At 43.3% G+C, this 72089-nt stretch overlaps 2 protein-coding genes across 3 annotated transcripts in view; both read left to right on the forward strand.

Moving 5' to 3' along the window:
* The first annotated feature begins 19191 nt into the window (after positions 1 to 19191).
* Positions 19192 to 59079, forward strand: LOC138664098 (zinc finger protein 84-like). Of its 2 annotated transcripts, XM_069750523.1 has the most exons (11): positions 19192 to 19245; positions 19467 to 19616; positions 19746 to 19925; positions 20008 to 20131; positions 20215 to 20312; positions 48980 to 49129; positions 49259 to 49438; positions 49521 to 49644; positions 49728 to 49840; positions 51757 to 51847; positions 55925 to 59079. In XM_069750523.1, the coding sequence occupies exons 1-11, from the start codon at positions 19219 to 19221 to the stop codon at positions 57913 to 57915; spliced, it is 3228 nt and encodes a 1075-aa protein (XP_069606624.1). In that variant the 5' UTR covers positions 19192 to 19218; the 3' UTR covers positions 57916 to 59079. The 2 variants fall into 2 exon arrangements, with proteins under 2 accessions (XP_069606624.1, XP_069606625.1); XM_069750524.1 differs by lacking the exons at positions 19192 to 19245; positions 19467 to 19616; positions 19746 to 19925; positions 20008 to 20131; positions 20215 to 20312 and adding an exon at positions 48698 to 48757.
* Positions 59080 to 66551: 7472 nt separating this feature from the next.
* The window catches only part of LOC138664104 (oocyte zinc finger protein XlCOF6-like), an 8719-nt gene continuing 3181 nt past the window's right edge, over positions 66552 to 72089 (forward strand). Inside the window, exons 1-6 of the mRNA XM_069750530.1 lie at positions 66552 to 66611; positions 66836 to 66985; positions 67115 to 67294; positions 67377 to 67500; positions 67582 to 67679; positions 69393 to 69483. Of these exons, the coding sequence (XP_069606631.1) occupies positions 66585 to 66611; positions 66836 to 66985; positions 67115 to 67294; positions 67377 to 67500; positions 67582 to 67679; positions 69393 to 69483 (670 nt within the window). The 5' untranslated portion in view covers positions 66552 to 66584. The remainder of the gene's footprint in view (positions 66612 to 66835; positions 66986 to 67114; positions 67295 to 67376; positions 67501 to 67581; positions 67680 to 69392; positions 69484 to 72089) is intronic.

Genomic DNA, 72089 nt, shown 5'->3' on the forward strand with positions numbered 1-72089 from the left:
AATAACAACTACTGGTTGTCACACTCTTAGATCCCCGGTACAAAAGCAAATTTGGCAAAATAATTCCTGCCATAGAAAGGGATTCACGCATGCAGGAGTATCAGCAGAGACTGTTACAGAATCTAACATCTGCTTTTCCACAAAACACCAGTGGTGCACGTAGTGAATCTCTGAGTTCTAACTTGCCAACCGTGGGACTATTGAGTCATCACTCAAACCGTAACAGTAACATAGTATCTGGTGGTAACAGCACTTTTTTCCAATCGTTTCAAGATTTTTTTAGACAATCCTTTGCAAGGCCACAGGAGACAAGAAGTCTGACGCACAGCCAACGCCTAAAGAGGATGGTACAAGAGTATCTCCAAGTTAACATCGATGCCATGACTGTGGAACTGGACCCTTGCTCATTTTGGGCTTCCAATCTTGAAAAATGGCCTGAGCTCACCACTCACGCCTGGGAGATCTTGTCGTGCCCCGCAGCCAGCGTTCTCTCTGAACGTGTGTTCAGTGCTGCTGCTGGTGTGCTGACAGATAAACGCATGCGGCTGTCCAGTGACATTGTAGACAGACTAACGTTCATCAAGATGAACAAATCCTGGATTCGCAAGGACTTTTCTACCCCTGTGTCATCTTGGGGAGACTAAAAGCTTGATGATTTTTGAAAATCACCTCACCAACCGTTTTAAAAAACTCTGCCGAAATTGATGCCACTTAAGTGGTGTCTGTGGCCGAACTTTTGGAAAAAATGGAGACTCTTTTATTTAGTCCCCTTGCTGAGTTTTACATGACGTTGCCATCGTCAATACCAGGTGGGTGGGGTCATCTGCAGAGTTGTTTCCTCATACTATGGCCTGGGATTCAGAGGTCTGCTCCAAAGCTTCAGTGTCTGCTAGTCAGCAGAGTAGCCCAGCCACCCACCGCCTGTTTACCTAAGTACTATTTTTAACGGCATCTGGCCCAGGAAATCCTTTTGGGCCTAGTAGAATTTGGTGCTACTAAGCAGCGTACCCCACCCATGAAGCAAGCTACACCGCTCGTTTACCTAACTACTATTTTGCAACGGCATGTAGCCCAGAAAATCCTTTTGGGCCTAATAGAATTTGGTGCTACTCAGCAGCGTACCCCACCCATGAAGCAAGCTGCACCGCCTGCTTACCTAAGTTCTATTTTTTAACGGCATCTAGCCCAGGAAATTCTTTTGGGCATAGTAGAAATTGGTGTCTCTCAGCAGCGTACTTCACCCATGAAGCAAGTTACACCGCCCGTTTACCTATCTACTATTTTGTAACGGCATCTAGCCCAGGAAATCCTTTTGGGCCTAGTAGAATTTAGTGATAATCAGCAGCGTACCCCACCCATGATGCAAGCTACAATGCTTGTTGATCTAATTACTAATTTTTAACTGCATTTAGCCCAGGAAATTGTTTTGTACCTAATAGCATTTTGTGCTACTCGGCAGCGTACCCCACCCATGAAGCAAGCTACACCGCCTGTTGATCTAATTACTAATTTTTAACTGCATCTAGCCCAGGAAATAATTTTGTACCTAATAGCATTTTGTGCTACTCAGCAGCGTACCCCACCCATGAAGCAAACTACACCGCCTGTTTACTAATGCAGCTGTGCTCCTGCCTGTAAAAACTGGGGAATGAATGGAAAGCAGGGGAGCGTAGCTACCTAAACTTGCGGTGCTTCGCCCCCCGCTGGCATAACCTCATATGAACTCTAGCGTGAAAAAATATTCAGGAAAATTCCCACACTACAGTTTATTTAAGCAATTAGATCAATGGCTGCACTCAAAATTTACTGTGCTAAGGCAAGGAAATGTGCGATACATGAAATGGGAATATCATAATGGCCTGTGAAATATATGAAAAAACACATGAGATTCTTAGCACAAGATTTGGCCAAAAATTGTGAGCCCATCCACCAAACGTCAAGGTAATCTCAGAACGGATGGGTGCCTGAGCTGTCTGCCTAGTGTGAACACTTACCTATGGCTAATAACATGATAAAGCCTGCTTTTATAGGAAGCTCAGAACCAGCTGTGTTAGGATGTAATTAAAATCACAGCATGGTGAAGGGCGGGGCGTTCAAGTCAGAAAAAAATAGTACATAATAAATATAGGAAAACTGACTGAACAGCAATCTAGTCTGAACTGGTGCATAACCAAAAAAGTCATATAGCAAATAGATCAATGGCTGCACTCAAAATTTACTGTGCTAAGGCAAGGAAATGTGCGATACATGAAATGGGAATAGCATAATGGCTTGTGAAATATATGAAAAAACACATGAGATTTTGGCCAAATCTTGTGCTAAGAATCTCATGTGTTTTTTCATATATTTCCCAAGCCATTATGCTATTCCCATTTCATGTATCGCACATTTCCTTGCCTTAGCACAGTAAATTTTGAGTGCAGCCATTGATCTATTTGCTATATGACTTTTTTGGTTATGCACCAGTTCAGACTAGATTGCTGTTCAGTCAGTTTTCTGTTGTGAGTTCTGTTTTTGGGCTCCCTCTGGTGGTTACTGATGGTACTGGGTGACTTGTCTTTCCTGGGTCTCTGGGTTCCACCTGTTCCATCAGGATATGGGAGTTTCCTATTTAACCTGGCTTTGCTGGCATTTCCTCGCCGGTTATCAATGTATCCAGTGTGTCTTGTTACCTCTGCTCCCTGCTCCTAGAACCTTCTGGTCAAGCTAAGTTTGGATTTTCCTGTTTTGGTGTTTTGCTTTATTTGGTTTTTAGTCCAGCCTGCAGATATGTGATTATTGCTGCTGGTTGCTCTAGTGGGCTGAAATTGCTCCTCATGTACCATGAGTTGGCACATGAGTTCAAGTAATTTCAGGATGGTTTTTTGAAGGGTTTTTCGCTGACCGCGCAGTTCACTTTTGTATCCTCTGCTATCTAGCTTTAGCGGGCCTCATTTTGCTGAAACTGTTTTCATACTGCGTATGTGCTTTCCTCTCATTTCACCGTCATTATATGTGGGGGGCTGCTATTTCTGTGGGGTATTTCTCTGGAGGCAAGAGAGGTCTGTGTTTCTTCTAATAGGGGAAGTTAGATCTTCGGCTGGAGCGAGACGTCTAGGATCATCGTAGGCACGTTCCCCGGCTACTTTTATTTGTGTGTTAGGTTCAGGGTCGCGGTCAGCTCAGGTTCCATCGCCCTAGAGCTTGTGTGTATCTGTGCTTGTCCTTTAGTGATCCCCTGCCATTGGGATCATAACAGTATAACCGGCCCACAAAGTGTTAATTGTATTGGCTGAAGTAGGAGGATAAGTAGTCTGAGGAAGTTTTTTTTTTTTTTTTTTCCCTCAGAGTTTGCTGCCTAGCCTTATTGCAGCCTGGCTACTTCCTCCTCCTCTTAATCTTTGAATGGCTCTGATCCCAGCTGTTTATCATGGACGTCCAGAGTTTGGCTTCCAGCCTGAATAATCTTGCCGCTAAGGTTCAAAATATACAGGATTTTGTTGTACATGCTCCTATGTCTGAACCTAGAATTCCTGTCCCAGAGTTTTTTTCTGGAGATAGATCTCGTTTTCTGAATTTTAGGAACAATTGCAAGTTGTTTCTTTCTTTGAAATCTCGCTCCTCTGGAGACCCTGCTCAGCAAGTCAAGATTATTATATCTTTCCTGCGGGGTGACCCTCAGGATTGGGCATTTGCATTGGCACCAGGGGACCCTGCGTTGCTTAATGCGGATGCGTTTTTTCTGGCATTGGGTTTGCTCTATGAGGAACCTAACCAAGAGATTCAGGCTGAAAAAGCTTTGTTGGCCCTCTCTCAGGGGCAAGATGAAGCAGAAATTTATTGTCAAAAATTTCGGAAGTGGTCGGTGCTTACTCAGTGGAATGAGTGCGCCCTGGCTGCAAGGTTCAGAGATGGCCTTTCTGAGGCCATTAAAGATGTTATGGTGGGGTTCCCTGCGCCTACTGGTCTGAATGAGTCTATGACTATGGCTATTCAGATTGATCGGCGTTTACGGGAGCGCAAACTTGTGCACCATTTGGCGGTGTCGTCTGAACCGTCACCTGAGATAATGCAATGTGATAAAATTCAGTCCAGAAGTGAACGGCAAAATTATAGGCGGAAAAAAAGGTTGTGCTTTTATTGTGGTGATTCAGCTCATGTTATATCAGCATGCTCTAAACGCACAAAAAAGGTTGATAAGTCTGTTGCCATTAGTACTTTACAGTCTAAGTTCATTCTGTCTGTGACTCTGATTTGTTCATTATCATCCATTTCCGTCGATGCCTATGTGGATTCAGGCGCTGCCCTGAGTCTTATGGATTGGTCATTTGCCAATCGCTGTGGGTTTAGTCTGGAGCCTCTGGAAGTCCCTATTCCTTTGAAGGGAATTGACTCTACACCTTTGGCTATGAATAAACCTCAGTACTGGACACAAGTGACCATGCGTATGACTCCTGTTCATCAGGAGGTGATTCGCTTCCTGGTACTGTATAATTTGCATGATGTCCTAGTGCTTGGTCTGCCATGGTTACAAACTCATAATCCAGTCCTTGACTGGAAATCGATGTCTGTGTTAAGCTGGGGTTGTCAGGGGGTTCATGATGATGCACCTCCGATTTCTATCGCTTCATCTACTCCTTCTGAGATTCCTGTGTTTTTGTCTGACTATCGGGATGTTTTTGAGGAGCCTAAGCTCAGTTCGCTTCCTCCTCACAGGGATTGCGATTGTGCTATGAATTTAATTCCAGGCAGTAAATTTCCTAAAGGTCGTTTGTTCAATCTGTCAGTGCCAGAGCATACTGCTATGCGGGATTATGTTAAGGAGTCCTTGGAAAAGGGACATATCCGTCCATCTTTGTCCCCTTTGGGAGCAGGTTTTTTTTTTTCGTGGCCAAAAAAGATGGTTCCTTGAGGCCTTGTATAGATTATCGTCTTTTGAATAAAATTACCGTAAAATATCAGTATCCTTTGCCATTGTTGACTGATTTGTTTGCTCGCATTAAGGGGGCTAAATGGTTCACTAAGATTGATCTTCGGGGTGCGTATAATCTTATACGAATAAAGCAAGGTGATGAGTGGAAAACCGCATTTAATACGCCTGAGGGCCATTTTGAGTATTTGGTAATGCCTTTCGGACTTTCTAATGCTCCTTCAGTCTTCCAGTCCTTTATGCACGATATTTTCCGTGAATATCTGGATAAATTTATGATTGTGTATTTGGATGATATTTTGGTTTTTTCTGATGACTGGGAGTCTCATGTTCAGCAGGTCAGGAAGGTGTTTCAGGTCCTGCGGGCCAATTCCTTGTTTGTAAAAGGCTCAAAGTGTCTCTTTGGAGTCCAGAAGATTTCTTTCTTGGGGTATATTTTTTCCCCTTCTACTATTGAGATGGATCCCGTCAAGGTTCAGGCTATTTGTGACTGGACGCAGCCTACATCTCTTAAGAGTCTACAGAAGTTCTTGGGCTTTGCTAATTTCTATCGTCGTTTTATAACTAATTTTTCTAGTGTTGTTAAGCCTTTGACGGATTTGACTAAGAAGGGTGCTGATGTTGCTAATTGGTCTCCTGCGGCTGTGGAGGCCTTTCAGGAACTTAAGCGCCGGTTTTCTTCTGCTCCTGTGTTGCGTCAGCCAGATGTTTCGCTCCCTTTTCAGGTTGAGGTTGATGCTTCCGAGATTGGAGCGGGGGCGGTTTTGTCACAGAGAAGCTCCGATGGCTCAGTGATGAAGCCATGCGCGTTTTTTTCTAGAAAGTTTTCGCCGGCTGAGCGGAATTATGATGTTGGTAATCGGGAACTTTTGGCCATGAAGTGGGCATTTGAGGAGTGGCGTCATTGGCTAGAGGGTGCTAGACATCGTGTGGTGGTCTTGACTGATCACAAAAATTTGATTTACCTTGAGTCTGCCAGGCGTCTGAATCCTAGACAGGCTCGTTGGTCACTGTTTTTCTCTCGTTTCAATTTTGTGGTTTCATACCTGCCAGGTTCAAAGAATGTGAAGGCGGATGCTCTTTCTAGGAGTTTTGTGCCTGACTCCCTTGGAAATTCTGAGCCCTCTGGTATCCTTAGGGATGGGGTGATTTTGTCTGCTGTCTCCCCAGACTTGCGACGTGCTTTGCAGGAGTTTCAGGCGGGTAAACCTGATCGTTGTCCGCCTGAGAGACTGTTTGTTCCGGATAATTGGACCAGTAGAGTCATCTCCGAGGTCCATTCTTCTGCGTTGGCAGGTCATCCTGGAATATTTGGTACAAGAGACTTGGTGGCCAGGTCTTTTTGGTGGCCTTCCTTGTCGAGGGATGTGCGTTCTTTTGTGCAGTCTTGTGAGGTTTGTGCTCGGGCTAAGCCTTGCTGTTCTCGGGCCAGTGGATTGTTGTCACCTTTGCCTATCCCGAAGAGGCCTTGGACGCACATTTCCATGGACTTTATTTCGGATCTCCCTGTCTCTCAAAAAATGTCCGTCATCTGGGTTGTGTGTGATCGCTTTTCTAAAATGGTTCATCTGGTACCCTTGCCTAAGTTACCTTCCTCCTCTGAGTTGGTCCCTCTGTTTTTTCAGAATGTGGTTCGTTTGCATGGGATTCCTGAGAACATCGTTTCTGACAGGGGATCCCAGTTTGTGTCTAGATTTTGGCGGACATTCTGTGCTAAGATGGGCATTGACTTGTCCTTTTCGTCTGCATTCCATCCTCAGACGAATGGCCAGACTGAACGAACTAATCAGACCTTGGAAACTTATTTAAGGTGTTTTGTTTCTGCTGATCAGGATGACTGGGTTACCTTTTTGCCGCTGGCCGAGTTTGCCCTTAATAATCGGGCTAGTTCTGCTACCTTGGTTTCTCCTTTCTTTTGTAATTCGGGGTTTCATCCTCGTTTTTCCTCTGGTCAGGTGGAACCTTCTGATTGTCCTGGAGTGGACATGGTGGCGGATAGGTTGCATCGGATTTGGAGTCATGTGGTGGACAATTTGAAGTTGTCCCAGGAGAAGGCTCAGCAGTTTGCTAATCGCCGTCGCCGCGTGGGTCCTCGACTTCTTGTTGGGGACTTGGTGTGGTTGTCTTCTCGTTTTGTTCCTATGAAGGTCTCTTCTCCTAAGTTCAAGCCTCGGTTCATCGGTCCCTATAGGATCTTGGAAATTCTTAACCCTGTGTCGTTTCGTTTGGATCTCCCGGCATCGTTTGCTATTCATAATGTATTCCATCGGTCGTTGTTGCGGAAGTATGAGGTACCTGTTGTTCCTTCGCTTGAGCCTCCTGCTCCAGTGCTGGTGGAGGGAGAATTGGAGTATGTTGTGGAGAAGATCTTGGATTCTCGTGTTTCCAGACGGAAACTCCAGTATTTGGTCAAGTGGAAGGGTTATGGTCAGGAGGATAATTCTTGGGTGGTTGCCTCGGATGTTCATGCTGATGATTTGGTTCGCGCTTTTCATAGGGCTCATCCTGGTCGCCCTGGTGGTTCTCGTGAGGGTTCGGTGACCCCTCCTCAAGGGGGGGTACTGTTGTGAGTTCTGTTTTTGGGCTCCCTCTGGTGGTTACTGATGGTACTGGGTGACTTGTCTTTCCTGGGTCTCTGGGTTCCACCTGTTCCATCAGGATATGGGAGTTTCCTATTTAACCTGGCTTTGCTGGCATTTCCTCGCCGGTTATCAATGTATCCAGTGTGTCTTGTTACCTCTGCTCCCTGATCCTAGAACCTTCTGGTCAAGCTAAGTTTGGATTTTCCTGTTTTGGTGTTTTGCTTTATTTGGTTTTTAGTCCAGCCTGCAGATATGTGATTATTGCTGCTGGTTGCTCTAGTGGGCTGAAATTGCTCCTCATGTACCATGAGTTGGCACATGAGTTCAAGTAATTTCAGGATGGTTTTTTGAAGGGTTTTTCGCTGACCGCGCAGTTCACTTTTGTATCCTCTGCTATCTAGCTTTAGCGGGCCTCATTTTGCTGAAACTGTTTTCATACTGCGTATGTGCTTTCCTCTCATTTCACCGTCATTATATGTGGGGGGCTGCTATTTCTGTGGGGTATTTCTCTGGAGGCAAGAGAGGTCTGTGTTTCTTCTAATAGGGGAAGTTAGATCTTCGGCTGGAGCGAGACGTCTAGGATCATCGTAGGCACGTTCCCCGGCTACTTTTATTTGTGTGTTAGGTTCAGGGTCGCGGTCAGCTCAGGTTCCATCGCCCTAGAGCTTGTTTGTATCTGTGCTTGTCCTTTAGTGATCCCCTGCCATTGGGATCATGACAGTTTTCCTATATTTATTATGTACTATTTTTTTCTGACTTGAACGCCCCGCCCTTCACCATGCTGTGATTTTAATTACATCCTAACACAGTTGGTTCTGAGCTTCCTATAAAAGCAGGCTTTATCATGTTATTAGCCATAGGTAAGTGTTCACACTAGGCAGTCAGCTCAGGTACCCATCCGTTCTGAGATTACCTTGACGTTTGGTGGATGGGCTCACAACTTTTGGCCAAATCTTGTGCTAAGAATCTCATGTGTTTTTTCATATATTTCACAAGCCATTATGCTATTCCCATTTCATGTATCGCACATTTCCTTGCCTTAGCACAGTAAATTTTGAGTGCAGCCATTGATCTATTTGCTATATGACTTTTTTGGTTATGCACCAGTTCAGACTAGATTGCTGTTCAGTCAGTTTTCCTATATTTATTACAGTTTATTTAAGGTTATGCCAGCAGGGGGCGCAGCACCACAGTCTAGGTAGCTACATTCCCCTGCTTTCCATTCATTCCCCAGTTTTTACAGGCAGGAGCACAGCTGCATTAGCAGGCTCCTGGCTGTAAAATTATTTAACCCCTTCATATGGATTTACATCGTGGGACTTGACTGTAACGCCGGAGAGGTATGGGATATTGTTTATTTTTTATTTTAACTTTGTTTCAGGTGACAAGGGTCTTCAATTGGATTGAGCGTATAATAAACTATTACAACACCCTGTGTCTTTATTTCATTAAAATACTTTTTTCCTAATGTGTGTGTGTCTTATTAACCATTTACTAGTATTGGATTAATAATGGATAGGTGTCTTATTGGCACCTCTCCATTATTAACCTGGCTTAATGTCACCTTACAATAGCAAGGTGACATTAACCCTTTATTACCCCATATCCCATCGCTACACGGGAGTGGGAAGAGAGTGGCTAAGTGCCAGAATAGGCACATCTTACAGATGTGCCTTTTCTGGGGTGGCTGGGGGCAGATGTTTTTAGCCAGGGGGGCCAATAACCATGGTCCCACTCTAGGCTATTAATATCTGCCCTCAGTCACTGGCTTTACTACTCTGGGGGAGAAAATTGTGCGGGAGCCCACGCCAATTTTTTCCATGATTTAACTCTTTATTTTAACAATCTAGAGCCCCCAAATTTTGCACATAGACACTTCTTACATTAGTAGTCAGGAATATGTAATAAAATAAGGGATATGAAATGGTTTACTGTTTGTAATCCATGTCTCATATGCTGTTGGGTTTGGGAAGGAGATAGCAAAGGCCGGCAATTGAATTACCGTCTTTTCTGCTATCTCTGTATTATATATATATATATATAGATATATATATATATATACACGAGGGGCGATCCAAAAGTAATGATAATCGGTTATTTCTATTGCACGCAGAAATTAAAATAAAATGTTTTCTTCTCTCTTAGGTACCCACTAGTCCAGGAAAAAAAAATCACTTAAATAGACCACGATTCCCGGGAGCTACATTCATTTGAATATGAACTGCCGAGGAGTGAACATCAAAATGGAAAAAAACGAGCTCAGAGCTGTCATCAAATACCTCTGCTTGAAAAAAATGACTACCAAAGACATACACAGCGACTTGGTGGAAACATTGGGGGACTCTTCTCCTCCATATTCCACAGTTGCATGCTCGGCCAAGGAATTTAAGCTGGGAAGAACATCGACAAAAGATGAACATCGTCAAGGACGCCCATCCACGTCCCTCAATGAAGAAAACGTGAAAAAAGTTGAAGAAGTTGTATTGGCAGATCGAAGAGTGACTATCAGGCATGTAGCTGAGGTCCCAGTGGCAGTATTCAAAGAATCCTTGCAAAAGAATTGCATATGAGAAAGGTCTCCGCGCGTTGGGTGGCAAAAATCTTAACCGACGAGCAAAAGAAGAAACGTGTTGACATTTCAATAGCATATCTCGAAAAGTTCCAAGCAAACAAGGAAAATTTTTTGTCACGTTTTTTGACCATGGACAAGACCTGGATCCACCACTTTGATCCCGAAACTAAACAACAATCGATGACGTGGAAACGAGCCGACGAACCAACGCCGAAGAAATTCAAAGTGTCAAGCTCAGCAGGGAAGGTTATGGCGTCCGTTTTTTGGGACGATGAAGGAATTATTATGGTGGACTATTTGGAGAAGGGAGCCACTATTACGGGCTCCTACTACGCAGAACAAATAAGAAGATTGTGGGAGGCTATCAAGGAGAAAAGGCGCGGCAAACTGCAGGCTGGAGTGCTGTTTCACCAAGATAACGCGCCGGCTCACAGAGCTGCAGTTGCCATGGCTACCATTCAAGAAGCGGGCTTTGAACTGGTGGAACACACCCCTATTGGCCAGATCTAGCCCCCAGTGACTTCTTTCTCTTTCCTCGACTCAAGGAACACCTCCGGGGCAAGAAATTTGATGACAATAGCGACGTGATAACCGCTGTTGGGGATTTTTTTGAGGGTCAAGATCAAGAATTTTTTTCTAAGGGAATTCTAAGTTTAGAAAAGAGATGGACTAAATGTATAGACATGATAGGAGACTATGTAAAAAATAAACATTTTTTTTTACTATATTCATTGTGTTTAGTATTGATTATCATTACTTTTGGATCGCCCCTCGCATATATATATATATATATATATACATCGTATATACTCGAGTATAAGCCAACCCGAGTATAAGCCGACCCCCTAATTTTTCCACAAAAAACTGGGAAAATTTATTGACTCGAGTATAAGCCTAGGGTGGAAAATGCAGCAGCTACCGGTGAATTTCAAAAATAAAAATAGATGCTCCATACCGTTCATTATGGCCCCATAGCTGTGCCATATAGTGCTCTGCACCGTTCATTATTGCCCCATAGATGTACCATAGAAAGTTGTGCCATATAGTGCTCTGCACCGTTCATTATTGCCCCATAGCTGTGCCATATAGTGCTCTGCACCGTTCATTATTGCCCTATAGCTGTGCCATATAGTGCTCTGCACCGTTCATTATTGCCCCATAGCTGTGCCATATAATGCTCTGCACAGTTCATTATTGCCCCATAGCTGTGCCATATAGTGCTCTGCACCGTTCATTATTGCCCCATAGCTGTGCCATATAGTGCTCTGCACCGTTCATTATTGCCCCATAGCTGTGCCATATAGTGCTCTGCACCGTTCATTATTGCCCCATAGATGTACCATAGAAAGGTGTGCCATATAGTGCTCTGCACCGTTCATTATTGCCCCATAGCTGTGCCATATAGTGCTCTGCACCGTTCATTATTGCCCTATAGCTGTGCCATATAGTGCTCTGCACCGTTCATTATTGCCCCATAGCTGTGCCATATAATGCTCTGCACAGTTCATTATTGCCCCATAGCTCTGCCATATAGTGCTCTGCACCGTTCATTATTGCCCCATAGCTGTGCCATATAGTGCTTTGCACTGTTCATTATTGCCCCATAGCTGTGCCATATAGTGCTCTGCACCGTTCATTATTGCCCCATAGCTGTGCCATATAGTGCTCTGCACCGTTCATTATTGCCCCATAGCTGTGCCATATAGTGCTCTGCACCGTTCATTATTGCCCCATAGCTGTGCCATATAGTGCTCTGCACCGTTCATTATTGCCCCATAGCTGTGCCATATAGTGCTCTGCACCGTTCATTATTGCCCCATAGCTGTGCCATATAGTGCTCTGCACCGTTCATTATTGCCCCATATATGCTCCTTATAAAGCTGTGCCATTGCTGCTGCTGCAATAATAAAAAAAAAAGCCATACTCACCTCTCTTGATTGCAGCTCTCGGCGTCTCGTTCCGGCGTCTCGTCCTGGCGTCTCTCCGCACTGACTGATCAGGCAGAGGGCGCCGCGCACACTATATGCGTCATCGCGCCCTCTGACCTGAACAGTCAGAGCGCAGAGACGCCGGGAAGATGGAGCGGCGCCGGAAAGATGGAGCGACGCTCGGCGTGTGGAACAGGGACAGGTGAATATAAAATACTCACCTAGTCCTGCCGCTCCTGACGCTGCCCCTGCCTGTCACACTGCCTCCGGGTGCCGCAGCTCTTCCTGTCAGCGGTCACTGGCACCCCTCAGAGAAATTAATATGTGGCTCCACCCCTATGGGAGTGGAGTCCATATTCATTTCTTTAATGAGCGGTCCCACGTGACCGCTGACAGGAAGAGCTGCGGCACCCGGAGACCGTGTGACAGGCAGGAGGAGTGTCAGGAGCGCCAGGACTTGGTGAGTATGCCTCAGCGCCCTCTCCCCCTCACCCGCCGACCCTGCCGCCCACCGTGACTCCAGTATAAGCCGAGAGGGGCACTTTCAGCCCAAAAATTTGGGCTGAAAATCTTGGCTTATACTCGAGTATATACGGTATATATATATATCTATATATATAATTGCCTAAGGGTTTTTTCCGTCTGTCTGTCTGTCTTTCTGTCCTGGAAATCCCGCGTCTCTGATTGGTCGAGGCCGCTAGGCCTCGACCAATCAGCGACTGGCACAGTGACGATGATGTCATAAAGGACGTAGACATCCCGCATGTCTGATTGGTCAAGGCCACCAGGCCTCGACCAATCAGCGACGGGCACAGCGATGATGATGTCATAAAGGACGTAGAAATCCCACGTTTCTGATTCAGCGACGGGCACAGTATCGACGTAGATGTCATAATGGTTGCCATGGCGACGATGATGTCATAAAGGTTGCCTCGACCAATCAGCGACGGGCACAGTCTGCCGCGAATTCTGGAATCATCATTGTCCATATACTACGGGGACATGCATATTCTAGAATACCCGATGCGTTAGAATCGGGCCACAATCTAGTATATATATATATATATATATATATAGGTGTCTCAGTGACATATATACAGATAGAATAGGTATATATACATATGTATCTATTCTATCTTTTCTATTCTAATCTGTCAGTGTAATTTTACTGTACACAGCACTGATTTGCCGGCTTTTCAAAGGACACCGATGCGTAAAAATTGGACCACAATACAGATGTAATATGGATGTCATACGGATGTTGCGAAAAAAAAGCATTAAAATCGCATGACACTCGCATGGCAATCGCATGATTTACCTCTGTTTTTTCGGTCCGTAAATCAGACCGTTTTTTTTCTCTCAAGTGGAAAAGAGCCCTTACCCTTGGGCAAGTAAAAAAAAAAATTACCGTATATATTCGAGTATAAGCCGAGATTTTCAGCCCAAATTTTTGGGCTGAAAGTGCCCCTCTCGGCTTATACTCGAGTCATGGTCAGCGGCAGGGTCGGCGGGTGAGAGGACTGTCGCATACTCACCTGCTTCCGGGGCTCCTGGCGCTGTCCCTGCCTGTCCCATGGTCTTAGGGTGCCGCAGCTCTTCCTCTGTTCAGCGGTCACGTGGTATCGCTCATTAAAGTTATGAATATGGACTGCACTCCCATAGGGGTGGAGCCGCATATTCATTCCTGTAATGAGCGGTGCCAGTGACCGCTGACAGAGGAAGAGGCTGCAGTGCCTGGAGACCATCTGTCCAGGATAAGGAGCCAGGGACGCCGGGAGCAGGTGAGTATTACATATTTACCTGTCCACGTTCCAACCGCCAGGCGCCGCTCCATCTTCCCGTCCTCTTGCTGTGACTGTTCAGGTCAGAGGGCGCGAGGAAGTACTAGTGTGCGCGCCGCCCTCTGCCTGAACAGTCAGTGCGGAGAGACGGGACGCTGTGGAGCTGCGGGCAGCAAGAGAGGTGAGTATGTCATTTTTTTTTATATTGCAGCAGCATTATACAGTTAGGGCCATATATTTTTGGACAGAGACAACATTTTTCTAATTTTGGTTATAAACATTGCCATAATGAATTTTAAACAAAACAATTCAGATGCAGTTGAAGTTCAGACTTTCATCTTTCATTTGGGGGCATCCACATTAAAATTGGATGAAGGGTTTAGGAATTTCAGCTCTTTAACATGTACCACCCTGTTTTTAAATGGACCAAAAGTAATTGGACAGATTCAATAATTTTAAATAAAATGTTCATTTTTAGTACTTGGTTGAAAACCCTTTTTTGGCAATGACTGCCTGAAGTCTTGAACTCATGGACATCACCAGACGCTGTGTTTCCTCCTTTTTGATGCTCTGCCAGGCCTTCACTGTGGTGATTTTCAGTTGCTGTTTGTTTGTGGGCATCTTGTCTTTAACAAGTGAAATGCTTCTCAATTGGGTTGAGATCAGGTGACTGACATGGCCATCCAAGAATATTCCACTTCTTTGCTTTAATAAACTCCTGGGTTGCTTTGGCATTATGTTTTGGGTCATTGGTCGTCGTTTCATACTACAGATGGACAATCAGTTTGGCTGCATTTGGCTGGATCTGAGCACTCAGTATGGCTCTGAATACCTCAGAATTCATTTGGCTGCTTCTGTCCTGTGTCACATCATCAATAAACACTAGTGACCCAGTGCCACTGGCAGCCATGCATGCCCATGCCATCACACTGCCTCCACCGTGTTTTACAGATGATGTGGTATGCTTTGGATCATGAGCTGTACCACGACTTCGCCATACTTTTCTCTTTCCATCATTCTGGTAGAGGTTGATCTTGGTTTCATCTGTCCAAAGAATGTTCTTCCAGAACTGTGTTGGCTTTTTTAGATTTTTTTTATCAAAGTTCAGTCTAGCGTTTTTATTCTTGATGCTTATGAGTGTCTTGCACCGTGCAGTGAACCCTCTGTATTTACTTTTATGCAGTCTTCTCTTTATGGTAGATTTGGATATTGATACGCCGACCTCCTGGAGAGTGTTGTTCACTTGGTTGGCTGTTGTGAAGGGGTTTCTCTTCACCATGGAGATTATTCTGCAATCATCCACCACTGTTGTCTTCTGTGGGCGCCCAGGTCTTTTTGCATTGATGAGTTCACCAGTGCTTTCTTTATTTCTCAGGATGTACCAAACTGTAGATTTTGCCACTCCTAATATTGTAGCAATTTCTCAGATGGGTTTTTTCTGTTTTCTCAGCTTAGGGATGGCTTGTTTCTACCCGCATAGAGAGCTCCTTTGACCGCATGTTCACTTCACAGCAAAACCTTCCAAATGCAAGCACCACACCTCAAATCAACTCCAGGCCTTTTATCTGCTTAATTGAGAATGACATAACGAAGGGATTGCCCACACCTGTCCATGAAATAGCATTGGAGTCAATTGTCCAATTACTTTTGGTCCTTTTAAAAACAGGGTGGCACATGTTAAGGAGCTGAAACTCCTAAACCCTTCATCCATTTTTAATGTGGATACCCTCAAATGAAAGCTGAAAGTCTGAACTTCAACTGCATCTGAGTTGTTTTGTTTAAAATTCATTGTGGTAATGTCTATAACCAAAATTAGAAAAATGTTGTCTCTGTCCAAATATATATGGACCTAACTGTATATTGCACAGCTTTATATGGAGCGTCTATGGGGCAATAATCAACGGTATGGAGCATTATATGGCACAGCTTTATATGGAGCATCTATGGGGCAATAATCAACGGTATGGAGCATTATATATGGCACAGCTTTATATGGAGCATCTATGGGGCCATAATGAACGGTGCAGAGCATTATATATGGCACAGCTTTAAATGGAGCATCTATGGGGCAATAATCAACGGTACAGAGCATTATATATGGCACAGCTTTATATGGAGCATCTATGGGGCAATAATCAATGGTACAGAGCATTATATATGGCACAGCTTTAAATGGAGCATCTATGGGGCAATAATCAACGGTACAGAGCATTATATATGGCACAGCTTTATATGGAGCATCTTATGGGGCAATAATGAACAGTATGGAGCATTATATGTGGCACAGCTTTATATGGAGCATCTATGGGGCAATAATCAATGGTACAGAGCATTATATATGGCACAGCTTTATATGGAGCATCTAAGAGGCAATAATGAACATTATATATGGAACAGCTTTATATGAAGCATCTATGGGCAATAATCAACGGTATGGAGCATTATATGTGGCACAGCTTTATATGGAGCATCTTATGGGGCAATAATGAACATTATATATGGCACAGCTTTATATGAAGCATCTATGGGCAATAATCAACGGTATGGAGCATTATATATGGCACAGCTTTATATGGAGCATCTATGGGGCAATAATCAATGGTATAGAGCATTATATGTGGCACAGCTTTATATGGAGCATCTATGGGGCAATAATGAACGGTATGGAGCATTATATATGGCACAGCTTTATATGGAGCATCTACGGGGCAATAATGAACAGTATGGAGCATTATATGTGGCACAGCTTTATATGGAGAATCTTATGGGGCAATAATGAACAGTATGCAGCATTATATGTGGCACAGCTTTATATGAAGCATCTTATGGGGCAATAATGAACGGTATGGAGCATCTATTTTTATTTTTGAAATTCACCGGTAGCTGCTGCATTTCCTACCCTAGGCTTATACTCGAGTCAATAAGTTTTCCCAGTTTTTTGTGGAAAAATTAGGGGGGGGGGTCGGCTTATACTCCAGTATATACGGTAAGTCTAAATAAAAAATTTGGTGAAAAAAAGTTAAATGTTTATTTTTCCCTTCCACATTCCAAAACTTTCTGTGAAGCACCTGAAGGGTTAATAAACTTCTTGATTGTGGTTTTGAGCACCTTGAGGGGTGCAGTTTTTAGAATGGTGTCACTATTGGGTATTTTCTGTCATATAGGCCCTTCAAATGTGAAGTGATCCCTAAAATAAATGGTTTTGTAAATTTTGATGAAAAAATGAGAAATCGCTGGTCAACTTTTAACCCTTGTAACTTCCTAACAAAAAAAAATGTGGTTCCAAAATTGTGCTGACATAAAGTAGACATGTGAGAAATGTTATTAACTATTTTGTGTGATATGACTCTTTGATTTAAGGGCACAAAAATTAAAAGTTGGAAATGTGCAAAATTATCGCCAAATTTCCTTTTTTCACAAATAAACACAAGTCATATCGAAGAAATTTTACCACTATCATAAATTACAATATGTCACGAGAAAACATTCTCAGAATCAGTGGGATCCGGTGAAGCGTTCCAGGGACAGTGGGTCAGAATTGGAAAAATTGGCCGGGTCAGAAATATGAAAACAGGCTGGGTCGTGAAGGGGTTAAACACTTATAAACTGGTAACAATCACTTCTTCCAACTATAATTTCCAGTGTTTTTTAGTCTTAGACCAAATCAGGTTATCTACAATAGGTAAGAGATTTGAATATAACACACAGTAGCCAACCATGCCCAGGAACCAGTCAGCAGCATGTAGATGTGTCTTTATTTAAAGGGACTCTGTCACCTGAATTTGGCGGGACTGGTTTTGGGTCATATGGGCGGAGTTTTCGGGTGTTTGATTCACCCTTTCCTTACCCGCTGGCTGCATGCTGGCTGCAATATTGGATTGAAGTTTATTCTCTGTCCTCCATAGCAGGGGTCCCCAACTCCAGTCCTCAAGGCCCACCAACATGTCATGTTTTCAGGATTTCCTTAGTCTTGCCCAGGTAATAATTGCATCACCTGTGCAATGCAAAGGAAATCCTGAAAACATGACCTGTTGGTGGGCCTTGAGGACTGGAGTTGGGGACCCCTGCTCCATAGTACACGCCTGCGCAAAGCAATCTTGCCGTGCGCAGGCGTGTACTACGGAGGACAGAGAATGAACTTCAATCCAATATTGCAGCCAGCATGCAGCCAGCGGGTAAGGAAAGAGTGAATCAAACACCCGAAAACTCCGCCCATATGACCCAAAACCTGTCCCGCCAAATTCAGGTGACAGGTTCCCTTTAATTGGTGGATATCTAATTGTGAGTATTTAGGGTCCTCTATCAGTTAATTGAAGCTTTGCTGTACACAGATTAGACCTGTAACCTCGGAGAGTAATATAACAGTAAGTGATCATTTTTCAGTGTGAAATCATATTAGACTGGGAATATTGAGCGCTTCAACAGCTAAGGCCTACATTTTGAAAAACTCCAAACGTCAACAGGATTTTTGTCAAAATTACGGAGAATGTTGTGATGAAAAAAATACAATGGAAAGAGATAATGTCGATGTAAACAACTCATCGAGGAAGTTATTAATAATTGTGCGGAGGAGCAGGTAGTGCAGTGTGTTGTCAATTTCAGCTGAATACAGAACTGGAGTCCAACTAACGTGTTAGAATACAATCATTGCTCCTTAGCACAGAAGGTCTATTACACCAGATCAGGGGCGGGGAATCTTTATTTCTGCTAAGGGCCATGTGGATATTTATACCATTCTTCGGGGGCCGTACAATCTCCGCCCACAAAGTCCATCCTGACTCTAGCACTGGTGTCAGGGCGTAATCTTTCATTGCATGCTCTTCAGTGATCAGTAGTAAACACTGTGTGTGTGCTAACAGAGCAAGAAGAAATTAATAAGCTGGTTGTAATCAAAATACACCTTCCTGCCCAAGAATGCATCCCTGAGAATCTGCTAGTGGACAAGATAAAAGATCATTGAGGGCCGTGAATGGCCCTGGGGTCTGAGGTTCCCCACCCCTGCACCAGATGACCAGTTCCAGCGCCGCCATTATCTGAGGGAAATGGAAAGAAAAAACTTAATTGAACAAAGCTGACCTCACTGAGCAGTGGAAACATTGTGCAGTCAGATGACTCCAGATTTCTGTTGCGCTGATTAGTGGGTCAGAATCTCATACAAGCAGCAGGAATCCATGTCTCCTTCCTGTCAGGGGCAGTAATGGCGGAATGTGTTCTTGGCTCATCCTGGGCCCTTTATTATCTCGGGATAGATGTTTGGACATTACGGCTTACAGAAGCATTTTGGCCAATCAAGATCATCACTTCATGGCAGCTGTTTCCCTACAGTAAAAGGACAATGCACCTTGTCACAATGGCCACTAGTCATAGAGGCCCCTGATCATGTGACCCCTGACTCCTCCCCTCCTGTGACCTCATCACAGGTCCTGTGCGCACAGAACAGCCATATATGTGGTGTGCTGCTCTACAGGTGGAGGTAGGTGCTGGAGATTCCCCATTACTGGGCGCAGGGGACATTAACCCCCTCAGTGCTGAGCCTGTGATAAATCTCTGTATGTGACTATAATGGACTGTGTTATACCGGGGGCAGGACGGGGCCATGACTGGATGTAGTGATCATGTGACGCCGGTAACAGCTCCGGAGATTTCTTACATGGGATCTTTATGGTGTTACATCGTCATCTTCTCCCCATTCAGGTCCCTACAATATCGGATCCTCTCAGTGGAGATCTTCTATATAAGAGAATTCTCCTGAGTGACCCTACAAGGATGGATAGGGACAGGGACAAGATGGCGGAGAGGATATTACACCTCACCCTAGAGATCCTCTTCCGGCTTACTGGAGAGGTGAGAGATTCTGATGACGTCACATTACATCATTCTTATCTATGGGAATAACAGATGGACAGAACTGGAGAGGTGAGGACTCTGGGAATGTCTGTAGTGAGGTTTATTAATGTGTCTCTCCATAACCAGGATTACACAGTAGTGAAGAAGACCTCTAGTGAGCGCTGTCAGGACCCTGTGTCTGAGGGATGGGGAAGACCCCTGAACCCAATCACGGGGCCTCCACCTCACCCCCTGATACATGAGGACATCAATGACCAGAAGATCCTAGAACTCACCTATAAGATGATTGAGCTGCTGACTGGAGAGGTGACACTGCTGGGAATGCTGGGACATTATACAGTAACGCTATGGAGGGATCGGGGGATGACGGTATCATTGTATGTGTCAGGTTCCTATAAGGTGTCAGGATGTCACCGTCTATTTCTCCATGGAGGAGTGGGAGTATTTAGAAGGACACAAAGATCTGTACAAGGACGTCATGATGGAGGTTCCCCAGCCCCTGACATCACCAGGTAATAGACAGGACTAAATACACACGGCCTATAATTATCTGTATGTAGAGAATGAATTCAGTCCCTGTATGTGTTTCCTACAGATCTATCTAATGAGAGGACAACACCAGAGAGATGTCCCCGTCCTCTTCTCCCACAGGAATGTAAACAAGAAGATCTCGATGTTCCTCAGGATCATCAGGTAGATGGAGAGAAGATGTCATGAGATCTCCCCTATGATGTGTATAAGGCTAGGTTCACACTGCGTTAGTGTGACCCGTTTAACGGACTACGTTACACCGTGGCATAACGCGGTGTAACATAGTCGGTTAACGCCGCCATTACTTTCAATGGCGGACGCATCGCTAGCACACGACCACAATAGGCGTGTGCTAGCGATGTGCCCTCATTGAGTGACGGACCCGAGATGCGGGCTGCAGCGTTTCCGGGTCCGTCACTGCTAGCGCAGATGGAGCTAGCAGATGCTCCATCTGCGCTAGCGCTGTGCAAACGTCGGCACTTGCGCTATTGCAGTCCGTTTAACGGATGTGTTGAACGGACTGCACAACGCAAGTGTGAACTTAGCCTAAGTCTATGAAGGTCTTGTGATCAGACTTGTTTTATCCCCCAGTATTATACACTGAACTGACAATTTATTAGAAACACCGACACTTTCTTTATTAAAACTTTCCTGTATAGAGAATACTAATAACTAGTGTGATATAAAATAAAGTGATCATTTTTCAGTCTGAAACCACATTAGAATGGAAATTTTGAGCACTTCACCTAGGCATGGTTGTCAGGGAAATTTTGAAAAACACCTAACCTCTTCAGTTTTTCTTGTCAAGTATTAGGCTATGTGCACACATTGCGGATTAGGCTTAGGATTTTCTGGTGCGGATTCTGCCTCTCCTGGTAGAAAATGCAGCTGCGGATTTGTCACGGTTTTTGTGTGGATCTGCAGCGTTTTTTGTGCGTTTTTGCTGAGGATTTTTTGCGGATTTACTGCTTTTTTTACCCCTGCGGATTTCTATAATGGAATGGGTGCAAAAACGCTGCAGATCCGCAAAAAAGAAGTGACATGCTACTTCATTCAATCCGCAGCGTTTTCGCACCGGATTTTCCGCAAAGTGTGCACAGCTTCTTTTTTTTTTTTCTCATTGATTTACATTGTACTGTAAATCAATTGCGGATCTGCAGCGTTTCTGCACCGCAAAAAACGCTGCAGATCCGCAGAGAATCTGCAACGTGTGCACATACCCTTAGGGTATGTGCACACGTTGCGGATTTCCACCTTTTTTTGCTGTGCGGAAACGCTGCAGATCCGCGAGTGATTTACAGTGCAATGTAAATCAATGGTAAAGAAAAATGCTCTGCTAATGGTGCGGAAACGCTGTGGATTAAAAGAAGTAGCATGTCACTTCTTTTGGCAGATCTGCAGCGTTTTTGTACCCATTCCATTATAGAAATCTGCAGGGGTAAAAAACGCAGTAAATCCGCACCAAATCCACAGCAAAACTGCACAAAATCCGCACAAAAAGCACATCAAATTTGCACCTGCGTTTTCTGCCAAGAGATGCAGAATCCGCACCAGAAATTCCTAAGCCTAATCCGCAACGTGTGCACATAGCCTTAGTACTGAGAATATTGTGATTGAGGGACAAAATACAATGAAAGGGGATCCATAGGACATACACGATTTGTTGAGGAAGTTATCAATAACTGTGGTGAGGATCAGGTAGTGCACATTGTTGTAAATTTTAGCTGAATACAGAACTGGAGTCCAACTAACGTGTTAGAATACAATCATTGGTCCTTAGCACAGGTGAACTATAACACCAGATGACCAGTTCCAGTGCCACCATTGTCTGAGGCAGGGCTGGACTAGGACAAAAAAGCAGCCCTGCTACACAAACCCAACCAGCCCACATACTATAACACTCCCCCAACACCCTATCAGTAGATTTTGCTATGCTTTGTTGTGCCCTTCAACTCTCCTCTTAAAGGCGTTATTTCAAGAGCCACATGTGAATGGTGCCACAGTGGGCATGATCGACCACAGGTCCATTTACATGGTGCTTTTTAGAGCACCAGTTCTCGAGATCATCGGGGTCTGAGGTTGGACCCCCAGAGATTGGAAAGTTCTCAGGATAGGAGTTTACTTGGGATAATCAATTTAAATGGGTTTTCCAATATTTTGTTTATTTTCCCATTAAAAAAAAAAACAACCTAAAACTGAAAATAATAAACCAGTATTGCCTCTCCCAAAGACCAATGTCACCTCTCCGAGAACAGGACAGAAGGAGTGGTACTGTGCAGTGTATATATACAGGACAGGAGGAGTGGTACTGTGCAGTGTATATATACAGGACAGGAGGAGTGGTACTGTGCAGTGTATATATACAGGACAGGAGGAGTGGTACTGTGCAGTGTATATATATAGGACAGGAGGAGCGGTAGTGTGCAGTGTATATATACAGGACAGAAGAAGTGGTACTGTGCAGTGTATATATACAGGACAGGAGGTGTGGTATTGTGCAGTGTATATATACAGGACAGGAGGAGTGGTACTGTGCAGTGTATATATACAGGACAGGAGGAGTGGTACTGTGCAGTATATATACAGGACAGGAGGAGCGGTACTGTGCAGTGTATATATACAGGACAGGAGGAGTGGTACTGTGCAGTGTATATATACAGGACAGGAGGAGTGGTACTGTGCAGTATATATATACAGGACAGGAGGAGTGGTACTGTACAGTATATATATACAGGACAGGAGGAGTGGTACTGTGCAGTGTATATATACAGGACAGGAGGAGTGGTACTGTGCAGTGTATATATACAGGACAGGAAGAGTGGTACAGGGCAGTGTATGTATACAGGACAGGAGAAGTGGTACTGTGCAGTATATATATACAGGACAGGAGGAGTGGTACTGTGCAGTGTATATATACAGGACAGAACGAGTGGTACTGTGCAGTGTATATACAGGACAGGAGAAGTTGTACTGTGTGGTGTGTATATGTACAGGACAGGAGGAGTGGTACTGTCAATAACAAACAGATAAGCGCACACAATGGGAGGGATACCTCATAATCACTCAGCGTAACTACCAGTGTAATAAGTACTCTCACCTACGTTATAGGACAATAAGGACCCACCAAGAACTACATACAACCACAGAAATAAAGGTGGAAAAAATGTCCACAATTACAAAAGTAGAAACAACTTTATTAATAAAAAATACATACAAAGGTATCAGACAGGGACAAGACTGAAACAGGCAGCAAAGCTCATCACCACATACAGTTAGATCCATATATATTTGGACAGAGACACCATTTTTCTAATTTTGGTTCTAAACATTACCACAATGAGTTTTAAACAAAACAATTCAGATACAGTTGAAGTTCAGACTTTCAGCTTTCATTTGAGGGTATCCACATTAAAATTGGATGAAGGGTTTAGGAGTTTCAGCTCCTTAACATGTGCCACCCTGTTTTTAAAGGGACCAAAAGTTATTGGATAGATTCAATAATTTTAAATAAAATGTTCATTTCTAGTACTTGGTTGAAAACCCTTTGTTTGCAATGACTGCCTGAAGTGTTAAACTCATGGACATCACCAGACACAGTGTTTCCTCCTTTTTGATGCTCTGTCATGCCTTCACTGCGGTGGTTTTCAGTTGCTGTTTGTTCGTGGGCCTTTCTGTCTGAAGTTTAGTCTTTAACAAGTGAAATGCATGCTCAATTGGGTTGAGATCAGGTGACTGACTTGGCCATTCAAGAATATTCCACTTCTTTGCTTTAATAAACTCCTGGGTTGCTTTGGCATTATGTTTTGGGTCATTGGTCGTCGTTTCATACTACAGATGGACAATCAGTTTGGCTGCATTTGACTGGATCTGAGCACACAGTATGGCTCTGAGTACCTCAGAATTCATTCGGCTGCTTCTGTCCTGTGTCACATCATCAATAAACACTAGTGACCCAGTGCCACTGGCAGCCATGCATGCCCACGCCATCACACTGCCTCCGCCGTGTTTTACAGATGATGTGGTATGCTTTGGATCCTGAGCTGTACCACGCCTTCGCCATAATTTTCTCTTTCCATCATTCTAGTAGAGGTTGATGTTGGTTTCATCTGTCCAAAGAATGTTTTTCCAGAACTGTGCTGGCTTTTTTAGATTTTTTTTAGCAAAGTCCAGTCTAGCCTTTTTATTCTTGATGCTTATGAGTGGCTTGCACCGTGCAGTGAACCCTCTGTATTTACTTTCATGCAGTCTTCTCTTCGTGGTAGATTTGGATATTGATACGCCGACCTCCTGGAGAGTGTTGTTCACTTGTTTGGCTGTTGTGAAGGGGTTTCTCTTCACCATGGAGATTATTCTGCGATCATCCACCACTGTTGTCTTCTGTGGGCGCCCAGGTCTTTTTGCATTGATGAGTTCACCAGAGCTTTCTTTCTTTCTCAGGATGTACCAAACTGTAGATTTTGCCACTCCTAATATAGCAGGAATTTCTCGGTTGGGTTTTTTCTGTTTTCACAGCTTTAGGATGGCTTGTTTCACCTGCATGGAGAGCTCCTTTGACCACATGTTTACTTCACAGCAAAACCTTCCAAATGCAAGCACCACACCTCAAATCAACTCCAGGCCTTTTATCTGTTTAATTGAGAATGACATAACGAAGGGATTGCCCACACCTGTCCATGAAATAGCCTTGGAGTCAATTGTCCAATTACTTTTGGTCCCTTTAAAAACAGGGTGGCATATGTTAAGGAGCTGAAACTCCTAAACCCTTCTTCCAATTTTAATGTGGATACCCTCAAATGAAAGCTGAAAGTCTGAACTTCAACTGCATCTGAATTGTTTTGTTTAAAATTCATTGTAGTAATGTCTATAACCCAAATTAGAAAAATGTTGTCTCTGTCCAAATACATATGGACCTAACTGTAAATAGCGAGAGCCCACACATAGGGGTAAAGATAGGTCTTAAGCGCAAGTGCGCAGCAAAGTCATATAGAGGCATTAAGACATAGTGTGACCTACCCAGTGGTATGTAAACCCGGCAAGTGTGGGCTCCCGCCCTCCCCAACACGCGTTTCGGAAGTATTGGACTTCCTTCCTCAGGGAGCGTGCCATACAGGACGGCAGAGCGGTATAAAAACACCCGCGACCGGAAGTGATCACGCCTGTGCGACGCCGATGATCCGTACCCCCGCCTCCATACACTGACGTCACCGCTGATGCAGGATCACATGGGGCCCCATGTGATCAAGACAACAAGCGGCGAGCAGCGACGGGCAACCCACACAGCGCCACAACAAACAGCGGCCATATTAACTCTGGGAAACATGCCAGTACCTTACTGCAAAATGCAGATCGGCACTGCACCGCCATACAGGGGATCAGGATACATAACAGAAGATAAACAACATACTATAAAAATATATAACAACCCCAAACAGAAAATCATATGACGGAAGTGTGAAACAGATATGACACACCATATTAACCCAAACAACTATACAATACGATATATGCATAGACGCAAATGTATACAATTTATCTATACTGTACATCAATCGGCCAACATGGCTCAATACGAGATAACAACATAGTTACAAGATGAGTGGTAATACATAATTATACATCATTATATATCAATATACATTACAACCGCTCCATACATAAATGAGACACATGTGAACTATATGCATAGGGCAAGTAGCATATAAATATCCAAAAAGATGCATATACGAAAATTTGCACGGAATGCACCCCATCTTCATCTTGATAGCTCAACAATCCATCAGAGGCACCACAAATAATAAAGAACAGAAGATCACAAAAAAATAAGACACAATTAGTAAAACAAACTAAAAACATATGGTAAATGTACAATGCAACCCGCAATATACATCAACAGGGGGACCCCAGGAAAGGGACAAAAGAGAGACACTCATTTAGCCCATTGGGATGAACAGTGTTCAGAGCCCAAATCCATCTTGTCTCAAGCTGAGACAGACGTTTAGATAATCCACCACCATGAATGTTTATATTCAAGGACTCAATACCACGTACCCTCAACAGCGTACCATCGCAATTGTGGAAATCTTTAAAATGACGTGGTATTGTTTTCAAGGTGGAGGCGTCCGCGTGACCGACTGCCGCCTGAATACCCAATACGTGTTCCCTTATTCTAACCTTGAGCTGGCGTGTAGTCAGCCCAACGTAAATAAGGTTACACGGGCATGTGGCATAGTAAATAACGTATCTTGTGGTGCATGTGATACGCTGACGAATGTTAAACGATTTAGTACCATCAGCGTTCACAAACCTATCACATCGCACCACATTGGGACAGGCGACACATCGGCCACACGGAACGCACCCACCCCGAATAGAAAATTTATCCAAAAAAGTGGGCATCACTTGTTCGAAATAGTGACTGGAGACCAAATGGTCTTTCAAATTCTTTGCCCTCCTAAAGGACATCATTGGTGCCGGTGGAATCAATTTTTTCAAAACAGGATCAACCTTTAGAATCGGCCATGCCCTTTGCAAACTGGAGCGAACCATATCAGCACGGGAACTAAAAGTAGTTACAAATCTCACAGTATCATCCGCCTTCTGCCTAGGTGTATTATTGTATAGGAGGTTGTGGCGGGAAGCATGTTTAGCTCGATGGTATGCCATCTTAACCGTCCTATGACTATAACCTCGTGCGTAAAAGCGCTGCCTAAGCTCCTCAGCTCGAATCTCGAAGTCACCATCAGACGAGCATATTCTGCGAAGACGGAGAAATTGCCCCACTGGCACAGAGCGAATCATGTGCTTAGGATGACCCGAGGAGGCAAAAAGTAGTGTATTGGTAGCCGTCTCCTTTCTGAAAATATCAGTTTGTAAACAGCCAGAATTGTCTCGTCTGATGGTGACATCCAAAAAATCAAGTGACTGATAATCAAAAACAAAAGTCAAATGCACATTGAGGTCATTGCTGTTCAGGGTCTGCATCAATTGCCCAAGGTCGACGGGGGTGCCCTGCCAAATGAAGAAGATATCGTCAATGTACCGTGTCCAAAAAGGGACATGGTCCATTAACCCCTGTTCATTAGACAGGAAGAGGTCCCTCTCCCAGAGCCCCAGGAAAAGACCGGCATAGGCGGGCGCAAAGGCCGCACCCATAGCGGTCCCCTGGAGCTGAAGGTAGAAGGACCCCTTAAATACAAAAAAAATATATATACAGGACAGAACGAGTGGTACTGTGCAGTGTATATACAGGACAGGAGAAGTTGTACTGTGTGGTGTGTATATGTACAGGACAGGAGGAGTGGTACTGTGCAGTGTATATATACAAGACAGGAGAAGTGGTACTGTGCAGTGTATATATACAGAATAAGGCTGCCGTCACCTTAGCAGTGGGTGGGTGATAAATGCAGAAGTGGTGCATATGTTTCTATTATACTTTTCCTCTAACTGTTCCACTCCTGGTTTTGGCTTACAAATACTGATGTAAAATACTGACCAAATACTGCTAGTGTGACGGCAGCCTAAGGCCACATACGATATGATATACTTTGCCATGTCCGCTGCGGTCTCCCGTTCTCCTCCAGCCGCAGTGGAACCTGCTCAGCAGAGACGTCGATCCCAGCGTCTGGCTCAAGCTGATACTGTGCACTTGGTTTCTGCTGCTTTTCCGGGCTCAGCCTTTGTAACCAGCAATGATTAGAGGCTAGCAGACTTTTCAGGGACTAAGTCCTGCTTTTCTTCTACTGAGCATGCCCAGGGGACGACCTCTCATTGGAGGTCGGGGGTCACATGCTCAGGTCCTGTGGTTCTCCGAGTAGACCACTAGGAAGGTCCTGGAGAGCTACAACTATAAAAGGTTCGCTTGGCCGCTCGGCCATGCACTAGTATAAAACTAAACTCGTGTGTGTGGGGACGTGTGATTGAATCTGGTGAAAGCTCCTAATCATACCCATCCCTGGTGTTGTTGCATGTACTTGGGTGATTGAGCTATTTAGCGCCAGACTCTGCCATTCAGCACTAGACACGAGTATAATGCGTTTATTAACAGCTACTGTCAGTCCGGCGCCGTGCACAACTAGTGTGCTTTCCAGGCCCTAAGTAGGGTGGTTAGTGGCGTCCGCCAGAGTGGCTCTCTATGCTGCGGTAAAATCATTATTTGGCTTTTACCTGGCACCGCAGTTGTGGCGCCGAGCGCTATTGGTCTAGAAGAACCCTAACCCCGTGTCCTTGGGGTAGAGTCCTGTGACCTAATACTAGTGTTCACTCTGCGGTATTGCGGTCCTGTGACGCAACAGGGTTCGCCTTCTTACATACCGGGTGAGGCTAACCCGTGTGTGTTCACATTGTACCGCCATATACTGTCCGCCATTATGGAGCATCAGGTGTCATCTTTGCGCGGTGGACCCCGGGCTGCGAACGCACCTTATATCTTCCTTATAATTATTTGGTGCTTTCTGCCAGCCCCTAACATTATATTAGCGCCAGAGTCTGGCTAGTAATGGCGGACGAACAGCGACTACAGCGGTACATGCAGCAGGTTGGGGGCTCTCGAGCTCACAACCTTGGGCGTGGATGTTACCACAGTTGCTGTTCAGGCTGCTAGCGTAGCTGCAGCTAGTTTGTCCACTGCCACCCCTGCTTCGACGTTATCCCTTCTCCCGTTGCCTGACAAGTTTGCTGGTGGCAGTAAGCTGTGTCGGGGATTCGTGAGCCAGTGTGCTATACATCTTGAGCTCCTGGCTACACGTTTTCCCACGGAGCGGGCTAAGGTGGGACAGGGCGTTGGACTGGGCTACGCCGCTGTGGGAGCGAGACGATCATATGGTGCAAAGTATTCCGCTGTTCTTGAGCTCTCTTAAACAGGTCTTTTTGGGACCTGAGCTGCAGCGGCCAGATAAAGTCCTCATCCCTGTATTCTGGAGGGGACTAGCTGACCATGTGAAGGACACCTCCTTGGCCACTGGGGAAATTCCTGCCACACTGGAGGAGCTAAGAGCAATATCTACCCGCATCGACCTTCGTTTTAACGAGCGAAGGTTGGAGCGAGCCCAGTGTAGGCAGAGGTTTCGGCTGGCAACCACCTTCACCAAACATCTGGAATCTCCGGTCCAGGCGCCCGAGCCACATGAGGCCATGGAGATGTGACAGGCGGGGTCTAAGTCTCGGACCGCTCGTGCACTCAAGGTCTGTCTTGTCTGCCAGCAGTCGGGACATTATGCCAGAAAATGTCCTCAGGAGTCGGGAAAATGTCAGCGTCTAGTGGTTGTAGGAGGAGGTACATTAGACACGGCGACGTTTTCCTCCAAATTGTCCTTCAAGGGGACAATTACCATAGGCCCATCCACTCAAACGGTAGAGCTTTGTGTGGATTCCGAGGCGGAGGGCAACTTCATGTATTCTGCCTTCGTCCAGCAGTACGCGATTCCCCTGGTGATGCTCGACCAAAGCAGTGACCGTAAGAGTGGTGAATGGAACTACACTCCCCTCATAGATAGCACACCAGACCATTCCATTTACTTTCTATGTCGCCATCCCATCAGGAGATTATCTCTTTACTTGTCATTCCCGAGGGAATTGATGAGGTTCTGTTAAGGATACCTTGACTACGGTACCACTCGCCTCATATAGAGTGGTCCACAGGGAGAATTCTGGGATGGGGTGAATCTTGTGAGGGTAGATGTCAGAGGGAGTGCGTTCAGGTTGCTACTACTGAGGTACCCGCAGATCTTTCCTCTCTCCCCAAGCACTATTGGCCCTATGCAGACGTGTTCTCCAAGAAGGCCGCGGAGACCCTTTCGCCTCACTGCCCCTATGACTGTCCTATTGACCTCTTCTCTGGTGCTGAGCCTCCCCGGGGTCGAGTCTACCCGTTATCTCTCCCGGAGACGGAGGCAATGTCTCAGTAAATCCAGGAGAATCTGGCAAGAGGATTCATTAGGAAGTCAGTGTCACCCGCAGCGGCTGGGTTCTTCTTCATGCAGAAGAAGAATGGAGAATGACGTCCCTGCATAGACTACAGGGGTCTTAACGCCATCACCATTAAAAACAAGTATCCTCTGCCCCTGATATCTGAGCTCTTTGACAGGTTTGCAGGGAGCGAGGGATTTTACTAAGCTTGATCTGCGGGGTGCGTGCTACCTGATTTGCATTCGTGCGGGGGGTGAATGGAAGACGGCATTTAACACCAGGGACGGCCATTATGAGTATCTGGTGATGCCTTTCGGGCTTTGTAATGCCGTCTTCCAAGACTTTGTGAACGACATCCTTCGGGATATGCTCTCCACCTCGGTCGTAGTCTATCTGGATGATATACTTGTCTACTCTCCAGATATAGACTCCCACTGGAGAGATGTTTGCAGAGTCTTCGACCTCCTATGGGCAAATTCCCTCTATGCCAAATTGGAGAAGTGTGTATTTCAGCAGGAGTCCTTGCCTTTCCTGGGCTATATCATCTCCGCCCAGGGATTGGCTACGGATTTTGACAAGCTACAGGCTGTGATGAACTGGCATGAACCCTATTCTTCTCTCAAAGCGGTGCAGCACTTTATTAACTATTATCGTCAATTCATTCTCCACTTCTCAACTTTGGTAGCTCCCTTGGTAGCCCTCACCAAGAAGGGAGCTAATCCCAAATTGTGGTCGGAGGAGGCCTCCAAGGCCTTGTCCTCTATCAAGTCACACTTTGCTAGCGCTCCCATTCTACATCGTCCTGATGTAGATAAACCATTTATTTTGGAGGTGGATGCCTCATCTGTTAGTGCTGGAGCAGTCCTCTTCCAGAAGGATGCTCAAGGCCGGAAGCATCCTTGCTTCTTCTCTAAAACTTTCTCACCGGCGGAGAGGAATTATTCCATCGGGGACAGGGACTTGCTAGCTATGAAGTTGGCCTTCTCGGCGTGGAGACCCCTCCTTGAGGGGACTCGTTTTCTCTTCCAAGTGTATACCGACCACAAAAATTTGGTTTATTTACAGACTGCCCAGCGGCTAAATTCTCGGCAGACTAGATGGTCCTTGTTCTTCTCCCGCTTCCACTTCACCCTTCATTATCTTTCCGGGAGAAGAACATCCGTGCTGACACTCTCTCCTGCTCCTTAGTGTCATCAGTTGAGGAGGACGAGCCTCGGCTAATTGTCCCTTCGGCGAGCCTGAGGACCGTGACCCCGGTTTCGCTAGAGTCTGTACCCCAGGGCAAGACTTTTGTGCCATCTAATTTGTGATTGGAGGTTCTCTTGGGCTCACTCATCCAGGGTGGGTGGACATTTTGGGATCAAGAGGACATCTGAGCTTCTGGCGAGGACGTACTGGTAGACGCATATGGCCCGTGACGTCGGAGACTATATTCGGGCGTGTGTCTCCTGCGCCAAGAAAAGGTCTCCTCGACAACGGCCTGCTGGGCTACTTTACCCCCTGCCGGTGGCGGGCAGGCCCTGGGAAATGGTAGGGATGGACTTTGTGGTGGGCTTATCCAAGTCCCGTAGCTGCACCGTTATTTGGGTAGCCACCGACCATTTTTCCAAAATGGTGCACTTGGTGCCTCTTTCACGGCTACCTTCTGCACGGGCCTTGGTGGCGTTATTTATTAAGCACGTTTTCTGCCTACACAGTATGCCAGACAAAATTGTCAGTGACTGGGGTCCCCAGTTTGCATCTCTGTTCTGGAGAGAGCTTTGTCGTTTGCTCAGCATTGAGCTGAATCTCTCTTTAGCATACCATCCCGAGACGAATGGGTTGGTAGAGGGGGGCCAACCAGACTCTGGTCACATACCTGCGACATTTTGTTTCGGCTAGGCAGGATGACTGGGCATCCTTGCTAATGTGGGCGGAGTTTGTGCTGAACAACGCAGTAGCCGACTCCACTGGGCAGACCCCATTTCTCCTTAACTACGGCTAGCATCCGCGGGTTCCTGTGCCCATGCCCATGTCTTCTGCCGACTCTAGGGTGGCAGACAGGGCAGTGGAGGCACGTGACATTTGTGACCGTACACAGTATGCCATTCGGACCTCCAAGGAGAGAATGAGGGTCTCCGACGATGCATATCGGTGATCCGCTCCGACCTTTGCTCCTGGCGACTTAGTGTGGCTGTCCGCCTGTAATATCATGCTGCGAGTTGAGTCCCCTAAGTTTGCACCTCGCTACATACTGTAGGTCCCTTCAAGGTCCTGGAACAGGTTAACGCTGTGGTCTACCATCTGGCCCTTCCTCCACTCCTAGGTATCACCGACACCTTTCACGTGTTCTTCCTAAAACCCGTTCATATGTCCCAGTTTTCTGAGTCATCTGCCGGGACATTGGGCTCGTCTACGGATGATTATGAGGTGAACAGTATCATTGTGTGCAAGGTGGTACGTGGCAAAAAGTACTAGCTGGTGGACTGGAAGTGTCATGGCCCAGAGGACAGGACATGGGAACCTGTTGAGCACATTCAGCTCATTGCAGCTTTTGAACGTAGCAAGCCCCAAGGAGGGGGGGGGGCAATGTTAGTTGTCGAGTTCCCGCCATTGGATAGGGGGAATCTCGAACCATGTCCCTTGTGGTCTCCGATTCTCCTCCAGATGCAGTGGAACCTGCTCAGCAGAGACGTCGATTCCAGCGTCTGGCTCAAGCTTATACTGTGCGCCTGGTTGCTGCTGCCTTTCCAGACTCAGCCTTTGTAACCAGCAATGATCAGCGGCGAGCAGACTTTTCAGGGACTAAGTCCTGCTTTTCTTCTACTGAGCATGCCCACGGGACGAACTCTCATTGGATCGGGGGTCACATGCTCAGGTCCTGTAGCGGCTTCGATTGGACCCACTAGGAAGGTCCTGGAGAGCTACTACTATAAAAGGTTTGCATGGCCACTCGGCCATGCGTTAGTATAAAACTAAATTTGTGTGTGTGGGGATGTGTGATTGAATCTGGTGAAAGCTCCTAATCATACCCATTCCTGGTGTTGTTGCATGTACTTGGGTGATTGAGCTATTTAGCGCCAGACTGTGCCATCCAGCACTAGGCACGAGTATACTGTGTTTATTAACAGCGACCGCCAGTGCAGCACAGTTTGCAACTAGTGCGCTTTCCAGGCCCTAATTAGGGTGGTTAGTGGCATCTGCCAGAGCGGCGCTGTACGCACTTAGTGCGGTAAATCATTATTTAGCTTTTCCCTGGCACCGCAGTTACGGCGAGGCTGGTTGTGTTCTAGAGGGACTCTAACCCCGTGTCCTTGGGGTAGAGTCCTGTGACCTAATACTAGTGTTATTGCGGCCCTGTGATGCAACAGGGTTCGCCTTCTTCCATATCGGGTAAAGCTAACCCGTGTGTGTTCACATTATACCGCCATATACTGTCCGCCATTACCGAGCAGCAGGTTTCATCTCTGCATGGTGAACGTCGGGCTGCGAACGCACCTTATTTCTTGCTTATAATTATATGGTGCGTTCCGCCAGCTCTAACAAGTGATGAGCGAGTGTACTCGTTGATCGGGTTTTCCTGAGCATGCTCGGGTGACCTCCAAGTATTTGTTAGTGTTCGGAGATTTAGTTTTAATCACTGCAGCTGAGTGATTTACAGCTACTAGCCAGCCTGAGTACATGTGGGGGTTGCCTGGTTGCTAGGGAATCCCCACATGTAATCAATCTGTCTTGTAGCTGTAAATCATTCAGCTGCTGGGATGAAAACGAAATCTCCGAACACCAACAAATACTCGGAAGTCACCGGAGCGTGCTTGGGAAAACCCGAGCAATGAGTACACTCGCTCATCACTAATTAGGACACAAATCTTTTCACAAGTATACCAATATTACTTATCAAATAAATGTGGGTAGTTCAGGTATATTAGTCACTGTTAATTGACATTAGTACACCTGCAATCATTCACATGTTCAGTATATGTTTAGTATTTCACATCAGTCTTTATAAGCCAAAACCAGGAGTGGGTGAGAAATACGGAAGTGGTGACTTGTTTCTATTATACTTTTCCTCTGATTGTTCCACTCCTGCTTACAAATATTGATAAAAATACTGAACAAATACTGACGTGTGAACGTGGGCTTAATACAGGCACTCATTAGGGTGGAATCACACTAGCATATGGCATCGGATGCGATATGCCAATGATACGGGATCCACATGCAGCACCAAATGGGTAGAGCCAAATCAGAAGGCAGGTGGGTGCTCGCAAGGCTGGTGAGCACAGCCAATCAGGAGAAACAAAGGATAGCAAGTTAGGTGCATGCAGCCCCCTTAGTTACAGGATATACAATCATAATCACAGCCAGAATAAATATCAATGAACAACCAATCACAGACGACAAATGATTAATTACATATGCACAAGGTGTGGATGCAAACACAGCAGCGACGGGGAAAAAAAAAGTAAACCAAAAAACCCACGTCAATAAATATAAAATAAATAATTTCTTGAGTTCATGCCCATCTGGTATCTCGCGTCCAGCTTTAGAATCCTGAATGCCTCCCTTGAAGTCAATAGTTTCTGTTTGTTTCCACCCCAAATAAGATTAAAAATCTTTTCAAATGCAAAATGTGTGACGTCTCCTTGGTGAATATTCACAGTGTTTGAGGCACCCGAGGAAGCCCCATTCTTGTTTTGAATGTTGGCTAGATGTTCAACTATGCGTTTCTTAACCCCTTCAAGACGCAGCCTTTTTGCATTTTCGTTTTTCGCTCCCCTCCTTCTCAGAGCCATAACTTTTTTATTTTTCCGTCAATATGGCCATATGAGGGCTTATTTTTTGTGGGATGAGTTGTAGTTTTGAACGACATCATTGGTTTTACCATGTCGTGTACTAGAAAACGGGAAAAAAATTCCAAGTGTGGTGAAATTGCAAAAAATAAATGCAATCCCACACTTGTTTTTTGTTTGGCTTTTTTTCTAGGTTCACTAAATGCTAAAACTGACCTGCCACTGTGATTCTCTAGGTCATTACGAGTTCATAGACACCAAACATGTCGAGGTTATTTTTTATCTAAGTGGCAAAAAAAAAAATCCAAACTTTTCTAAAAAACAAAAAATTACGCCATTTTCCGATATCCGTAGCATCTCCATTTTTCGGGATCTCGGGTCAGGTGAGGGCTTATTTTTTTGCATGTCAAGCTGTCGTTTTTATTGATACCACTTTTGTACAGATACGTTCTTTTGATCACCCGTTATTGCATTTAAATGCGTTGTCGTGGCGACCAAAAAAACGTAATTCTGGCGGTTTGAATTTTTTTGTCGCTACGCCGTTTAGCGATCAGGTTAATCCTTTTTTTTATTGATAGATTGGGCGATTCTGAATGTGGCGATACCAAATATGTGAAGGTTTGATTTTTTTTTTTTTATTATTGTTTTATTTTGAATGGGACGAAAGGGGGGTGATTTAAACTTTTTATTTTTTATTTTTTTTTTCATATTTTTTAAAACATTCTTTTTTAACTTTTGCCATGCTTCAATAGCCTCCATGGGAGGCTAGAAGCTGGCATAACCTGATCGGCTCTGCTACATAGCTGTGATCATTAGATAGCTGCTATGTAGCTGAATTACAGGCTTGCTATGCGGTCCGACCACAGGGTGGCGCTCACAGCAAGCCGGTATCAACAACCATAGAGGTCTCAAGTAGACATCTGGTTACTATGCCGACGCATTGCCTACCCCCGATCATGTGACGGGTCGGCAGTGCGACCATTACCGGCTGCGCGGCTGGAAGCGGTAGTTAAATGCCGCTGTCAGCGTTTGACAGGGGCATTTAACTAGTTAATAACGGCAGGTGGATCACGATTCCACCTGCTGCTATTGTGCGCACATGTCAGCTGTACAAAACAGCTGACATGTTGTGACTTTGATGTGGGCTCAGCACCGGAACCCACATCATAGTGGGAGACACGACATGCGCAGTATTAGTACGGGGTTAATCTTTCGTGCAAAGCAACCAACATATTGCATTTTGGTACGACAAAGAACAGATGCGGTAAATTCCATATTGTGTGTCACAATTCATAAAAGATGTAATGTTCTGTGAAAACCTGAAAAATAACTAATAGAACTAATAGATTTAGTTTTATCCAGTGCGTAAAGGCACACATTGCAACGATTACCAGCACATTTGTAAGAACCAGTAGTGGACAACCAAGATTTAGGAGTAGAATGTTGTTTGAGAACACTAGGAGAAAGCGCATTGCCTAAACTAAAACCTTTCCTGGCTACATATCTGCAGCCATTTCTGGTAATTTGACGTAATTTGTCATCCTGATTAACTACAGGTAAATATTTTTTCACTATGGAAAATGTAACAATGGGATCTAAATCAGTAGGGGGAAGGGCTCTGGTAGATGAAAGGGATCTAGGTTGTTTGCAAACCTTGTTGAAAGCTTCTCTGATATCATGACAATTATAACCTCTAGGTATCAATCGTTCAGTGACAACATAACTTTCCTATTAAAAAAAATCCCGATTAAAACATAGACGTTTGATTCTGTTAAACTCACCATAAGGGTATGTGCACACATTGCGGTTTTTGCTGCGGATCCGCAGCGGTTTTGACGCTGCGGATCCGCAGCAGTTTTCCATGTGGTGTACAGTGCAATGTTAAGCTATGGAAAACAAAAACCGCTGTGCACATACTGCGTAAAAAAACCGTGCAGAAACGCTGCGGTTTATTTTCCGCAGCATGTCAATTCTTTGTGCGGAATCCGCAGCGGTTTGGCACTTGCTCCATATTAAAAATCCGCAGGTGTCTAAAACCGCAGTGTCAAATGGGGGTCCGTCTTACAGTCCAAATTCAGCTTACCAGTGAAAGGATCGGCACAGGTGGAGGAGTGGTCACTGGTCGTTCGTTGGTCCAGGCTGGTGCGTTGGCCTCCAGGAAATCCCATCCCAGGCTGGTGCGGTGCTCTGTGCTGGGGCAGTGGCTGTGCTCCGGGGCAGTGGCTGTGCTTCTGGGCAGTGGCTGTGCTTCTGGGCAGTGGCTGTGCTTCTGGGCAGTGGCTGTGCTCCGGGGCAGTGGCTGGGCTCCGGGGCAGTGGCAGTGGATCTCTGGGCTCCGTGGGGAGCTCCGACGGCATTTTGTCAAAGCCCGGAGGACCCCGCTCATCCGTAAATGTTATGTTGCGGTGTCCTCCGGGAACATGGCCTCCAGGAACACGGCCGCTGGGAAGATGGCCGCTGGGCCGGCGCACTCTCAGATTCAGATCTCATTGCCGAGATCTCACCACAAGATCTCGGGAGACGAGATCTCGGGACGAGATTTGAATCTGAGCGTGCGCCAGCTCGGCGGCCATCTTCCCGGAGCCCATGTTCCCGGAGGCCACAGCAACATGGCATTAACGGATGAGCGGGGCCTCCGGGCTTTGACGGTATGCCGGAGAGCCGCTGCCACTGCCCCACAGTACAGCTCCCCACCACCACACCATAGAGCCCAGCCGCACCAGCAGGGGATGGGAGGCTGCATCGGGACCACTGCCACCGCCACAGGATATGTAAGTATATTGCGACCATAAGACGCACCCCCATTTTCCCCCAAAAAAGTGCGTGTTATAGTCCGAAAAATACGGTATCTTTTCTGTATGCCGAAGTATATATTTTATGTAAAATGGAATCACCTGTTAACAATACATCCAAAAGAGGAATTCTTGTGCCTACACCACTGATGGTAAAAGATACATTTAGATCATTGGTATTAACCCCTTCCCGACCTGTGACGCCTCGTAGGCGTCATGAAAGTCGGTGGCAATCCGACCTGTGACGCCTATGTGGCGTCATGGCAGGATTTCGTTCCTGCAGATCGGGGGAAAGGGATAACTGAAATTTCACCCGACCTGCAGGGACAAGGGGAGTGGTACTTGAGCCCAGGGGGGGGTGGCTTCTCCCCCCTGTGGCTAAGATCGTTCTGATTTGGCTGTTGAAAGTGATGTTTCACTTTCAATCAGAGCAATCGTAATATTTCACCAATGAAAATTGGTGAAATATTACAATCCAGCCATGGCCGATGCTGCAATATCATCGGCAATGGCTGGAGACCACGATCTGCCACCGATCTCCTCTCCGTTCTCAGTCCTGTCCTCTGCTCCCCTCTGTCCTGCTGTCTGCTCCCCCCGTGCTCCGATCTCGCCCCCCATACTTACCGACCTCCGGTGTACCTCCCGGTGTCCGTCCGTCTTCTGCATGGGCGCCGCCATCTTCCAAAATAGCGGGCGCATGCGCAGTATGCCCGCTGAATCTGTCGGCTGCCAGATTCGTTCATTCATTTTGATCACTGTGATAGATCATATCACAGTGATCAAAATAAAAAAATAGTAAATAACCCCCCCCCCCCCATCAACCCCATAGGTAGGAAACATAATAAAATAAATATATTTATTTTTATTTTTCCACTAGGGTTAGGGTTAGAACTAGGGTTAGGGTTATTGTTAGAACTAGGGTTAGGGTTGCAATCAGGGTTAGGGTTGCCTTTAGGGTTAGGGTTAGAATTAGGCTATGTGGACATGGTGCGGATTTGGCTGCGGATCCACTGCTGCGGTATTTTCCACAGCATGTCAATTCTTTGTGCGGATTCCGCATCATTGTACACCTGTTCCTGTATAGGAATCCACTGGTGAAATTCGCACAAAAAAACACTGGAAATCCGTGGTAAATCCACAGGTAAAACACACTGCGTTTTACCTGCGGATTTTTCAAAAACGGTGCGGAAAAATCCGCACACAAATCCGCAACGTGGGCACATATCCTTAGGGTTGGAATTATAATTAGGGTTGGAGTTAGGGTTGGAATTAGGGTTAAGATTAGGGGTGTGTTGGGGTTAGGGTTAGGCTTGTGGTTAGGGTTATGGTTGGGATTAGGGTTAGGGGTGTGTTGGGGTTAGGGTTGTGGTTAGGGTTGGGATTAGGGTTAGGGGTGTGTTGGGGTTAGGGTTCTGGTTAGGGGTGTGTTGGGGTTAGGGTTGTGATTAGGGTCATGGTTAGAGTTGGGATTAGGGTTAGGGATGTGTTGGGGTTAGTGTTGGAGTTAGAATTGAGGGGTTTCCACTGTTTAGGCACATCAAGGGGTCTCCAAACGCGACACGGCGCCACTATTGATTCCAGCCAATCTTGCGTTCAAAAAGTCAACTGGTGCTCCCTCCCATCCGAACCCCGACGTGTGCCCAAATAGTGGTTTACTGTTATGACCTGGTGGTTAAGAGCACACGGAATGACCTGATAGTTACCGATAATATAGGACGAGCTCTGGGACGTGGGAACTCTGCTGACCGCAATCCCTAATCCTATCACACACACTAGAAATAGCTGTGGAGCGCTCCTGACGCTCCCTATGCGCCTCGTCACAGCCTAAGGAACTAGCTAGCCCTGAAGATAGAAAAATAAGCCTACCTTGCCTCAGAGAAATTCCCCAAAGGAAAAGGCAGCCCCCCACATATAATGACTGTGAGTAAAGATGAAAATACAAACACAGAGATGAAATAGATTTTAGCAAAGTGAGGCCCGACTTACTGAACAGACCGAGGATAGGAAAGGTAGCTTTGCGGTCAGCACAAAACCTACAAAAAGACCACGCAGAGGGCGCAAAAAGACCCTCCGCACCGACTAACGGTGCGGAGGCGCTCCTTTTGCGTCCCAGAGCTTCCAGCAAGCAAGAAAAATCAAAATAGCAAGCTGGACAGAAAAATAGCAAACAAAGAAACACAAGCAGAACTTAGCTTATGCAGGGAAGACAGGTCACAAGAACGATCCAGGAGAGAGCAGGACCAATACTGGAACATTGACTGGTGGCCAGGAGCAAAGATCTAAGTGGAGTTAAATAGAGCAGCACCTAATGACTTAACCTCGTCACCTGTGGAAGGAAACTCAGAAGCCGCAGCCCCACTCACATCCACCAGAGGAAGCCCATAGACAGAACCAGCCGAAGTACCATTCATGACCACAGGAGAGAGCTTGACAACAGAATTCACAACAGTTTACCCCCACATATGGGGTATCAGCGTACTCAGGACAAATGGGAAAACAACATTTGGGGTCTGATTTCTCCTGTTACCCTTGTGAAAATAAAAAATTGCGTGCTAAAAAATCATTTTTGAGGAAAGAAATTTTTTTTTTATTTTCATGGCTCTGCGTTATAAACTTCTGTGAAGCATTTTGTGGTTCAAAGTGCTCACCACACATCTAGATAAGTTCCTTGGGGGGTCTTGTTTTCAAAATGGGGTCACTTGTGGGGGAGCTCCAATGTTTAGTCACACACGGGCTCTCCAAACATGGTGTCCGCTAACGATTGGAGCTAATTTTCCATTCAAAAAGTCAAATGGCGCTACTTCCCTTCTGAGCCTTGCCATGCGCCCAAACAGTAGTTTACCCCCACATGTGAGGTATCGGTGTACTCAGGAGACATTGGCCAACAAATTTTAGTATCCATTTTATCCTGTAGCCCATGTGAAAATGAAAAAATTGAGGCTAAAATAACATTTTTGTGAAAAACAAAGTAGTTTTTAATTTTTACGGGTCAATTTGTGAAGCATCTGAGGGTTTAAACTGCTCACTATGCATCTAGATAAGTTCCTTGGGGGGTCTAGTTTCCAAAATGGGGTCACTTGTCGGGGAGCTCCAATGTTTAGGCACACAGGGTCTCTCCAAACGCGACATAGTGTCAGCTAACAATTGGAGCTAATTTTTCATTCAAAAAGTCAAATGGCTCCTTCCCTTCCGCGCCTTGCCGTGTGCCCAAACAGTGGTGTACCCCCACATGTGAAGGATCGGTGTACTCAGGAGAAATTGGACCACAACTTTCGGGGTCCAGTTTCTTCTTTTACCCTTGGTAAAATAAAACAAATTGCTGCTAAAAGATCATTTTTGTAACTAAAAAGTTAAATGTTCATTTTCTTCTTCCATGTTGCTTCCGCTGCTGTGAAACACTGGAAGGGTTAATAAACTTTTTGAATGTTGTTTTGGGCACCTTGAGGGGTGCAATTTTTAGAATGGTGTCACTTTTGGGTATTTTCAGCCATATTGACACCTCAAACTGACTTCAAATATGAGGTGGTCCCTAAAAAAATGGTTTTGTAAATCTTGCTGTAAAAAATTAGAAATTGCTGGTCAAATTTTAACCCTTATAACCTTATAACTTCCTAGCAAAAAAAAAAATGTTGTTTCCAAAATTGTGCTGATGTAAAGTAGCCATGTGGGTAATGTTATTTATTAACTATTTTGTGTCTCATAACTCTCTGGTTTAACGGAATAAAAATTCTAAATTTGAAAATTGTGAAATTTTCACCAAATTTCCGCTTTTTTCACAAATAAACGCAAAAATTATCGACTTAAATTTACCACTAACATGAAGCCAATATTTCACGAAAAAACAGTCTCAGAATCGCTACGATCCGTTGAAGCGTTCCTGAGTTACTACCTCATAAAGGGACACTGGTCAGAATTGCAAAAAATGGCCCGGTCATTAAGGTCAAAATAGGCTGGGTCATGAAGGGGTTAAGATACATATGACATTTTTCCAGATCTGCTGAAGTACTTTGCCATATAGAAATCAGATCATCCACATATCTGCCAAACCAATGTATATCATCAGCAAAAGGATTAGAATCATTGAAAAGAAAATGTTCCTCCCACCAAGCCATGTAGAAAATTGCAAGCAAAGGTGAACCTTTCGAGCCCATAGGAGCACCAAGAATTTGCAAAAAAAAAAATGTTTTCAAAATGTTTTTATTTATGCTTGAGCAGATATGTGAGCGATGTGATCTCTATATGGCAGGGATCTTGTTGTGAATTCTGCTCTTGGATTCCCTTCAGTGGTTGTAGGTGGGAATGCAGATGTCTCTGAGTCGCAGTCCTGGCCAGGTGTATCTGCTGATTACAATTTTGACTGGGATATTTAGGTGTGCAGGATTCATTAGCCCTTGCCAGTTGTCTATGTTCCTTGTGAAGTGTTGGATCACTTTCTGGCTTCTCCAGTTTAGCTGCCAAATTCAGCAAAGATAAGTGTTTGGTTTTTTGTCTCTGTGGCACACTGCTGTGTGCTTGTTTTTGTTTGTATTCCTGCTCTGATTGTAGGATTCGCTGGAGTTGCAGATATATGCTCCTATATCTTTAGTTAGATGTAGGAAGTTTTTGTATATTCTGCTGTGGATATTTTTGAAGGGTTTTAATACTGACCGCACAGAACTCTGTCCTATCCTGTCCTATTTAGCTAGAAGTGGCCTCCTGTGCTAAATCCTGTTTTGCTGCCTGTGTATGTTTTTTCCTCTCCGACTCACCGCCAATATTTGTGGGGGGCTGTCTATCCTTTGGGGATCTGCTCTGAGGCAAGATAGTATTCCTATTTCTATCTTTAGGGGTATTTAGTCCTCCGGCTGTGACGAGGGGTCTAGGATTGTTAGGTACACTCCACGGCTACTTCTAGTTGCGGTGTTAAGTTCAGGATTGCGGTCAGTATAGTCATGGCCAAAATTTTTGAGAATGACACCAAAATTATATTTTCACATGATCTGCTGCCCTCTGGTTTTTATTAGTGTTTGTCTGATGTTTATATCACATACAGAAATATAATTGCAATCATATTATGAGTACCAATAGGTTATATTGACAGTTAGAATGAGTTAATGCAGCAAGTCAATATTTGCAGTGTTGACCCTTCTTCTTCAAGACCTCTGCAATTCTCCCTGGCATGCTCTCAATCAACTTCTGGACCAAATCCTGACTGATAGCAGTCCATTCTTGCATAATCAATGCTTGCATTTTGCCAGAATTTGTTGGTTTTTGTTTGTCCACCCGTCTCTTGATGATTGACCACAAGTTCTCAATGGGATTAAGATTTGGGGAGTTTCCAGGCCATGGACCCAAAATCTCTATGTTTTGTTCCATGAGCCATTTAGTTATCACCTTTGCTTTATGGCAAGGTGCTCCATCATGCTGGAAAAGGCATTGTTGGGTGCCAAACTGCTCTTGGATGGTTGGGAGAAGTTGCTCTTGGAGGACATTCTGGTACCATTCTTTATTTATGGCTGTGTTTTTAGACAAGACTGTGAGTGAGCCGATTCCCTTGGCTGAGAAGCAACCCCACACATGAATGGTTTCAGGATGCTTTACAGTTGGCATGAGACAAGACTGGTGGTAGCGCTCACCTCTTCTTCTCCGAATAAGCTGTTTTCCAGATGTCCCAAACAATCGAAAAGGGGATTCATCAGAGAAAATGACTTTGCCCCAGTCCTCAGCAGTCCACTCCCTGTACCTTTTGCAGAATATCAGTCGGTCCCTGATGTTTTTTCTGGAGAGAAGTGGCTTCTTTGCTGCCCTCTTTGAAACCAGGCCTTGCTCAAAGAGTCTCCGCCTCACAGTGCGTGCAGAAGCACTCACACCAGCCTGCTGCCATTCCTGAGCAAGCTCGGCACTGCTGGTAGTCCGATCCCGCAGCTGAAACAGTTTTAAGATACGGTCCTGGCGCTTGCTGGTCTTTCTTAGACGCCCTGGAGCCTTTTTGACAACAATGGAAGCTCTCTCCTTGAAGTTCTTGATGATGCGATAGATTGTTGACTGAGGTGCAATCTTTGTAGCTGCGATACTCTTCCCTGTTAGACCATTTTTGTGCAGTGCAATGATGGCTGCACGTGTTTCTTTAGAGATAACCATGGTTAACTGAAGAGAAACAATGATACCAAACACTAGCCTTCTTTTAATGTGTCCAGTGATGTCATTCTTACTTAATCATGACTGATTGATCACCAGCCCTGTCCTCATCAACACCCACACCTGTGTTAATGGATCAATCACTAAAACGATGTTAGCTGCTCCTTTTAAGGCAGGACTGCAATGATGCTGAAATGTGTTTTGGGGGTTAAAGTTCATTTTCTGGGCAAATATTGACTTTGCAAGTACAGTAATTGCTGTTAAGCTGATCACTCTGACATTCAGGAGTATATGCAAATTGCCATTAGAAAAAATAAAACAGTAGACTTTGGAAAAATTTATATTTGTCTCATTCTCAAAATTTTTGGCCATGACTGTATAGTGACCACCTACTCCAGTGAAAGTTCTCATGCTGCTCCAAGGTCACCGGATCATAACAGGTTCTACAGCAGATCTGGAAAAATGTCATATGTATCTTAATACCAATGATTTAAATGTTTTTCCTATCACCTATATAATGTATGTACAGCAGTCTATATACATGATACTGCTACTGATGTATATATACGTTATATAGGTGACACTGCGGTGTGTGTGTGTGTGTGTGTATACACATACTGTATACACACACACACATACATATATACACAGCAGCATCACCTGTATAATTTATATGCACATCAGTAGCAGTATCATGTATATAGACTGTTGTACATACATTATATAGGTGATACAGTGATTATACTGTATACAGCAGTGTCACTTATATATTGTACTAGCTGAAGGGCCCGGCGTTGCCTGGGCATAGTAAATATCTGTGGTTAGTTATAGCACCTCACTTCTCTTATTTTCCCATCACGCCTCTAATTTTCCCCCCTCACATCTCTCATTTTCTCCCTTACTCCTCTCATTTCCCCCCCCACTCCTCTCATTCCCCCTAACACTTGTCATTTCGACCTCACATCTGTCATTTTCCAATCACTCCGCTATTTTCCCTCACTCCTCTCATTTTGCACTCGCACCTCTCATTTTCCCCTCAGTATATACAAGTTTGTCATCTCCCTTATATATAGTATACACCTGTATGTCATCTCCTGTATATAGTATATACCTGTATGTCATCTCCCCTGTAAATAGTATATACCTACTGTATGTCATCTCCTCCTGTATATTGTATATACCTATGTGTCATCTCCTCCTGTATATAGTATATACCTGTATGTCATCTCTTCTGTATATACTATATACCTGTATGTCATCTCCTCCTATATATAGTATATACCTGTATGTCATCTCCTGTATATAGTATATACCTGCTGTATGTTATCTCCTCCTCTATATACCTATGTCATCTCCTCTTTTATATAGTATATACCTGTAAGTCATCTCCTCTTGTATATAGTATATACGTGTGTCATCTCCTCCTGTATATAGTATATACCTGTAAGTCATCTCCTGTATATAGTACATTCCTGTGTGTCATCTTCTCTTGTATATAGTATATCCTGTGTGTCATCTCCTCCTGTATATATAATGTACCTGTATGTCATCTCCTCCTGTATATACCTCTGTCATCTGCTCCAGTATATAGTATATATCTGTGTCATCTCCTCCTGTATAGAGTATATACGTGTGTCATCTCCCCTGTATATAGTATATACCTGTGTCATCTACTCCTGTATATAGTATATACCTGTGTGTCATCTCCTCCTGTATATAGTATATATCTGTGTGTCATCTCCTCCTGTATGTACCTGTATGTCATATCCTGTATATAGTATATTCCTGTGTGTCATCTCCCCTGTATATTGTATGTACCTGTATGTCATCTCCCCTGTATATAGTATATACCAGTATGTCATCGCCTGTATATAGTATATACCTGTGTGTCATCTCCTCCTGTATATAGTATATACCTGTGTGTCATCTCCTCCTGTATATATGGAAACAGGAACACATGGGCTACTTGCACAGTGAACAAGTCTGTATGATCATGTTCACACACCACCAAGAAACCTGAAGACACAAAAGAGAACAGTAAAACCAAAAACACTCAGTTTGAAAAAATGTTGCAGTAATCCGCAAGTGCTAGTAAAAGATGTAAAAAACAGGGTATTTGGTTGATACGTTTTTTGCAAAAAATGTATACTAAGCTGCTCTACCAATCTTCACGGTATACCCTTATCAGAGCAGTCCTAACTAATGTATGCAATCCCTATCTGATGTATTTAAAAACCTGATCATCTGTATATAACCTGTGTGAACAGGGTTCAGAGAGGAAAAATCCATGTGTGCATACAGGGTAGAACAGCTTTTGTGCAGATAGCCCAAGAGGAGTGGTGGAACTCCCCAGTCTTGTAGACACAAGAGAACAATTATGGAAACAGGAACACATGGGCTACTTGCACAGTGAACAATTACATACATACATTAGTTAGGACTGCTCTGATAAGGGTATACCGTGAAGATTGGTAGAGCAGCTTAGTATACATTTTTTGCAAAAAACGTATCAACCAAATACCCTGTTTTTTACATCTTTTACTAGCACTTGCGGATTACTGCAACATTTTTTCAAACTGAGTGTTTTTGGTTTTACTGTTCTCTTTTGTGTCCTCCTGTATATAGTATATACCTGTGTGTCATCTCCCGTGTATATAGAATATACCTGTGCGTCATCTCCCCTGTATATTGTATGTAACTGTATGTCATCTCCCCTGTATATAGTATATACCAGTGTGTCATCTCCTCCTGTATATAGTATATACCTGTGCGTCATCTCCTTCTGTATATAGTATATACCTGTGTGTCATCTCCCCTGTATTAGACCGCGTTCACACGTTATTTGGTCAGTATTTTTACCTCAGTATTTGTAAGCTAATTAAATTGGCAGCCTGATAAATCCCCAGCCAACAGGAAGCCCTCCCCCCTGGCAGTATATATTAGCTCACACATACACATAATAGACAGGTCATGTGACTGACAGCTGCCGTATTTCCTATATATTAGCTCACACATACACATAATAGACAGGTCATGTGACTGACAGCTGCCGTATTTTCTATATGGTACATTTGTTGCTCTTGTAGTTTGTCTGTTTATTAATCAGATTTTTATTTTTGAAGGATAATACCAGACTTGTGTGTGTTTTAGGGCGAGTTTCATGTGTCAAGTTGTGTGTGTTGAGTTGCATGTGGCTACATGCATGTAGCGACTTTTGTGAGATGAGTTTTGTGTGGCGACATGCGTGTAGCAACTTTTTGTGTGTCGAGTTGAATGTGACAGGTTAGTGTAGCAAGTTGTGTGCAGCAAGTTTTGCGCATGGCGAGTTTTGCACGTGGCGAGTTTTATGTGTGGTGCGTTTTGAGTATGTGCAAGTTTTGTATGAGGCAACTTTTGCATGTGTTGCAACTTTTGTGCATGTGGCAATTTTTCCGCGTGTGGCGAGTTTTCCATGAGGTGAGTTTTGCACGTGTGGCGAGTTTTGCGTGAGCCTAGTTTTGCACGTGGCGTGTTTTGCGCGTGGCGAGTTTTGAGCCGCGACTTTTGTGTTTCGACTTTTATGTGGCGATGTTGGTGTATGTGTGGTGAAATGTGTGCTGAGTGTTGTATATGTGTTCAAGTACGTGGTAGTGTGTGGCACATTTTGTGTGTGTGTTCATATCCCCGTGTGTGGTAAGTATCCCATGTCGGGGCCCCACCTTAGCAACTGTACGGTATATACTCTTTGGTGCCATCGCTCTCACTCTTTAAGTTCCCCTTGTTCACATCTGGTCTGGCAGCTGTTAATTTGCGTCCAACACTTTTCCTTTCACTTTTTCCCCATTATGTAGATAGGGGCAAAATTGTTTGAATTGGAACGCGCGGGGTTAAAATTTCGCCTCACAACATAGCCTATGACGCTCTCGGGGTCCAGACGTGTGACTGTGCAAAATTTTGTGGCTGTAGCTGTGACGGTGCAGATGCCAATCCCGGACACACACACACACATACACACACACATTCAGCTTTATATATTAGATATACAGCAGTCTATACACATTATATAGGTGTAACTGCTGTACATAGATTATATAGGTGACAGTGATTATATACAGCAGTGTCACTTATATATCGTATATACAGCAGTCTATACACATTATATAGGTGCAGCTGCTGTATATACATAAAAAAATATTATCTTGGGGCTCACCCAGGTCCCTGAGATGGGGGAGGGTGAAGAGCTGAGCTGGGTCCTGTCCAGTATCGGCGGTGAAGAGGAGCGGATCCCAGGAATTGGTGAGGAGTCTCCTCTGATGCTGGTACAGGCCGGCCAGCGTCACAGATGGAGGCGCCCTATGCTCGGCGGTCTTTTCAAATATCTTGACCCCGTGTGTACACGTGTGATCTCCTGCTTGCCCGCCCTGACACGGGCCGCAGCCGTGCACACAGGAGGACGGCGGCCGTGCTCGCGCACTGACAACAACTAGATAGCACGCGCATACAAGACCTAACTCATAAGATTTAAAGGGCCGGCGGCCCACTTTGTGGTGGAGTTCTGTCCGCCCACCGGGCATCTGCCGCCTGGGCAAATTACCAATCCGAGCCTGGTCTGAGGGAAATGGAAAAAACTTAACTGAACAAAGCTGACCTCACTGAGCAGTGGAAACATTGTGCAGTCAGATGACTCCAGATTTCTGTTGCGCTGATTAGTGGGTCAGAATCTCCTACAAGCAGCAGGAATCCATGTCTCCTTCCTGTCAGGGGCAGTAATGGCGGAATGTGTTCTTGGCTCATCCTGGGCCCTTTATTATCTCGGGATAGATGTTTGGACATTACGGCTTACAGAAGCATTTTGGCCAATCAAGATCATCACTTCATGGCAGCTGTTTCCCTACAGTAAAAGGACAATGCACCTTGTCACAATGGCCACTAGTCATAGAGGCCCCTGATCATGTGACCCTGACTCCTCCCCTCCTGTGACCTCATCACAGGTCCTGTGCGCACAGAACAGCCATATATGTGGTGTGCGGCTCTGCAGGTGGAGGTAGGTGCTGGAGATTCCCCATTACTGGGTGCAGGGGACATTAACCCCCTCAGTGCTGAGCCGGTGATAAATCTCTGTATGTGACTATAATGGGACTGTGTTATACCGGGGGCAGGACGGGGCCATGACTGGATGTAGTGATCATGTGACGCCGGTAACAGCTCCGGAGGTTTCTTACATGGGATCTTTATGATGTTACATCGTCATCTTCTCCCCATTCAGGTCCCTACAATATCGGATCCTCTCAGTGGAGATCTTCTATATAAGAGAATTCTCCTGAGTGACCCTACAAGGATGGATAGAGACAGGGACAAGATGGCGGAGAGGATATTACACCTCACCCTAGAGATCCTCTTCCGGCTTACTGGAGAGGTGAGAGATTCTGATGACGTCACATTACATCATTCTTATCTATGGGAATAACAGATGGACAGAACTGGAGAGGTGAGGACTCTGGAAATGTCTGTAGTGAGGTTTATTAATGTGTCTCTCCATAACCAGGATTACACAGTAGTGAAGAAGACCTCTAGTGAGCGCTGTCAGGACCCTGTGTCTGAGGGATGGGGAAGACCCCTGAGCCCAATCACGGGGCCTCCACCTCACAACATGATACATGAGGACATCAATGACCAGAAGATCCTAGAACTCACCTACAAGATGATTGAGCTGCTGACTGGAGAGGTGACACTGCTGGGAATGCTGGGACATTATACAGTAACGCTATGGAGGGATCGGGGGATGACGGTATCATTGTATGTGTCAGGTTCCTATAAGGTGTCAGGATGTCACCGTCTATTTCTCCATGGAGGAGTGGGAGTATTTAGAAGGACACAAAGATCTGTACAAGGACGTCATGATGGAGGTTCCCCAGCCCCTCACATCACCAGGTAATAGACAGGACTAAATACACACGGCCTATAATTATCTGCATGTAAAGAATGAATTCAGTCCCTGTATGTGTTTCTTCCAGTTCTATGCAGTAAGAGGACAACACCAGAGGGATGTCCCCGTCCTTTTCTTCCACAGGACTGTAAACAAGAAGATCTCGATGTTCCTCAGGATCATCAAGTAGATGGAGAGAAGGTGCCATGAGATCTCCCCTATGATGTGTATAAGGCTATGAAGGTCTTGTGATCAGTCTTGTTTTATCCCCTAGTATTATACACTGAATTGCCAATTTATTAGAAACACTGACACTTTCTTTATTGAAACTTTCCTGTATAGAGAATACTAATGACTAGTGTAATATAAAATAAAGTGATAATTTTTCAGTCTGAAACCACATTGGAATGGTAATTTTGAGCACTTCACCTAGGCATGGTTTTAAGGGAAATTTTGAAAAACACCTAACCTCTTCAGTTTTTCTTGTCAAAAGTATTAGTAGTGAGAATATCATGATTGAGGGAAAAATACAATGAAAGGGGATCCTCAGGACTTACATGATTTGTTGAGGAAGATATCAATAATATGTGAGGCAGTGACCTGTGTTACATGTAAGGGTCACTGTATGTTCCCCCCAGGATGCGTTTGGGGGATAATTGAGGCCATGGGAGTGCATTGCAGTCACAGGCGTAGCTGTGATTGCAATGAAAAATAAAAGTGAGTGTTAGTCTTGGACAAGCTATTTGTCCAGGGCAGATTTGAGAAAACCTGCTTGAGTTTTGTTTTGAAAGAGACTACAGGATGGTAGTGTTGCAGTCTATTTCCTTCCTGGCCTGATTTTCCTTGTGGCCGAAGGCTACAGGTTCTTTAGTTAAAAGCCCTGCAGTAAACGATTTAGGTGTGTCAGGGTCAAAGTTAGGCTGGGGTCAGGCACGTGAGAAACTCGAACGAGTCTCGCATGTCAATACCCGGCACTACCGCCAGCACTCAGGACCAGAGCGTGTGAGTTTTTCGCATGTCTGACCCCGGCTTTAGTGTCAGTCTGGTGTTTGCTGGAGTGCAGTGCAGTCGGCTCTGCAGAGCTCTGCCTGTATGAGGCCAAACAGCCAGGGGAACTGAGAAGCCTGGCAACCACAGTGTACATAGCGGTGCAGTCACCCACGGCAACTGGTCCTGGAGGTGGACTGGCGTGTTTATTGCCTGCAAACTGGAGTATATGGTTCTCGGCTGCTATCCGGAGGATATCGTGTACTGTGTAATGCTGTGAGTTGGACATTAATGCTGTCAAGTAAACGCATTAAAGTAAACACATTAAAGATACTTTTGTTTGGATCTTTGCTGGATCACTGCCTCATCACTGCATAGCGTGGATACCGCTGCACTACAAATTGTAGGTAGTGCACAGTGTTGTAAATTTTAACTGACTACAGGACTGGTGTCCAACTAATGTGTTTGAAATCCCTCATTTTTCCTCGGCACAGATGGGCTATAACATCAGATGAACAGTTCCTGTGCCACCATCTATCAGGTGTCATTAGTTCAGGCTGGTGAAGGTAGCGAAATGGCGGGGGATTTGTTTTTGGGTCATCCTGGATCATTTGTTATCTCTGGATAGATGTTTGGACATTAGGGCTTACAGAAGCATTTTGGCCAACCAAGATTATCACTTCATGGCAGCTGTTTCCCCTACGGTAGAAGGACAATGCACCATGACACAATGATCCACTAGTCAAGGACTGATTCCAGGAATATTAGAGAGTTTTTGTCGCTTCCCTGGACTTCATAGTCCTCATGTTTTAATCCTATAGCGCATCTTCAGGATGAGATGAAATAGACTGTTCACAACATATCAGTATCTCCATATTATTTGCGGATGGGCCAATTATCCCACAGAATTACTTCTTCATCTAGTGGAATCTATTACAATCTGAATTGCTGAGGATCTGAATAGACAACGCGGGTGTCTCTAATAATGTGGCCATTCAGAGTGTGTTTTATACTTGGTGGAGATGACAGGGTAAAGCTGATCATAGACATTAAATATTGTCTGGATCTTCCCCCAGTTTTCTGGTTATGATATTTTCATCTTTCTCTGACTCTTAAAATTTTTCTTTCAGGGTAAATATCTTCCCCATATTAATACTACAGAGACATGTATGAGAGGTGATGAGTGGTGTAAAGAGGAGATTCCCACAGATAAAAACACAGGTGAGTATAACCTAAAAAACAATCAGTGCCAGGAGCGCACATCGGGTTGGCTCCATCCCAGAGGGAACACAAATCCATTATGGGTATTTATTTATGCTCCATGATTGTGCTTATATTAATATATAATTATTTTTGTGATATGTTCGGACATTTCATCTCTTGCACATATCTGGTCAGTTTACATTATCTGTCTTGGAGCACATGATAATTATTATTATATTACATTATATGGTGATCTGCTGCAGACTTCTGCAATGTCTGGTATAACCCTGTTTTTTGTAAACCTACTACCATCCACTCTGATCATTACATAGTATATTTTTCCCCTAATTAAACACATTGATTATGTGTCTGTATTCCTAAATCTTAAACAGATTTTGGTTCCCTTCCTCATTTTTGTACAATCATGTTCTTACATTCTGACATCTTCCATTTTGCATCTAGTGATTTTTTTTTTTTTACATTACACTTAATCCTTTTTTTTTACTTTATATTTTACATATGTGATAAAAGATATTGATTGTTTTTAACTCTTTTACCTTTAGTAGTGATTTTTTTTTCAGTTACCGCTCTATACTGATGGCCTTTTTTTGTTACTATGACATATCATGTACTTAACCTTTTTAGGTCCTTATTTTTTGCCACTTTTGAAGCAGAAGAGATACCGTATATACTCAAGTATAAGCTGACCCGAGTATAAGCTGACCCCCCTAATTTTGCCACAAAAAACTGGGAAAACTTATTGACTCGAGTATAAGCCTAGGGTAGGAAATGCAGCAGCTGCCAGTGAATTTCAAAAATAAAAATAGATGCTCCATACCGTTCATTATTGCCCCATAAGATGCTCCATATAAAGCTGTGCCATATATAATGCTCCATACTGTTCATTATTGCCCCATAGATGTGCCATAGAAAGCTCTGCCATATAGTGCTCTGCACCGTTCATTATTGCCCCATAGATGTGCCATATAAAGCTGTGCCATATAGTGCTCTGCACCGTTCATCATTGCCCCATAGATGTGCCATATAAAGCTGTGCCATATAGTGCTCTGCACCGTTCATTATTGCCCCATAGCTGTGCCATATAGTGCTCTGCGCCGTTCATTATTGCCCCATAGCTGCCATATAGTGCTCTGCGCTGTTCAGTATTGCCCCATAGCTGCCATATAGTGCTCTGCGCCATTCAGTATTGCCCCATAGCTGCCATATAGTGCTCTGCGCCGTTCAGTATTGCCCCATAGCTGCCATATAGTGCTCTGCGCCGTTCAGTATTGCCCCATAGCTGCCATATAGTGCTCTGCGCCGTTCAGTATTGCCCCATAGCTGCCATATAGTGCTCTGCGTCGTTCAGTATTGCCCCATAGCTGCCATATAGTGCTCTGCGTGTTCAGTATTGCCCCATAGCTGCCATATAGTGCTCTGCGCGTTCAGTATTGCCCCATAGCTGCCATATAGTGCTCTGCGCCATTCAGTATTGCCCCATAGCTGTGCCATAGAAAGCTGTGCCATTGCTGCTGCTGCTGCAATAAAAAAAAATGCCATACTCGCCTCGCTGCTTGCAGCTCCCAGCGTCCGGTCCCGGCGTCTCTCCACACTGACTGATCAGGCAGAGGGCGGCTGGAACGGGGACAGGTGAATATGACATACTTACCTGCTCCCGGCGTCCTGCTCCCTCTACCTGTCACACGGTCTTCGGTGCTGCAGCTCTTCCTGTCAGCGGTCACTGGCACCGCTGATTAGAGAAATGAATATGTGGCTCCACCCCTATGGGAGGTGGAGCCGCGTATTCATTTCTCTAATGAGCGGTCCCACGTGACCGCTGACAGGAAGAGCTGCAGCACCGAAGACCGTGTGACAGGCAGAGGGAGCGCCAGGATCGCTGAGACTAGGTAAGTATACCTCAGCGCCCTCTCCCCCTTACCCGACCCCACCGCTACCGTGACTCGAGTATAAGCCGAGAGGGGCACTTTCAGCCCAAAATTTTGGGCTGAAAATCTCGGCTTATACTCGAGTATATACGGTACTTCTGTATTCACAGTCCTGTTTAATACAGGAAACTCAGTGGATGTCTCTTAATATGCTTTTGAAGTTTGTCAGCGCCGGGGAAGAAACATTACTAGAGAGCCACAAGCTGTACTGTTCTGGAGAATTTTCTCAGCCTAAAAACCTTCTTCTCTACATGCATAACATAAGGTTATATAGAGATATCATTCCAGAGCATTGTAAGTGCTGAAAAGTAATCACCAGAGATTTCTAACTATAGAATTATTTTTAAAAATTATACAAAATCACAGTAAATATGGACATATGTTGTGTCCCTGTAATTGTAACAACATGTACAATATAGTGATTTATGGTGATCGATAAATAGTGGGAATAAAAATGACACCTTTGTTTATATTCATATTATACAATTATATATTTTTTAATGGCAAAAAAAGCTTATCACTCAGAACTTTGATTTCCATTCTAAAAAAGAACACATATAATAAAAATAATAATAAAGGAACCCAGACGGACCACAATTAACAGTACCACTCGGCTTCTGTTTGCTTCATTTGTGCAACAGATCTATTTTGGACATAAATTCTATTTTCCTGAAAGGAACAGTCAAAACTCAGAACACACTCCAATGCTGTCCGGCAAAAAAATGGATACATGTCCGTGTTTGATCCGCTTGATTGAATTTGCCCATTCAAGGGAATGTGTCTGCATTTCCAGATCGTACTCGCATGTCATCCAGAATATCCTGGTTCATTAACTGACTCAGAATATTGTATGTTGACATTTTTTCCTCCTTAACCACCAGACTCCAATATTTTTACGGTGGAGAACTTCATAGTGTGAATATGTCCCATGGAGAGGGGAAGAATGACGGGTAAATCATATACCTGCCTGGCAGTGAGTGTGTTTGGTTGTGGTAAACAGCCATAGAAATTGAAGAAGGTGGGGGTAGCGTAACTTCAGCTGTGCTAGTTCATGAGGAATCAAAACATATCATGTGAGCAGAGCTGGAGAAACATCCCGAGAAAAAAAAGTTTGAATGTGGAAGAAGTGGAAAAAAAAGCTATGGAGGTTTCTGATGAGCAGGATAGCTCCATGCAAAAACAGATATGTGGAGCTTTATTACCACAGAGGCTTAATCACATATGTGGTTAGACCAAAAAAAAGAAAAAAGTAAGCGGCACAGCTCAACTTCTCAGAGATTATAAACTCAAAGTGGAGAGTTTCCCCACAATAGGTAGTCCGATCAGGTGAAAGGCGGTGCTTGCGTGAAACAAAGTGTCCATATAAATAAAAAAGTAGAAAAAACGCAGTAGCACTCACCAATCAGTGGCAATTCAAAAGTCCTTTATTGGAACATGCAGTAAACCATCTTCACGGTTCCAGGGAGGGAGTGAGAGTAGGAGTGCGACAGGCAAGACGACGACGGTCGTTTCGCGCTAATGCCAAGCGCTTCAACGGGTCGCCTATTTGTTGTACACAAAGGTGTCCGTAGCCTTTAAGCTAGGTGATCTTTGAAAGAACCAACAACTGTGAACCATTAATGACTGTGGACACTGCTGCAAATTCATTTTCCGATCCCCAGTGCTCCCGTATTCATGATGGAATCCAATGCTTTCTGTTGAGTTCCTTTACATATAAAATAGTATAAAAAAACTTCTCCTATCTTGTATCTATCGCTTAGTTTATTTAAAAAAATAAAAATAAATATAGAACACCTACACTTGCATAAAAGCCATTGCTTATTTTTACATGACCACACTTCTGTGCTCTGTGCTAGATGCAAGTACAGTATATACCCATCAGGGACTGTATGAGATACATTTATAAGTGTCCACTGAACATGAAACTGCAAATGATTGGTGACAAGTGAAGTGAAACCAGAACCTACAGAGAATACGGCTTCAACTGAGATGTGAATATATTGTAAAAGCACAACCTGGGGGCCTAACATCATAATCTACTAGTCCTTGGGTTGTAGTCTCCTGTCTTAGACAGTCTATATAGATAAAATAAATATTATTATAATTTCAATGCAGTGTTATTGACAAATAATAATTTTATTCTTGGCAGATGACGTTACCAGGAGCTCAGAGGGTCATCTGATATTTTCAGATTTTGAAGCAGGGGAGCAAGGTATCACATCAGATACATATGAAGAACATATAATTATCACAGATAAACCTCAAGCCCTTCTTAGGAAAAAGCGATCATCTAATCCTTTTAAACGGGTCCTTTCTTCTACTTCATTAAAGGAAAATATGAAAAACAAAAACCACAAAAGTACTGATGAACATGAAGTAGCTCACACAGGGGAGAAACCATTTTCATTTTCACAATCTTGGAAATGTTACAATATTAAATCAATATTTCTTTCACATAAGAGAAGTCACTCAGGGAAGAAGCTATTTTCATGTTTAAAATGTGGGAAATATTTTAAAAGGAAATCAGATCTTGTTTCACATCAAAAACCTCACACAAGGGAGAAGCCATTTTCATGCTCAGAATGTGGGAAATGTTTTAGTGAGAAAAAAATTCTTGTTAAACACCAGAGAACTCACACAGGTGAGAAACCAAATACGGGTGTTGTTAGACATCAGAGAACTCACACAGGGAAAAGGCCATTTTCATGTTCAGAATGTGGGAAATTTTTTTCACATAAATGCTATCTTGTAGCACATCATAGAACTCACACCGGGGAAAAGCCATTTTCATGTTTGGAATGTGGGAAATGTTTTAGACTTAAAGTCAATCTTGTTTCACATCAGAGAACTCACACTGGGCACAAGCCATTTTCATGTTCAGAATGTGGGAAATGTTTTAGTGAGAAAAACACTCTTGTTAAACACCAGAGAACTCACACAGGTGAGAAACCATTTTTATGTTTTGAATGTGGGGGTTGTTTTAATCAGAAATCAGTTCTTGTTAGACATATGAGAACTCACACTGGTGAAAAGCCATTTTCATGTTTGGAATGTGGGAAATGTTTTGCTGAGAAATTCTATCTTGTTAGACATCAGAGAAGTCACACAGGGGAAAAGCCATTTTCATGTTCAGAATGTGGGAAATGTTTTAGACTTAAATTCCATCTTGGGGCACATCAGAAAACTCATACAGGGCACAAGCCATTTTCATGTTCAGAATGTGGGAAATGTTTTATGAATAAAGCACATCTTGTTACACATCAGAGAACTCACACTGGTCACAAGCCATTTTCATGTTCAGAATGTGGGAAATGTTTTAGTCAGAAAAGAACTCTTGTTAAACACCAGAGAACTCACACAGGTGAGAAACCGTTTTTATGTTCTGAATGTGGGGATTGTTTTAGTCAGAAATCAGTTCTTGTTAGACATCAGAGAACTCACACTGGTGAAAAGCCATTTTCATGTTTCGAATGTGGGAAATGTTTTGCTGATAAATCATATCTTGTTACACATCAAAGAAGTCACACAGGAGAAAAGCCATTTCCATGTTCAGAATGTGGGAAATGTTTTGCTGATAAATCACATCTTGTTAAACATCAGAGGACTCACATTGGGCAAAAGCCATTTTCCTGTTCAGAATGTGGGAAATGTTTTGTAGATAAATCACATCTTGTTACACATCAGAGAGCTCACACTGGGCAAAAGCCATTTTCATGTTCAGAATGTGGGAAATGTTTTATATATAAATCACATCTTGTTACACATCAGAGAAGTCACACAGGGGAAAAGCCATTTTCATGTTCAGAATGTGGGAAATGTTTTGCTGATAAATCACATCTTGCTAGACATCAGAGAACTCACACAGGGGAAAAGCCATTTTCATGTTTAGAATGTGGGAAATGTTTTATAGATAAATCAAATCTTGTTAAACACCAGAGAACTCACATATTGGAGAAGTCATTTTCATGTTTAAAATCTGAGAAATATTTTGAAAGGAAATCAAATCTTGTTTCTCATCAACAAACTCACAAAGGAGAAAAAACATTTTCATGTTCAGAATGTGGGAAATCTTTTACTCAGAAATTCGATCTTGTTAAACATGAAATAACTCACACAGGAGAGAAGCCGCTTTTATTTTAAATCATTACATTGTCACCATGTAACAGAAAAATTACAAGTTATGATCAAGTAAAGTCAATCTTCTACTAGAGAAAGGAAAATCAACTCGGATCACTAAATGATTAATAGAAAATGTATACAAATAGTCATTGATAATTATTCTATAAAGTAAGCACAATCCTAATTTCTATAAAATATTTAATATTATTTCTATGTACTATTTAACCTTTCGTCGCGTGAGTCAAGTTTGTTTTTGTCATATTTCCACAAGTATTGAAGGCAGTTAACAGTCTGTTTTAGTAGGTTCCTTGTCCTTAATGACGCTGCATCAACTACATGTGCTACAGCAAAAAAAAATCCCAAGGCATTTCTAGTATTTATTTTACTTCCTTATATGGCATCATTTATTCCATAGTGCTTTACAGACATTATTGGCACAATCTAAAATTCCTATCAGTGTATTTTTGGAGTGTGGGAGGAAATCCACGCAAACACGGGGAGGACATACAAACTTTCAGATACTGTCCTTGGTTGTATTTGAACCCAGGACCGTAGCGCTGCAAGGCTGCAGTGCTAATTACTGAGCCACTATACTGTCCACTATGAATCATGATAAAGTTATATGTGACGGTGATAACAAGAAGCTGGAAATAATAGACTTTTAGCATAAAACCCAGGGTGGCATTGATACAAATGTCAAACTGTGAGAAACTTAAAACGTTGCTCGAAACAATAAGAGATGGCCATTTTTTTATCTCTTCAGTGTATCAGATATAAATGCTTACATTATATATAACATAAATAATAAGATTATAATTACCCCAAAAGAATTTTTAAAATTATTTTTCCGATGTAATTTGTAAGAGCTCATAAAAGTATGAAAATATTAATTTAGAAATCACCAAGTTTCCTGGAAAGACGACTCAATGATGACACCGAGCCTTATTTTATGGAAGTAGGTCGATGTCAATTGTATGTGAGATCTAGTGACTGAAAAAAGAAAAACCAGATGTGATAATTGCAAGAATTATGTGCAATGAGCACCATAAGAAGATGTGATTCTGTTTTTTTTTCCATAGAATATAAGTTGCTGTTTACATTTTGTTGATTAATAAAATGGTTATATTTTTAGTTTAGCTAAGATGTTGTACCTTAAATTCCTAAATAAAGTAAAAATGTTTCTTTAATTTATTGGGGGTTTTTTCAATATGAAAACTGAAGTCCCATGAACCCAACGCAAATAATAGTGTAAATATTTTGACGCGACTAACTAAAGGTTAGTAAAGTGCAAAACTTAAAAAAAAATTCTCACCATTACCAGTTCCATATACAGTATATGTTGAGCAGTCCTGAAATCTGCAGAGAAAACTTGTCATGTCAGCAAGTGAGTATAAAAATGGAAAAGTGCCATTGGATTTATATAAAAAATCCATAATATCCTTCTCCAGCACCACACTACAAAGGCTTGAATTCTTCTTCTGTCTTGTTTTTTTTATTGTCCATGTTTTAGATCAGTATGTTACCACAAAATGAATGAAAACTATGTAAAATCCTTGTCTTTGTCACCAGTGAAATGTTACATGTGCAATTTGATTTCCTCCCGTTGCTGTACATGAGAAGGGATTACATACAAATTACAGATATCACTTACAGTAAGCAAACTAACAATTACAGACTGATACAGACTGATGTCTGTGATGTACTCCCATGACTTTTGACCTTGAACCTGTATACTACCCAGCCTAAGGGCTTGTCCTTGAGTAGTGACTAGCGCCACATTACAATGTATGGAACGTGTTCACATGCTCTGTGACCAAATGGCAAACCTGAAACAGATTATGCAGGATCTGGCCAAATAATACCAGAGTATTTAATCGTCGCAATATCAGTTGTAGTGTCAAATAATTAGTTTGATGAAAACTTCCCATTGCTCTCCACTACTCGCAGTGGCTGTGATGTCAGTATCCTCTAATATGCAATTGGTTTCTCCCTAATCAGTAATGGCCTTTCCTGACAAATTTTCAGGGGCAAAAGACCTGTTTTGGGTGTTCAGGGAGAACTATTTTTACCCTGCAACCCTGCTCATCAGAGAATAAGTCCCAGTGGGTGGGAATAATTATATCCTTACTGCGAGGGGGTCTCAAGGTTTGGGCATTTTCTTTGTCTTCCCAAACCACAGTACGGTCATCTGTTAATGCTTTTTTTTTACTCCTTGGGGTTAATCTATGATGAACTTGACATAATCCTGGTAGTGGAGGAAAAGATCATGAACCTGACTATAGTACCGAATTCCAGCAATGGTCCTCTGAAGTTCTGAATGATGCAGCTCTCATTTGTCAGTTTCGCTGTGGCCTTTCGGATACACTTAAGGAAGCTCTGGCTCTGCATAATCCACCCTGTTCCTTGGGGTAAGCGATGACTTATGCCATTTGGTTGGATCGCAAGATTTGGGAGAGGTGTTATGAGCTACAGGAGGTTTTGGTAATTTCCCCCGAATCAGTCTACCTACCTGAGGTGGAACCAATAGAAGTTGGAGCTGCCGTTGTTGGACCGATCTTATATTTTGCCTCTACTGTGGTCATGCTGGATATTTTCTCAAAGACTGCTTGATATGCCCACAGGGAAACAAGCCGTCGGGAAAACGCCTAAGTTTGGATGATTTTTGAGGAGGTCATCAAGACTTCCAGGTTCCTTTTTACTCCTCAGATAAAGTACTGTTGAGCGTGGAACTCCTTTTCCAGAACCATATATTATCAGCAGTATCTTTCTTTGTCGGTCTGCTGCCAACTTCATTGATTCAGGACTGGCCCTGAGATTAGGATTAGGGACAAGTTGGAAAGACCCATTCAAATTGTTGCCATTGACAGGACACTGTTACTCCCGACATTGTCCAGCTGGTAATGGTGGAATTCACACTTAAAGTAGGAACACTTCACCTTGAGTCAGTCTCCTGCTATGTTTTGAATAATTTGCCTGCTGGGTTGGTATTGGGATTGCATGGCTGAGTATTTACAATCTTGTAATTGATTCAACAGCTCACTTTTGTGGTGGAGCATAAAAATGAAGCTTTTATTGAATTAGCAAAATGGTTAACAAGGATGTCAAACTCAAATACACAAAGGGCCAAAATTAAAAGCTTGGACAACCTTGATATATTTTAAAAAAAACTAGCTTTTCCTTATCAAATATAACAATGAACTTTTTAATATGGAAACAACTTAAAGGGGCTGTTCCATGAACAAAGTACATTTTAAAATTTTTAAAATGGTGTCACTTGTGGGGGGTTTCAGTGTTTAGACACATCAGTGGCTCTCCAAACGCAACATGGCATCCCATCTCAACTCCAGTCAATTTTGCATTGAAAAGTCAAATGGCGCTCCTCCCTTCCGAGCTCTGCCATGCGCCCAAACAGTAGTTTACCTCCACATATGGAGTATCGGCGTACTCAGGACAAATTGGACAACAACTTTTGGGGTCCATTTTCTCCTGTTACCCTTGGTAAAATAAAACAAATTGGAGCTGAATAAATTTTTTGGGAAAAAAAGTTAAATGTTCGTTTTTTTTAAACATTCCAAAAATTCATCTGAAACGCCTGAAGGGTTAATAAACTTCTTGAATGTGGTTTTGAGCACCTTGAGGGGTACAATTTTTAAAATGTTGTCACACTTAGAAAATAACCATCATATAGACCCCTCAAAGTGACTTCAAATGAGATGTGGTCCCTAGAAAAAAATGGTGTTGTAAAAATAAGAAATTGCTGGTCAACTTTTAACCCTTAACTCCCTAACAACAACAAAAAATTGGTTCCAAAATTGTGCTGATGTAAAGTTGATATGTGGGAAATGTTACTTAAGTATTTTGTGTGACATATCTCTGTGATTTAAGGGCATAAAAATTTAAAGTTGGAAAATTGCGAAATTTTTGACAAATTTCCATTTTTTTCACAAATAAACACAGATATCAAAGAAATTTTACCATTATCATGAAGCCCAATATGTCACTAGAAACATTGTCAGAATCACCGGGATCCGTTGGAGCGGTCCAGAGTTATAACCTCATAAAAGGACAGTGGTCAGAATTGTAAAAATTGGCCTGTCATTAACGTGCAAACCTCCCTTGGGGCTTAAGGGGTTAAAAAATCAAAACAAACACATACTGTATTTTGTATCGTCAAGTTCAGACTTGCTTGATCTGTCAATAAAAAAAGCATTAACCTGATCGCTGAACGGCGTAGTGAGAAAAAAGTGAAAACGGCAGAATTACGCATTTTTGGTCACCATGAAATGCATTAAAATGCAATAATGAGCGATCAAAAGATCATATCTGCACCAAAATGGTATTAAATACATCAGCTCGGCGTGCAATAAAATCCCCAACCCGGCACGAGATCACAAAAATTGAAGACGCCACGGATATTGGAAAACGGCGCAATTTTTATTTTATTTTTTTAACAAAGTTGGGAATTTTTTTTCACCACTTAGATAAAAGAGAACCTAGACATGTTTGGTGTCTATGAACTCATAATGACATGAAGAAATATAAAGTCAAGTAAGTTTTAGCATTTAGTGAACCTAGTAAAAAATAAAATCAATATACAACTGTGGGATTGCACTTTTTTTTGCAATTTCACAGCACTTTGAATTTATTTCCCATTTTCCAGGACAATATATATTAAAACCAATGGTGTTGTTCAAAAGTACAAGTCGTCACACAAAAAACAAGCCTTCACATTGGGTACGCAGCATTGTGGGCCAAATATACTTACTCTGCTGGCCAGATTTGGCCCATGGCTCAGAGTTTGACATATGTGGGCTAACCCAAAGACAGGCTAGGTGGTCAATCTTTTTTTAGATTCAATTTTTCTATCACATTCAGGCCAGGGTCCAATAATGTGAGGGCTGATGCTTTATCAGGCTGCCATGATTCAGTTTCTCCTCCAAAACCAACACTCTCTATTCTTCCTCAGGCTACTATGGTTTCTTTGTTATACCAGAGTCGGAAGAGGAGATACGTAAAGTTCCGTCATTTGTTCCTTCCGCTACTAGAAGGTCCAAATTATTTGTGCCTGTGTACTTAAGATTATGTCTGTAGGAGTTTCATGATTCTGTCTTGAGTGGTGACCCTGGGATCACAGCTACACAGAAAGCTATTTCTAGACTCTTGGTAGCCATGCGTGCTTAATGATATTAAAGATTTTGTATCCACTTGTGAAATTTGTTCACACGATCGAGTCATTCTGATGGATTCCATGGAGACTTCCGGCACCAAGATGGCTGTGGGATCCTGCAGGGAGGTGGCTTGTCAGTGCCTGCTAAGAGCAGGACCTGAGAAGCCTCCTTCCCTGCCTGTCATATCGCTGATCTGCTATTCAGCAGTGCTAAGTGTCAGATCAGCGATCTGACCTTATATAGTAATGTCCCATACTGGGACATTGTAATTAAGTGAAAAAAAATATGTGTAAAAATATTTTCTTAAAAAACCCCAAATAAAGAAAAAAAATAAAATAAGTATTTATTGGTAAAATAATTATTTATGTAAATGTCAAAAAAAAATAAAAGCACACATATTCGGAAAACATCATCTTTTCCCGCAAAAAAACATCTCGCCATACAGCCCCATCAGCAGAAAAATAAAAAGTTTTAGTTGTCAGAATAAAGTGATGCAAAAATAATAAATTTTTCTATAAAATCGTTTTTATTGTGTAAAAGTGCCAAAACATTAAAAAATGATATCAATGAGGTATTGCTGTAATCGTACTAAGGGCTCCTCACTTGCTAGATGTACGTGCGAGTCTCGCATGTTAAAACCAAGCTCTGGCGCTGGCACTCCGGAGCGGAGCGTGCAGCTCCTTGTGTTGTAATTAAGCCGCACGCTCCGCTCCGGAGTGCAGGCACCAGAGCTTGGTTTTAACATGCGAGACTTGCACGTATTTCTCGCAAGTGAGAAGGAGCCCTATCCCGGAGAATAAAGCTGCTTTACCAACCTTACCAATTTTACCAGATGCGGAACGGTATTTAAAAAAAAATGCAATTCCTGAATTGCTGGAGCTTGTTCATTCTGTCTCCCAAAAATCTCAATAGAAAGTGACCAAAAAATGTCATGCGCCTGAAAATGGTACCAATGAGGAAATGTTAGCTCGTCCCTCAAAAAACAAGCCTTCACATGACTGTCAGGCGAAATATGAAAAAATTATAGCTCTCAAAATATGGTGATGCAAAAACTAGTTTTCACAATGAAATGCGTCTTTTAGTGCATGACAGTAGCCAAACATAAAACCCTGATGTCACGATAATGTGAATATGCCATGTTTGAGTATCTACTTAAAAGTACATTGGCTTTTCAGACACAGGCTGTGGGCCTTTCCGACCCTCTCTTCCCACTCTGGCTGTGTGTGTAACCCTAAATCCCTCATTTCCCCTCTCCCTCAGGAATTTTTATGGCTTCAAAGCAAAAGTACAAGTAGGAGCACATAGGACCCCCCTCCCAGGCTTCTTTGTCCTTGCAAATGTAAATATCATAGCACCGAATAATGATAGAAGTGGAACAAATACATTTTTGACATGGACTTCGGTGGAACTATCAGCCAGTGAGTTTTCTAGGTTCCAGAACCAGCAAAATTCAGAAACGGATTACTACGGAACTGGGTCACCCAACTACCCCATGTCTATACTTAAACAAATCCCTATGGCATGCTGAGCATAACAACATGGGTGTCGTCTTTCTACGAGGTTCCTATGCCAAGATATGTGGGATGATGGTTTTCATAATGCTAAGATAGGGGAGTATCCAGCCTCAAAGTGTGGTCAGGGGCGTGACCTAAAATTTGCCCCTTTGTCCCTCTTTCCCTTCTTCAAAAGTTGGGAGGTATACTTACTGGGCATTGTCACGTTCAGTAGAAATAGTTTGACATATTCTGGTGCCATGTTTACCCATTTCCCAGTGTGAAAATGTAAAACTACCACATAATCTTGGTGGTAAAACTGTAAAAAAAAAAATTTCTTCACTTCCCAATGGTAGAAAACTTTGTGACACACCTGTGCTGTCAATATAATCACTGCACCCCTAGATGAATTAGTTGAGTGGTTTAATTGGTAAGTCACTTATGGGGGGTTCTATTTTTTGGCACTTCAGGGGCTCTGTCAAAGTAACATTGCACCCTCAAACAAGTGCAGCAAAATCTGCACTATAATATGGTGCTACTTCCCTTCTGAGCTTTGCACTGTGCCTCAAAAGTAATTTTCTACCACATGTGAGGTATCGATGAACTCAGGAGAATTTGCACAACAAAGTTTATGGTCCATTTTCTCATTTTGCCCTTATGAAAATGCAAAATATGGAGCTAAAAAAGATTTATTTGAGAAAAATTTGATTTTTTTATTTCCACGGCTCTACGCTATCTAGATAAGTTCCATCTAGATACACATCTAGATAAGTTCCATAACGGGTCTAGTTTCTAAAATAGTGTCACTTGTGGGGGGGTTTCCACTGTTTAGGCACATCAGGGTCTCTTCAAATGTGACATGGCATCCACTATTTATTCCATCAAATTTTACATTCAAACAGTCAAATGGCGCTACTTCCCTTCCGAGCCTTGCCGTTCGCCCAAACAGTAGATTTCCCCCACATATTGGGTGTGGGCATGCTCAGGAGAAATTGCACAACAAAATGTATGGTCCAAATTCTTCTGTTATCGTTGCAAAAGTAAAAAAAATTGGTCTAAATAAAAAAATTTGTGAAAGAAAATTAAATGTTTATTTTTCCCTTTCAAATTCCAACATTTCTGTGAAGCACCTGAAGGGTTATTAAACTTATTGAATGTGGTTTTGAGCACCTTGAGGGGTGCAGTTTTTAGAATGGTGTAACTTTTGGGTATTTTTTATCATATAGACCCCTCAAAGTGACTTCAAATGTAATGTGAATTTCAAAAATCTGACCGTCGCATCCAAACATTGACTAAGTGTGAGCAGGTGCTGAACCTAGAGTCACCAACTCGTATACACTCAAACAAAAGGAAGCACTCTGTAGCGCCAAAACTTGCAAATATGAACTATGAAAATTGAATTGCATTACTATACTAGAAACAAGAAAAATTTAGAAAGTTTAGTGCATAAATTGGCCAATTCATGTGTACCTTGTAGCCACGGTAAGGCATTTTTTGTTTACCAGGACCTAACAATGCCTGAATTGAATATAACACACAGTAGCCAATCATGCCCAGGAACCAGCCACCAGCATGGAGATGTGTCTTTATTTAATTGGTGGATATCTAATTGTGAGTATTTTGAGTCCTCTATCAGTTAATTGAAGCTTTGCTGTACACAGATTGGACCTGTAACCTCGAGGAGTAATATAAAAGTAAGTGATCATTTTTCAGTGTGAAATCACAATAGACTGGGAATATTGAGCGCTTCAACAGCTAAGGGCTAAATTTTGAAAAACTCACAACCTCAAGAGGTTTTTTGTCAAAAGTACAGAGAATGTTTTGAGGAAAAAAATACAATGGAAAGAGATAATGTTCACATAAACAACTCATCGAGGAGAGTATCAATAATTGTGCAGAGGAGCAGGTAGTGCACAGTGTTGTCAATTTCAACTGAATACAGAACTGGAGACCAACTAACTTGTTAGACCCCTGACTCCTCCCCTCCTGTGACCTCATCACAGGTCCTGTGCGCACAGAACAGCCATATATGTGGTGTGCGGCTCTGCAGGTGGAGGTAGGTGCTGGAGATTCCCCATTACTGGGCGCAGGGGACATTAACCCCCTCAGTGCTGAGCCTGTGATAAATCTCTGTATTTGCCTATAATGGGACTGTGTGTTATACCGGGGGCAGGACGGGGCCATGACTGGATGTAGTGATCATGTGACGCCGGTAACTGCTCCGGAGGTTTCTTACATGGGATCTTTATGATGTTACATCGTCATCTTCTCCCCATTCAGGTCCCTACAATATCGGATCCTCTCAGTGGAGATCTTCTATATAAGAGAATTCTCCTGAGTGACCCTACAAGGATGGATAGGGACAGGGACAAGATGGCGGAGAGGATATTACACCTCACCCTAGAGATCCTCTTCCGGCTTACTGGAGAGGTGAGAGATTCTGATGACGTCACATTACATCATTCTTATCTATGGGAATAACAGATGGACAGAACTGGAGAGGTGAGGACTCTGGAAATGTCTGTAGTGAGATTTATTAATGTGTCTCTCCATAACCAGGATTACACAGTAGTGAAGAAGACCTCTAGTGAGCGCTGTCAGGACCCTGTGTCTGAGGGATGGGGAAGACCCCTGAGCCCAATCACGGGGCCTCCACCTCACCCCCTGATACATGAGGACATCAATGACCAGAAGATCCTAGAACTCACCTACATGATGATAGAGCTGCTGACTGGAGAGGTGACACTGCTGGGAATGCTGGGACATTATACAGTAACGCTATGGAGGGATCTGGGGATGACGGTATCATTGTATGTGTCAGGTTTCTATAAGGTGTCAGGATGTCACCATCTATTTCTCCATGGAGGAGTGGGAGTATTTAGAAGGACACAAAGATCTGTACCAGGACGTCATAATGGAGGTTCCCCAGCCCCTCACATCACCAGGTAATAGACAGGACTAAATACACGGCCTATAATTATCTGTATGTAAAGAATGAATTCAGTCCCTGTATGTGTTTCTTCCAGTTCTATCCAGTGAGAGGACAATACCAGAGAGATGTCCCCGTCCTCTTCTTCCACAGGAATGTAAACAAGAAGATCTTGATGTTCCTCAGGATCATCAGGTAGATGGAGAGAAGGTGTCATGAGATCTCGCCAATGATGTGTATAAGGCCGGGTTCACACTGCGTTAAGAGCAGCCTGTTCAGCAAAATACGCTAACGGGCTGCTGTACCGCAAGTGCCGACGTTTACATCGCGCTAGCGCAGATAGAGCATCTGCTAGCTCTATCTGCGCTAGCAGAGACGGACCCGGAAATGCTGCAGCCCGCGTCTCAGGGTCCATCACTCAATGACGGCACATCCCTAGCGCACACCCATTGTGGGCGTGCGCTAGCGATGCGTCCGACATTGCAGTCAATGGCGGCCTTAACGGACTACGTTACACCGCGTTTATGCAGCGGTGTAGCGTAGTCCGTCTAACGGACTGACAGGACGCAATGTGAACCCAGCCTAAGGCTCTGAAGGTCTTGTGTTCAGTCTTGTTTTATCCCCCAGCATTAGACACTGAGCGGCCAATTTATTACACTCCGGTACTTTCCTAATTGCAACGTTTCCCGTATACAAATTAGACCTGTAATCCCGGAGTGTAATATAAAATAAAGTGATGAAACCACATTACACTGGGAGTATTGAGCACTTCAACAAGGCATGGTTGTCAGTGTTATAAGATCAACATTTTGAAAAACTCCTAACCTCTTGAATTTTTTTTTTGACAGAAGTGTTAGTACTGAGACTATTGTGATTGAGGGAAAGGGGATCCACAAAACGTAAATGACTTGTTGAGAAAGTTATCAATTACTGTGCTGAGGACCAGGTAGTGCACACAGTGAATACAGAACTGGAGTCCAACTAACAAGTTAGAATACAATCATTGGTCCGAAGCACAGGAGGTCTATTACAACAGATGACCAGTTCCAGTGCCGCCATTGTCTGAGAGAAATGGAAACCAAAAACTTAATTGAACAAAAATGATATCACTGAGCAGTGGAAAACATTGTGCAGTCAGATGACTCCAGATTTCTGTTGCGCTGATTAGTGGGTCAAAATTGCATTCAAGCAGCAGGAATCCATGTATCCTTTCTGTTAGGTGTCATCATTTCAGGCTGGTGCTGGAGGAGTAATGGCGGGGGATGTTTTCTTTTTTGATTATGGGTTCTTTGTTATCAGTAGATGGCTGTTTGGACATTAGGGCTTACAGAAGCATTTTGGCCAATCAAGATCATCCCTTCATGGCAGCTGTTTCCCTTACGGTAGAAGGACAATGCACCGTGTCACAAGTCATGGATTGATTCCAGGAACACTTGTTCCCACCCTGGCCTTCATTGTCTTCAGGTTTTAATCATATAGAACATTTCCAGGATGTTGTGAACAGTCTTTTTCACCTCATGTCAGTATTTCCATCTTATTTGCGGATGGGCCAATACTCCTCCAGAATTACTTCTTCATCTAGTGGAATCTATTACAAGATGAATTACTGAGATTCTGAAAAGAAAACCTCACTAGATGGGTGTCTCTAGTAATGTGGCCATTCAGTATATGTTTTATACTTGGTGGAGATGACAGGATAAAGCTGATCATAGACATTAAATGTTGTCTGGATCAATTTTCTACTTATGGAGACTGCTGTTTAGAGTAAGGAGCCAAGAGATTGGATTTATACAGGAGACCTGTAACTATGTGATAACTACTGCTGTCATTTTTGATCATCATGATAATTTATGATCCTTTCTGTTCTTCTGATTTTTTTCCATCGTTCTCTGACAATTTTTCTTTCAGGGTAAATATCTGCCCCATATTAATACTACAGAGACATATGTAAGTGGTGATGAGTGGTGTAAAGAGGAGATTCCCACAGATAACTGCACAGGTGAGTATATCCTAAAAAACAATCAGTGCCAGGAGCGCACATCAGGTTGGCTCCATCCCAGAGGGAACACAAATCCATTATGGGTATTTATTTATGCGTCATGATTGTTCACATAATAATAATATAGGATTATTCTTGTGACATATTTGGACATTTCATCTCTTGCACATATCTAGTCAGTTTACATTATCTGTCTTGCAGCACATGATAATTATTATTATATTACATTATATGGTGATCTGCTGCAGATTTCTGCAATGTTTGGTATAACCTTGTTTTTTGTAAACCTACTACCATCCCCTCTGATCATTACATATTATATTTTTTCCCTTATTAAACTCGTTTTAATTTGTTTGTTTTCTTTTAATCTTTTAAACCTATTTCCCTTCCTCATTTTTGTACAATCATGTTCTTACATTCTGACATCTTCCCTCTTGCCTCTGGTAATTTTTGTTTACATTACACTTGATCCATTTTTTTTACTTTATATTTTACATGTGTGATAAAAGATATTGATGGTTTTTAATTCACTCGTATTCCTAGTATTATTTTTGTTTTAGTTTATAGTTCTGTAATCATGGCCTTTTTTGGTACCATGACATATCAGGCACTTAACCTGTTTATATCCTTTTGTTTTTGCCACTTATGAAGCAGAAGAGATACTTCTGTATTCACAGTCCTGTTTAATACAGGGCACTCAGTGGATGTCTCTTAATATACTTTTGAAGCTTGTCAGTGCCAGGGATCCGAAATCAAGACCCCTGATATGGAAGGTAGAAACATTACTAGGGAGCCACAGGCTGTACTGTTCTGGAGAATTTTCTCAGCCTGAAAGCCTCAAAAGCATTCTTCTTTGCATGCATAATATAACATTATATACAGATATCTCGCCAGAACATTATAAGTGCTGAAAGTAATCACCAGAGATTTCTACCTATAGAATTACTATTAAAAAATTGTACAAAATCATCACAGTAAGCATGGACATAAGTTGTGTCCCTGTAATTGTAACAACATGTACAATACAGTGATTTATGGTGATCGATAAATAGTGTGAATAAAAATGACACCTTTGTTTTTATTCATATTATATTTGCTTTTATAACGGTATAAAAAGCTCATCATGCAGAACTTTGTTTTCCATTGTAAAAAAAAGAACACATTATGGAACCCAGATGGACCCCACAACAATTAACAGGACCACTCAGCTACCATTTGCTTCAATTGTGCAACAGTTTAGTTTTAGATGTAAATTCCATTTACCTGAAATGGAAAAGACAAAACTCACAAATACTGGTGTAATCACACTCCAAAGCTGTCCAACAAAATATGGAGACTTGTCTGTGTTTGATCAGATTTGCGAATTGAACTCCCCCGTCAAAGGGAATGGGTTTGCATTTCCGGTTAGCACATACATGCCATCCAGAATATCCTGGTCCATTAATTGAATCCGAATGGTGTAGGTTTACATTTTCTTTCTTCGTGGACCACAAGACACCACTATTTTTCTAGTGCAGAATTTCATACTATGAATATGCCCCATGGAGAGGAGAAGGATGACAGAGAAATCACATACATGCCTGGTGGTGGGTAAGTTCAGCAGTACTATTTCATGAGAAATCAAAACATATCATGTGATCAGTGCTGGCAAAACTCCCTGAGAAATCTTTGAATATGGAAGACGTGAAAAAAACAGCTATAAGCAGGATAACTCAATGCAAAAAAACAGATATGTGTAACTTTATTCACTACAGAAGCTTAGTCAGATATGTGGTTACTTTTTTGTTATGCACAAAGGTGTCCGTACCTGTTAAGCTAGGTGATCTTTGGAAGAACCAGCGATTGTCAACCATGGATTACAGAGGACACTGCTGCAAATTCATTTTCAGATCCCCCAGTGCTCACATATTCATGGTGGAATACATTGTTAGCTGTTGACTTCCAATACAAATACAATAGTATAAAGAATGCTTTCTCCTATCTTTGACCTCTCGCTTAGTTCTTATTTATAAAAAAATATACCGTATTTTCTGGCGTATAAGACGACTGGGCGTATAAGACGACCCCCAACTTTTCCATATAAAATATGGAATTTGGGATATACCCGCCGTATAAGACGGGGGTCATCTTATACGCCCAGTCATCTTACACAGCGTGTGGTGCCCAGGGTCTGGAGGAGACCGCTCATGTGACCGCGACGTCATTGAAGGTCCTTCACTCACCGCATTCTAAGGAACAGAGGGAGACACTTGCAGCGCTGTGATCCAGGGCCCGTCCGAGGGTGAGTATATCCATGTTTTTTGTTTTTATTCTTTATTTTTTACATGAATATGGATCCCAGGGCCTGAAGGAGAGTCTCCTCTCCTCCAGACCCTGGAAACCACACGCCGAAATGCAGGATCGCTCCCTGCACACGCCGTACCCGGCGTATAAGACGACCCCCGACTTTTGGGACAATTTTTTGGGGGTCAAAAAGTCGTCTTATACGCCGGGAAATACGGTATATATACTAGCTGAAGAGTCCGGCGTTGCCTGGGCATAGTAAATATCTGTGGTTAGTTATAGCACCTCACTTCTCTCATTTTCCCATCACGCCTCTCATTTTT

This window comes from Ranitomeya imitator, chromosome 2 (assembly GCF_032444005.1).
Source record: "Ranitomeya imitator isolate aRanImi1 chromosome 2, aRanImi1.pri, whole genome shotgun sequence".
Taxonomy (NCBI): Eukaryota; Metazoa; Chordata; class Amphibia; order Anura; family Dendrobatidae; genus Ranitomeya; species Ranitomeya imitator.

Excerpts from the sequence above, each read along its gene's own strand:
- LOC138664098 (XM_069750523.1), top strand. The coding sequence starts at position 19,219 with ATGTGGTGTGCTGCTCTACAGGTGGAG. Across the intron at positions 20,132-20,214 it reads CCAGCCCCTGACATCACCAG|ATCTATCTAATGAGAGGACA; the intron begins GTAATAGACAGG and ends TGTTTCCTACAG. Across the intron at positions 49,439-49,520 it reads TTGAGCTGCTGACTGGAGAG|GTTCCTATAAGGTGTCAGGA; the intron begins GTGACACTGCTG and ends TGTATGTGTCAG.